The 70,302-nt window shown below is 27.0% G+C and overlaps 4 protein-coding genes, 1 long non-coding RNA gene and 1 pseudogene across 6 annotated transcripts in view; 2 read left to right on the top strand and 4 right to left on the bottom strand.

Annotated features, from left to right (window-relative positions):
- LOC113557851 overlaps positions 1–5,484 on the bottom strand; it is a gene marked incomplete at its 5' end in the record, with an annotated part of 5,925 nt that extends 441 nt beyond the window's left edge. The window contains 4 exons of the mRNA XM_026963392.1: positions 531–709; positions 3,020–3,172; positions 3,434–3,609; positions 5,226–5,484. Of these exons, the coding sequence (XP_026819193.1) occupies positions 531–709; positions 3,020–3,172; positions 3,434–3,609; positions 5,226–5,484 (767 nt within the window). The remainder of the gene's footprint in view (positions 1–530; positions 710–3,019; positions 3,173–3,433; positions 3,610–5,225) is intronic.
- Positions 5,485–7,744: 2,260 nt separating this feature from the next.
- On the top strand, positions 7,745–15,061 carry LOC113555860 (DDB1- and CUL4-associated factor 7). 2 transcript variants are annotated; one of them, XM_026960437.1, is made up of 9 exons: positions 7,745–8,341; positions 9,979–10,139; positions 10,212–10,353; positions 10,443–10,541; positions 10,715–10,837; positions 10,913–11,036; positions 11,103–11,254; positions 14,550–14,667; positions 14,737–15,061. In XM_026960437.1, exons 2-9 carry the CDS (start codon positions 10,033–10,035, stop codon positions 14,910–14,912), a joined length of 1,041 nt encoding a protein of 346 aa, XP_026816238.1. In that variant the 5' UTR covers positions 7,745–8,341; positions 9,979–10,032; the 3' UTR covers positions 14,913–15,061. The 2 variants fall into 2 exon arrangements, with proteins under 2 accessions (XP_026816238.1, XP_026816239.1); XM_026960438.1 differs by having other exon boundaries at positions 7,745–8,345.
- Positions 15,062–22,327: 7,266 nt separating this feature from the next.
- LOC113557850 lies at positions 22,328–34,070 on the bottom strand. Its single transcript, XM_026963391.1, has 8 exons — positions 34,067–34,070; positions 32,820–32,981; positions 31,259–31,455; positions 29,706–29,826; positions 29,496–29,626; positions 29,297–29,428; positions 26,943–27,014; positions 22,328–22,492 (listed from the first exon to the last, which is right to left on the bottom strand). Exons 1-8 carry the CDS (start codon positions 34,068–34,070, stop codon positions 22,328–22,330), a joined length of 984 nt encoding a protein of 327 aa, XP_026819192.1.
- A 3,787-nt stretch (positions 34,071–37,857) lies between these two features.
- On the top strand, positions 37,858–40,022 carry LOC113557847 (52 kDa repressor of the inhibitor of the protein kinase-like). Its single transcript, XM_026963387.1, has 6 exons — positions 37,858–37,927; positions 38,090–38,176; positions 38,315–38,716; positions 38,912–39,205; positions 39,263–39,963; positions 40,017–40,022. Exons 1-6 carry the CDS (start codon positions 37,858–37,860, stop codon positions 40,020–40,022), a joined length of 1,560 nt encoding a protein of 519 aa, XP_026819188.1.
- A 6,977-nt stretch (positions 40,023–46,999) lies between these two features.
- LOC113556422 lies at positions 47,000–48,920 on the bottom strand (annotated as a pseudogene).
- Positions 48,921–51,682: 2,762 nt separating this feature from the next.
- Positions 51,683–52,676, bottom strand: LOC113558947. Its single transcript, XR_003405767.1, has 3 exons — positions 52,523–52,676; positions 52,364–52,452; positions 51,683–51,929 (listed from the first exon to the last, which is right to left on the bottom strand). It is a non-coding gene; the product is annotated as an uncharacterized LOC113558947 (long non-coding RNA).
- Between the last annotated feature and the right edge of the window lie 17,626 nt (positions 52,677–70,302).

The following is a 70,302-nucleotide window of genomic DNA, read 5'->3' as shown; positions in this document are numbered from 1 at the left end:
TCTATTCACCCTAACTAAACAGCAGAATTGTGTATATCTGTTATCTGACTTAATTACCATTATATTGAATAATCTCACGAATATCTTCATATCGTCAATTAACAACAGTATTTTTTTTTTAAACGGAATACGGAGGGTATCTAAAGACTTATTGATAATGACTGGATACTAGAGTACTTACATTTTCACCAAATCAGATATTATCTAAGTTCGAAATTGAGACTGTAGTATAGCAAAGTAAACAAATATTAATAAACATTCACAAAGATAACACATTAATTGCATAAAAAATAAACTAATTAAAAGAGATGATCGTTAGGTATTTCCTTAAAGTTAAATTATCGCATTGAAATTATTTATATTCAATAAAGAAAAGAAATAAATGTATACCAAATAATAACAATACATAATATTATGTATATATATATATATATATAATACAAGCAAGATATTGAATTACGTATATATTTATAATTACAAAAATATATTTAAGTCGAAATGTATTTTTATTAAATAACATATTTTTTCACCTAAATTCGATTTCGGATCTTTGTGTGACAGCTTGATGATATTGTAGGCATTTTTCCAACCATTGACGCGTCTTGAGTACCAAACTGGCGAGCATCGTCACGGCGTACACGATTTTGTGTACAGGCACCATGTTTTCATAATACGGATGACAATGGCACACGCTGTTGCAACAATATAACTGTCCGTGTGGTTTATTAACCATTTTGTTATAAAATGTTATGTCTTATGGACATTTTATCATGAAAATAGTATGGAAAAAGTACTTAGAAAAAGACAACTGCGTAAATTGGAAGTCGTACCTAAATTTTCTTCAAAATCATGTTAAGTATACAGAGATGAGAGATAAATACCACCATCTACGAACGAAAATAAAGAAGATACTATAGTAATTTAATTATAAGAATAAAATTGGAAGGTATTTGATGATTTATTTTTAATTTGTATGGTTAGCTTAACTTTAGCTTTGTCAGTTAATGAAAATTTATACAGAAATTTATAAGCAACTTAAAAAAAATATCTTATCTAGGTATTTCTTATTTCATATCAAAAACCAAAAATCAACAATTATTAATTACCCAATTACTATTAAAACCTAAACCTTGTAAATTGTATTTATTTAAGTTAATTTCATTTTTAAATCATTTTAAGTCAATCGCCTATAGTTAATATTAAACCTATATAATTAATAATTATATTTAATTTTTAAAACTTATTTTATTATTCGCTAACATTATTACATATTTACATGATTACATAAGTCTTGTGAACATGATTTATTAGTGACCAATTATTGAACTTTAACTTTAGTGAACTATTAAATGAATCAATAATTTTATGCAACTTCTTGTTAATATATATACGTATAAATATATACACATATTATTTTATTAAATTTTTATTTTTTAAAAAAACATTTTGTTATATTTATAATCAAAATGTTTTATTAATATTATTTTGTGTTATTTATATTTTGATATAATTCAAAAAAACTTTTAAAATAATCTAAGAACACCAATTTGTCTGAGTTTGATATAGCATATATCCTTCGTAACAACCTAAAAACCTATTCGAACGTTTCGGAGCCAGTAAAAATATTCCTACTAAGGTACCTAGTACATTATAGATAAGTCGATTTTTTATAATCAATACAATACCTACATTTTCTTTTCTATTTTTACAGACTAGAAATATCTGTTAGAAATATATCTTATAATATAATGAAGTTATATATTAGAAAAATAGTACTCAAACATATCATGATTTTGTAACCAAATATGTCACATTTTGGGATAAAATACCAAAATGTATTGTAGGCGTCGTAGCCCTGTTATCTCTATAACACATCATAAAAAAAACGAATATCTTGTTTAATATTTGAACAACATTGTAAAGTAATAATTTTTAAATATTAAAGAAAACATTAAATATATCTGTAAAAATGTATTGTATAATGATTAATATTTAAATTGTAAAAAAAAATGTTTATTTATTTATTTATTAATCTACTTGATTATGTAGTACCCACATTTATGTATTAGATATAGAACACTAGTGATTTATTATTAAAATTATTTCAGGATTCAACACTAGTGAATTAGGTACCTATGTAAACCTGCTAAGACACCATTTAGAAGACTTATATTTACATAAGTGTAATGGTTTCACGTGCACGTGTAATCGTGTAGGTAATCCAAAATGTAAGGGGCTCCATATAGGGATCATGATGTACACTTAATCCCAAGCACACAATTTCCGTATCCCATATCGGATACACACCGATGATGACTAATGACTAGACACCCACACTTGACTTACAACTTTTTGACTAAAAAAAATAGTAGACTTGCAATAAAAATTGTAGTTGCCCAACCAAGTAAATTAATGACAGCTTCCATGCGAGCAAATTATGTCTGAAGCGAATAGCACTCTATCTGAGATCCACTTAAACTGACGTCGCTCCAATACGCCACGAATGGATTGCCCGCCCAGGTCCGATTTACACCTGTTGTAACTATAATTACTAAGTGCTCATTCATACTATTCATAGCATTCTACTTTACGTTTTATGATTTGCACAAAGCCATAAAATAACACCAGACATGCTTTAGAGTGCTAAGTTATCTTAGAAACTAACATTACAAAATAAATTTGCACATTATATGATTTTTATAACTAGACAATCTCAATCAGCAACCAACTATAATCCCAATCAAGGGTGTAAAAACTTCCGACAAAATGAGTTTCTCTTTCTCTAAAATATATTGTACACAGTTCATTGGTAGTGTTAAATTTACCAAATGGCAGTAATGATTAAATAACCACCTGTTTTTAATACTATTTTTGTTTATACAATAGAATACAAATTTAATATGTAAGTCACCAATAATAGGTATACAGTCATGGACAGTGACATAAAGTACATTCTTATTCACCGCTGTCTTACGACATTTAAAGACCACGCGTATATTACATATACCAATTTGCTTACCGGCGAGAGTATCCTATTCACGACGTGTCTTGAAAATGTCATATTACTCGTTTTCAATTGACACAGCTTGTGAATTATAGAGTTATATGTGATATATTCTTTCATCGGTGCACAACTTTCATCCCATTTAATATTCTGAGGTTTAATCACAGGCTGATCATGGTTAACCAACGATATTGTACATAAATAAAAAAAATTATAATAAATTAATACCAGATTTTAATTTTACATTAAAATTTTGAGTTCTAAATAAAAAATAAACGGATTGGGTATTCAAAATAATTTTTTTTTCATAATTTTATTTTAACTTAAATTATTTATTACGATATATTGATAATTGATGTGTAGATATTAAGTACATGTACCAAGTACCTAAGTCAAAATGTTATGCTTAAATTAATAAACCATACATACCGGAAGTATGGTCTTTTTTGAAACGCGTTTTATGCAGTTTTCGGTGCTCGTCTGTTGACTCTTATCAGTCGTTGACTTAAATGTAACCACCAGGCCCATTAATTGATCATTTGTCTGACTTGAAACATTAACCTTTAGGTTCGCTGTTGTGATGTCAGTCTGAAATTCTGCAATGACTCTGTATTATACATTTATACGTAATAATATGTTTAGTTAATTAAATACTACTGATTATGACTACAATCAGTTAAGTAGTCTACAATAATATATTTTAATTTATTTTTGTCAGTACATACCTTCGACATTTAACTTCCATTGAAATCTAATATTTTAAATGCCTTTTTAGAACAGACATAATACACTAGCTTTTAGAATGTATGATAAACCTACTCAAAAACCCGTAGATAAAAATGCAATTGTGTCGTTTTGAAAATGTTTTTGTACTATACAAAAGTTGTGTGTTCAAAAATCATAAATACATCGATACTCTATAGTATACTATAGATACTCTATAGTATTCACACTTAAAATCTTAAATTACCTAATTATACTTATAAAAGTATTCAACATTTAAATTTTTTGAAAAAAAAGATTTATATATCTTTTTGATTCTGAACGGAGTGAGGAATGTATTGATTTTACAATGATATGTATGTTTTTTTTGTGTCTGTCATCACGTTTTGGAGTAGACATAATGTTTTGATTTTTGACTTTAGCCCCTCATTGAAAGGGAAAATCAATCTAATTGGTACTTTAGGGGGCAAAAAATTTCTAGTAGTTTTCAAAATGTCAGGAAAAACGGAAATTTTTACGCTTAATCAGTTTTTGACAAAATTTATTTTTTATTTTGCTGTAACTCGAAAACGAATCATTGTAAATACTTGAAAATTTCACCAAATGTTTATCGTATAGCGTTATTTATTTACGGTTAAATTTTTAAAATATTTTGACTTTTTTCAAGCTATATGTGTAGACAATTTAAATTTTCAATTTTTCTAAGTTTTTTTTGAAATGCTTATAAAACAATTTGACAATCCAAAATATCTTTAAAATTTAATGTAAGCTTTATTATAAATTGTAATTATCGTAGTAAAAAAAAAAAAATCAAAAACCGTTACTCTAAAATTTTTGTTTATAAGCATTTAAAGTTCAAATGATTACGAAATATGTCAATATCGCGGAAATTTGTAAGGAATTTTGAAGTAGAAAATTCATAACATTTCTGTGACTTATATCTAAGATTAAAAATCCCAATACAACTTTATCCATAAGTTTTCCTTCAAGTAACTGTAAAAAAAATTCTAGCGTCAATGTAGAAAACATTTTATGAGCATATGAAATTTAATTTTTTACGAAATTGCGTAAAATATTACAATTTAAATATAGGTAAAGGTAATAAAATAGTATATCCTACTAATTATCCTAAACTGAGTACTGACAAATCAACTCCGGTTAGAATCGTTTTTCGTATACAATGATACCTGTCATTGCATTCAAATTTAACACATCCATTATAGTGATTTACTCTCCATCTCTTATATACAGCAGAGCGATACTCACTTACCCATCATTTTTTTTATTTAAAGTTAAATACTTATTATAATATAATGTGAACATTTTATATTATAATCGACCTTTAGATGGTATGGTGTATCATGATTCAAGCTTTTGCTATGTATAGGTAGTGAAACTAATAGTTTTGTCCATAAGACTTTATTATCTTCAAAAGTAAATGAGTTTTAGACAATATATTATATAGACAGATACGTGAAAACTTACAAATATTACATACCTTCGACGATTATAGGTGTTTCTTCAAGTTGCTTTTTAACTTTATCTTTCTCGACTTCCTTCTCGACTTGATCTTTGGTCTTAATCTTTCGCACACTCAACAAAATTCGGTCTCTGCAATCCCACAATGACTCAGCATCTTGAACGACCGCATCCCGAGACTTTTCTATTACCTTACCCCCCGATACTCTATCACTGAAGTTACTCGTGTATGACGATTCAGAAGAATTTTTTATAATTGGTTTCTTCTTAAACAAATTTATAAACATTTTCCACCATACAAAAATATTGTAAAAAAAAAAATATTTTTTTTATTTTGATTTAGAAAACATTTTGTTACCAAGGTAATCAGAGATTAGTATTATATCTAAATTTTTTCATGTAATAACGTAAAAATAGAAATAGAAAAAATGTAAAATTAAAAATAAGTTTAAAAGGGTAAAAGTGGTAAACAGTAAATAGTAATAAGGTAATAAGCCTTTATAGGATGGGTAGGTCTGGGGGATTATTCCCTATACTTAAAAGTGCTGATAAAACCACCTACTAGATATCAATCTCAAATTAACGCTATTACCTTCCTCCTGATCTCCGGAGAGCTTTCGAAGTCGAGTTCGTGTGTTCGAGAATATGATCAAGCTATATAATTAAACAATTAATACAATTATGATATGTCAGCATATCATTATACTCAATATTTACCAAAATAATTAATTTATATTTATAATACTGTAAACCTATCTAATTTATAAATACTCTAATAATATAGAAACTGTTAAGGCTAGATATTTTTTCCATTAAATATTATGGGTTCTAAAAAAAAAAAAATAAAAATTACAACTTTACCGATAAACTTTTATTATTTTATTATTACTTCATATTATTTATCATACTTAAATTGTAATACAATTAAAAATTTTTTATCATACATATATTATTATAATGAAGATCAAAGCACGTAGCACTCTAATATTGGTTGTTAGATTAATAAAAGATAATTTAATAAACTAATAACTAATAATAAATAATAATAATAAACTTAATAACGTAACAATTAATTATAAATAATCAAAAATAACGGTTCATGTTTTTTTTAAATTTTCACGGCTTCTCTGAAATGTTATCACGCTTTTTTAGAGGGGCGCGTCTCCCAGGTAGAGAACTCAGAATCGTTAAAGTAGAGTTAATATTTTACTATTTTAGGACAATGTTTATACGAATAAAGTTAATATTTACAAAGAAAAAGTATAAAGTACAACTGGTTATTTTATAGAGTATAGACATATGAATGACAACATTAAGTGTACAATTTTATTGTGAGTTCAATAACTCTGAGAAGTCCATTCATAAATTCATTTTTTCCCAGGCGTCAGCTAATATTTTTCTTATCAACGGTAAGCATTTAATTAAATTAGTTTGAATTAAGATAGTCTTAGATCATATCCAACGAAATTACATATAATGTATAATCTAAGAAGATAGTCAATAAAAAATTTTCTAAAATTTTTTTTAATTTACTTGATAGGGGTCATTTAGTAAATTCAATTTGGGTATTTTAAATTTTAATGAATTTATTAATTAATATTTATGTGTGCAATGTGCATATTATTGTGTTTTTTTGTACTAGAATCTAACCGGTAGAATGTCCAAACAAAAGTATACAATTATTTTTTTGTATAATATTATATAGAATAATAAAATATAAAATTTTAAAAAGTATATAGTTTTCGTAACAATGTCGTTAATGTCTTCAAGATAATATTATTTAACACAATATAATTCAATGTATTTTTTTTTTAACAGCCATAAGCCCATAAAAGGATATGCCTCTAATTAGTTTAATTATTATTTGTATGGACATTGAACAGCCAACTATCAGCCACGGCCATATTATATAGGTAAATATAAAAAGATAAATATTATAATATATTATTTAAAGATTCTTGTTTACAGTAACAAACTAACAACTATGTACCCACTAGAGTGCTATTTATTTTGTACAAAATTAATCAGCTGTCGATAAAAAAAACAATAATATGCCATTATTGCCGAAACTAAATGGTACATATTTCCGTCATGTATTAAAAATATACATTAAAACGAACAGAGGCACATTTAAAATTAATCTGCCCATCCGGCCCCACGAGTATATTGATAGCAGGTGTAGTGATGGCACTAACATCGACTGAAATGTACAGGTAAAATCGGAGAATAAATAATAGGTAGTAGTCATAGATCTTATTCTGTGGTAAAATCCGCGTTTCGGTCCTGATGTTTCTTCCGGTCGGCTCGCTGGACGATCGCGGGAATGCGCAGTTTTAGTGCGCGGGCGCGGCTCGCCGCCGACGGTCGATAATCGATAGCGAGCCAGCCACCTCCACCGCTCTCCATCGCCGTAGACGACTATTGCCTCCAAAAACGCGACAAAAGCCGCACGGCGCACACCGAACCGCCTCCGCCTGACCAGCTGCCGCCGCCACCACAGCGTATCGCAGCGGCGTTTGTTTACGTTTCCAATATCATATTTTTTTTTCATATCATCAACAACTTACTACTATCGTCGATATTATATTTCAATAGAATATTTGTTTACTTATCTATCGGCGGTCCTCGTTTCCGTCATTATTTTTTTTTCCATTCGTTTTCCCCACCGCCGCCGTGAACCGTGTAACAATAGGTAACATTTATTACTCATTTTATTACAGTCGGTATTTCGACGACGACGCCTCCGCCGCCGCCCGCCGCCGCCACTTCAATCCCCACCACCGCTCCGTCACTTCCGCCCGACCATCCACCGAACCGCGACTGTTGTGTCCGCCGCCAGTCCGCTTCGGTTATCAGTAAAACGCAGCGTCTCTCGGCGCGACCGACGACGGACACCACCGGCGAGATCGGCCGACAAAACAGCATCGAATATCGCGCGTCGTCAACTGGTTACGGGTACTCCGACGGCTGCCTGCGCACCGACACTCGCGAGCACACACGACATGCGAACGCCGAGTCGCCGACGGTGAGTCGATACCGATAACGCGCGCCATGAATCACGGCGGACGACGGACACCTGGCCGGCATTGAGCACCAACGACGTCTGAAGCGGAGTCAGTGAACTGCACAGCAGCTGTAGGTAAACTTGGTCGGCGGTTGAATCTTGAGTGTCCCGACGTTTTTCGTTTTCTTCGTCGGGTCTTTGGAAAAACATCCAAATCTCGTATGATGATAATAACTAATAGTCGATGTAGTTTCTCTCGTGGGATGTCTCTGCGCATTACAGTGCATAACGCTGCATCGTCGCACGGTAGGATGCTTTAGCGTAAAAAAACGGATACGATTTCAATTTGTAAGTCACATTTGACCATGCAGAGTAGTACATAATATTATCAATAATGTTATTTTCTTTCTGTCGCAACTGATGTTTCAATAAACTGTAAACGAGAATGTATAGGTAGTGTCTGATTTCCTATAGTTTTTGTTTAACAAAAATAAATTCATTACTTACAATATGTGTCTACAAATAAAAACTAACTAAATTATAAATTTTAACAAACATCCAAGACAATTTGTGCTCATCTTTTCTATATAGTTTTTAATAGATATTATATATATTTTTTTTATTATTAAAAGACCCACGAAGGCCTATCATTGAATAGTTTCTTCAATCAAACCAACCAAGCCCTCTTATATATCCTTTCATCTATTGTGCTTATTGTAAAGAATGACTTCATACAAATTAAAAATAATCATGACAAAGAAAAATAATTAAAAGACTAATACAAACAAAATGTTCATGTTTATAATTTAACTGGCGTATAATTTATGTGGGTGCTATTTGGATGTGCGGTGAAATGTGTTTTTACTTAGATTTGTGATCTACTATAATATATTGGCAGTTAGATAATTTAACATATAACAATCACTGTGAACATTATTATTATTAGGTACTAATATTATTATTTTTATGCATAACATTATACAGTGGTTGCTGCTTATTAGTCTTACTTTGGGACTAGACCATTTGAATCCATAAACCAAAAGAGTCAAGAATGACTACTAAAAAATAATTCAAATAGTTGTTTACTTAAAAATATTAATTGAGATTTAAGCTATTAAGGAAAATTCTGTTTAATTAAAAATTAAATAAGCATTTTTTGCTGTGTGTTAGTATATGTGCAAATCAGTATCAGTCGTTTTGCATCTAACAGGCGAATAAGTCGATTAACTGTGAGCTCAATGAATGGCGACCACTGTATATACATATTTATAAATATGAATATAATAAATAAAAAAATATTTTACAATTTAAAATTAATATACTATTAACAATTCCACAAAAATCTAGTCGGTAGTGAAGTAATTAGTGTTGGTGCTTCTAATAGTTTTTTTAAGTGCTATTTTCCAGGCATGATTTTTCTATAATTTGTTAACACCTGTTGAGGATTCACATAATTTCTCTAATAATTTTAGTCGACATTATTCAAGCATCTATATATCATATATTTATTAGAATGAATAATTATTTCTACAATATTGAAACTAACGTAGTTTAGTCCTTTCTACAAATACAGAATAGTAAAAATACCTGTAATATTAATACTTAATAAAATGGTGGCACTTTAAAAGTAAAAATAGTTATTGCTCTAAAATTATGTCCTTAGATAATAATATATTATTTTTAAATACATTAAAATTTTGACAAAAATATCTCACTCTAGCTGTTAAAATTTTTCTTCTCATTAATTTAAAAACATTATATTTTTTAGGTGTGTATCTATATTATTACATACATTTTTTGTGGATAATTGATTATATTCAAAATGGCAGTCCACGGCTCTACACCTAAGCGTAAAGAAATTTACAAGCACGAGGCGCCATGGCCACTGTACAGTATGAACTGGTCTGTACGACCTGACAAACGATTTCGGTAATAATCAAACATTAGCAAATAACTATGTATTTGTTTAATATAAGTTTTTATTTATTTATTTTCTATTAGTCTGGCGATTGGGAGCTTTGTAGAGGAATACAATAACAAAGTACAAATTGTGTCATTAGACGAAGAAGTTTCAGAATTCAGTCCCAAGAGCACATTTGATCATCCGTATCCAACAACAAAAATTATGTGGATTCCTGATAGTGTATGTGTTGTGTATTGTACCATGGATGTTATTATTTTTTTTTTATTGTTATTAATAAGTTTCTTATCATACTTTTTTTTACATTTTAGAAAGGAGTATTTCCAGATTTATTAGCTACAAGTGGTGATTATTTACGAATTTGGAGAGCAGGTGAACCAGAAACAAGATTGGAATGCATTCTTAATAATGTGGGTATTCAAACTTAATAAATTATTTGTTCCGTCACTTGTTCTTAATGTTCTAAGTTTTCTATGATACATTTTAATTAAGGTTCTAAATGAAAGAAAAATATAAAAAATGTATTAATTCTTATTTTTGTAAATGTAATATTTTAATATTCCTTATTTTCTAATGTTATTAGAACAAGAATTCAGACTTTTGTGCTCCATTGACATCATTTGACTGGAATGAAGTTGATCCAAACTTAATTGGTACATCAAGTATAGATACTACATGTACAATTTGGGGTCTTGAAACAACTCAGGTAATTTTATTAACAATATTTAATTGGTAAAAATGATTTAATATTAAATTGCTAATATTTTAAATAAATTCTTAGATTGTTGGACGAATTAATTCTGTTGCGGGGCATGTTAAGACTCAACTTATTGCTCATGACAAAGAAGTATATGATATAGCCTTTAGTCGTGCTGGAGGTGGCCGTGATATGTTTGCTTCAGTTGGTATGAAAACACATAATTCAATTATATTTATTATTACTATCTAAAACCTTATTTATTTTATTACAGGAGCTGATGGTTCAGTTAGAATGTTTGATCTGCGGCATTTGGAACATTCTACTATAATTTATGAAGACCCTCAACACTCTCCATTACTCAGGCTTGCGTGGAACAAACAAGACCCAAATTATCTTGCTACAGTTGCTATGGATGCATGCGAAGTAAATAATATTTATTAGATTCTGAGCAGAGTGAAGAATATATTGATTTTACAATCATGCATATTTGTTTTTGTATCTGGGGACATGTATTGAGGCAGTAAAAATACTTAGATTTTCAATTTTATCAACTTTTTTGATAGGAAAAGTGAATCTAATGAGTAATTTGAGGGGTCAAAAGTAAAAAGTTCCCAGTATTTTTCTGAATTATCAAAAAACAAAAAATTAAGGAAAAACGGAAAATTTTACACAAATCTAATATAATTGTTTAAATAATTATTTTGTAACTATGGTTACCTTAAAACTCTTAAGTATATTATTAACTAGCAGGGGTTACCCGTTCTTCGCTTGGGCTAGATATTTTATAGTTACATTTATTGATCTTCGGTTGTTAATTATAATAATATATTTTTATGTTAGCCTGGGTTGTAACTACAATAATTTAAAGTAGAAGAAAAATTTTTTTTTGAAATATAATGATTTTCAATTCTAAATACTTGTAACAAAAATTAAAGTAGGTAGTAAAAAAAGTTGCAAATACGAAGTCTTTAATTAATATAATAAATTTAGTATTCTAAATACAATCTACAAATCTTAAATTTATATTTTTAGAAGTAAATGGTTTTGTTTCTTCTATTTTCCGCTGTATCATATTTCAACAAGTACCATTCATAGAGACTGAAAATTTTAGCAATAATAATTAATAAATTTGCCCAATATCATGAATTAATTACCCTATAAGAAACCAAGAGATCGACATGATGTAATAATAAGAGTATTTAATAAATTGAAATTGAAAAAATTAATGGATTTAATAACAAAAAATAATATTTTTGGTGAAGTTTTATCATGGGTTTATTCAATAGAATAGCAAAAAAGAGGATTACCACATGCTCACATTCTGATATGATTAAAAAGTAAACTTCATCCCAGTCTAATTGATGATTTCATTTCAGTCGAGTTACCAGATCCAGAGAAAGATTTTGAATTGTTTGAAATTGTAAAAAAACACATGATACATGGACCATGTGGGAAATGTATTCCACTGGTCACCTTGTATGAAAAATGGCAAATGCAAATTTACTTATCCTCGAAAATTGATAGATGAAACCAGGACTAATTCTAAAGGATATTCATTGTACTGAAGAAGTACAACGAATGGTGATTTTAAAACTAACATAAAAATGAAAATAATATTTGGGAAATATAAAACAGTTGAAATAGATAACAGGTGGATTGTTCCCTACTGTCCACTTATCCTAAAACTGCTAAAAGGACATATTGATGCTAAAATATGTATGTAAATTATTTCCATTATATATATATATATATATATTAAAATATATTAACAAAGGTAGTGATCAAGCAATGTTTACGATAGAAAATAATAATAAAAATGAAATTGAAGACTATCAATCTGGAAGATATATAAATGGTAACGAAGCAATATGGCAGATTTTAGGTTTCCCTATTCATGAGCAGTAGTATCTCAACATAGTTCATCTCTCTGTACACCTAGAAAATAGACAACGTGTTTACTTCTCAAATGAGAATGTTGAAAAAAAAGCAAGAACACCACCAGAAACAACATTAACAGCATTTTTAAAATTATGCCAAGCTGGTAATTTCGCCAAAACGTTGTTTTATTATGAAATTCCAAAATATTATGCATGGGATAATTGAGCCAAACAGTTTAATATTAGAAAACAAGGAATTCCGGTCAGTGGACATCTAACCATATTTAAAGCTGATACAATGGGTTGAATGTATACGATACATCCAAGTTATCTCAAATGTTTTTTCTAAGAATCTTATTACATAATGTGCGTGGGCCAACATCATATGAAGATATAAGAAATATTGATGGAATTATATATGAAACATACAGAGAAGCATGCGAACGATTTGGTTTACTTAAAGGTGATAAACACCGGGTTGATAATTGTGATATGGATTACACAGATGAAATCTTTAATGAAGTTCTTACAACCATAGCAGATGCTTGTTTGTTAATATCTGGTAAACATTTAAATCAATGGGAATTAACTTTAACGGATCAAATACAAAATATTTCCCATGAAACCAAAATTGTACGTAAAACATACAATATATTAGATTTAAATGCATACATCGATGTTAATAAATCATGACTAGTCAATGATAAAAAAAAGGGTTTGAAAGAATTATGAATATTATTGAAAAAAATGCAGAAAGGTTGATATTTTTAGACGCACCAGGATGTACTGGAAAAACTTTGTTTAAATTTTTAAATTTATTATAAGCAGATAAGAAAAAAAGGCCATATCGCTTTGGCATTGTGTCCTCAGGGGTCACGGCAACCTTGTTACGTAGTGGCTGTACTGCAGATTCTGCATTAAAATTACCATTGAATTTTATCTTAACAGAAGAGCCTACTTGTAATATAATAGATAATCCAGCAACCTGTAAATTACTAAAAAGAACTAAAGTAATAGTTTGGGATGAATGTAGAATGATGAATAAAAAAGAACCTGAAGAACACAAGGAACACCGGCTGACCAAATTTATTAAAATTAAATCATTAAAGACCACAGGACTTCTGCTTGATACACTGTGTTTTGACCATAGTCGGTTATATGTGGCATGTTCAAAAGGGAGCGATTCAAAAAAATCTTTACATATATTGTGAAAATGGCAAAAATATGAACGTTGTATATCAACAGGCACTAATGATCAACATAATAATAATATTTATATAATATATTTATTTAATGCAAATGATCCTAAATGGTTGCTAATGATTATTATTATTTTCTATTATTAGTACATTATTAATCCGCTGATGCGCGCCACTAGTTACAATTTTGTTTTGTTACACCCTGAGCCCAGAAAGGATGTTGGTTTATTCTCACATAAATACTGACCTTCCCCAAATAATGCTCAATATCCATGTTAAATTTCAAGTGAATCGGACTAGTGGTTTTTAATATTACGAGTGCGGGAAAAAACGACATTCATTTTTATTTATATAGATATATGGAATTAAATGTTAAATATTGACTCAAAAGTTAATGACAATAATATAATAATATGGTATAAATATATAAGATATAAAATATATCATGAATTAATGAAAGTGTATTAACACTTTAAAGCCTTACAGATAGTTTCGTATACAATCATTGGTATACCTATCATGAAATACAAATTTAACACACCCTTAATAGTAAACCATTTGACGCTTTATGCACAGCAAAGCAGTACACACTTATCTATTTTATTATTTTTGTTTACTCATTATGAATTTTTTTATCCAAAGGTAATTATATTGGATGTCAGAGTTCCTTGTACACCTGTTGCTAGATTAAACAATCATAGAGCATGTGTTAATGGAATCGCATGGGCTCCACATTCATCTTGCCATATATGCACTGCTGGTATGTATAATATGTTGTTATAAGTTCTTTTATTTTATGTATGATTCATGACCACTATTTTGTATTTAGGTGATGATCACCAAGCCCTTATTTGGGATATCCAACAAATGCCTAGGGCTATAGAAGATCCAATCCTAGCATATACAGCTGCAGAAGGTGAAATCAATCAAATTCAATGGGGTGCTACTCAACCAGACTGGATCGCCATTTGTTATAATAAGTCGTTGGAAATACTACGAGTGTAGTAATACTGCTGGACTGTTAATGTTGTAAATGCATTATTATACATATTATTTTATATTTTTATCAAATTTCTCTCATCAATACAAATTATTCGACTCAAATATTATTAACAAGACTTACAGTTTTTATTTGTTACACATGATTTATAAGAGACAGTGATTTATTTTTATTTATGATACATTTTTATTTTTTTTTTTTTTTTTTTTTTTGAGTTATATTATAATAATTTTTTACAACAGTTCAATACATTGTATTATTAAAAACTTTAGTATAAAATGTATTTCATTAACAGCCCGCCGGTAGATGATTTTTAGCCTGTATTTTTAATAAAGAAGAAGAATACTCTTATAGTAATAAAATATATTGTAGAATTTTGACAATTGATTTTTCAATTGTTGTAAGCCAGCAAAATAATTATAATAATAAATGACATTATATTATAAATTTATTTTTATTATTTAAATAGTGGTATCCAATACACTTATGTATAAGCAAATATTATATACGTTTATTAATTTGAAATCTGTAAATATTTACCAAGTATCAGTAATATTAATTTCTTTTTGACAATTGTGTGATTTTTTTTTTTAAATTTTTTATGGTAATATTAATTTTTGCTAATTGCATTTGTATGAAAACGCAATAATTAATTTTAATATTATTATACAGTGTGGTGTCTATATAAATGCAACAACTACTTGAGTACAGGCGTGTACACAAAAAAAAATTTTGGGGAGGTTTACAAAATTTAGCAATACAAATTTTGTCACAACATAATAAAACAATTTTTTCCCCTATTCAAAATTCTTTTTGGGGGGGTTGAACCCCCAAAACCCCCCTGTATACGCGCCTGCTTGAGTAACCCACTGTTATAATTTTAAGTATAATTAATAATTAGTTATTTACTAGTAACATATAAGTTATCAATACTAAAAGTCAACTGTTTTAATGTTAACATAAAATATTTAAATGTTTAAATCCCTTTTTTTTACAATCATCAACTGTGCACATTAACTAATACCTCAATATTTTGAACTGCGCATTTTTAAATTAAATTATACTTATGGATACTAACCATGTTTTCCACTAGAATTAAGGAAATAACTTATTACTTAAGTCTATTCAAAATGAGATTATTGCCGATGGTCGAGTTGTGCGCATAGGCATGGCTTTATTACACCAACGTTTCCCAATGTGGGTTCTGCCATATATTTGTGATTAATGAAAAAATTATTATTTAAAAAATTGAAAAAAAAGAGAATTCCTCAAAACAAACTATTTCTCAAGGGTGTCGTGGTCGTAAAAATTTGGAAGCCGCTGTATCCAGTAGGCGTACAGATAATTAACTCGGTGGGGTTAACAAACAGATGTTGTCTGACCACCACCCAATGAAAACTGGTCACTGCCAGGTAATGATCTTATTTTGAATAGGTTATATAGATATGATGTTGATGACCTAAAAAAGCTTAAAAAATTACAACAAACAAATGCATTAATGCCCTAATAAATATAGAAAATGATCTAACCTAACCTATGAAGTTGTTAAAAAGCAAGATATAAAAAAAAAATTCAATTATTAATACTTGTATCTACAAAAACCCACCAATTATAAGAATACAATTATTGTTTTTTAACAAATTTTCTTTTATTAAAGATAATATTTAACTTTTTTTTCATAAGCCATTATCTATTCACTTGTAATGCGTTTGTACAATAAAGTAACGTTATTAATGTTATGTGCATTTTGTCAATAACTTTTGAATAATACCCCCCCCCCTGAAATTCCTGGCTAAACGCCTGATATCATCAACATCCTATCTCTACTTATTACGTATTATAAATTTGTAATAAAGTAAATAGAAAAATTCAACACATGAATCTAATTGAATCATATGACGAATAAACAATAAATTCAAATTGACAATTATGTTTTTATACGTTTATTTAAATACTATAATGTATTAAATGATACACTTATTGAAAATCTCATGAATTTGTATATTACAGTTGATATTTTCACTAATATTACTTTGTATTATTTATCAAAAATTTCCCCATTGGTTGGTTAAAAAATTAAAAAATCCTAAACTGTTCATTATAAAAAAAAATGTGTTAAGATAGTAAAAATTAATACTAAATAACATGTTTTATACACGTCAATGTCAAACTCATAATTATTATATATTTATAATAAATATACATTTTTTTTTAAAGAGAAAACTGTATATTATTTTATTAATTTTTAGTAGTAGTCCAAAATAACATTTACTTTTTACAAAAAAATGAGACATGAAAAGTAAGTATTGAGAAATTATAAAAAGCATATCAATCGATTACTATCATTATTTATACATTGTCTGTTGTAGCTTTTATATTATGAATATTATATTTTCAGGTACCTATATGAAGCTAATCTAATAAAAACTAAAGTGACACCACTGTACCTAACTAATATTCAGTATTAAAATTATTTTAAAATATATTAAGACTGTTCAGTCAAATCTTATTACAGTATAATATTATTATTACATTATTTTTATATTAAAATGTTTTTTTTTTAATTTTTATACAAAGTGTGTATATATTTAAACAATTGTTAATTTCAATATTTAATGTACAAATATTGTCTTCAGATAAAATAATGGTTATCAATCATATAAATATTGTACAATTTTGATGTTGACAAAAAGTTGACTATTTTTTATTTTAGAAAAATTATTCCGATAACACTTCATTTTAGGTAGATGTAGCGGCTACTAAAAATTTGAAATTCCTAATAGAAGATTACACTAATAACAATAGGCAGCAATTAAAACTAAAAATTAAAAACAGATTATAATCTCTGAATGCTGATGGGATTATAGCTATAATATATATATATTATAGCTAAACTAGATTTGTTTCCAAATTTTTCTTTTCTTTATTTTTTTCATTTCTTTTAAAAAAATACTACCTATTGAATTTATTACTGTAGGCAAACATCATATATTTCTGTAATGATTTAGATAGAATATTGTTCTTAAGATAAAATATGTTTGGTTTTAAATTTTTTTATTGAGATTGGTGTTTTGGGTATATATGTTATATTTTTAAATAAATAATCAAATAATATACCTTGTTTATTATTATCACAAATGTACTAAGTACAGTAAAAATCCAAGTTTGAAATTTCCTCCGTATTATTTTATTTGCATGTAACAGTAGGTACATAACTTTTTATTTTTTAATGCACAATATTTTGAAAGTGTGCAGTTAGTATTAATTTTATTAAGTATATTTATTTCTAAATATGCAAAAAAAGCATATTTAATTCAAATATAACAGTCAAACTTAAAATAATATAACTTAAGTCTAAAAACTCTTTAAAGTTTATATAGTATTTTATATATAAATAACGATTTACAATTTCTTTGTTTACTTATATATTCTTAACATTAAATTGTAGGGGGGCAATGAAGGGGAAAAATCAAATATTGGGGTGGCACTTGCCCACCCTGACCCCCATATAGCATCGTCTCTGTCTGCTAGAAATATAATAATTAAGTATATTAAAAACATTACAATTATCTAAATTAATATATACTGTATCACTTTATTTTGATAAATAAATATTATAAATAAAGTATTAAAATAAATTCTATTCACTAAAAAAGTAAAATAGATTTTAAGAAAATTTTGAACAATTAATCTAAAACTAAACATTTATCATGTAATGCTACATCATAATTTATTACCTATAGTACTTATATAATAAAAAGAATAAAATATTTACAACAAACAAACTTCAATTGGACGAGTATCACTTAGACTGGGTGAGTTACTTGGACTAGTAACAATATAAATAAATTATAATCAACTTTTTTATATGCTTATAAAATAATTTTAAAGTTTATTCTCAACTGTATTCAATCATATTACATTTCATACCTTTTGAATTATTTTCAATATTTAATTTTTTTTTTGTACTTTTTAATAATATTTTTTGCTTTTTATAATTACTTACTATTTAAATTGTGGTCTGTATAACTAAAACACAAATTGAAATTCAGTTTTATTTAATGGTTAATAGTTTCAAACAAATAATTCAACTTAATCATTAGTATATTATTAGTTTTAATTCAACTAACAACAACAGTTTATAAAATATAATTTAATATACAATATACCAGCGATAATAAATGATAAATTATTGGCTAGGTTTCACGAAATTTCGTTCGACTTTTATTTATAATTAATTTAATTTCAACTATGTAGAACCATGTAATATTGTAATACAATTTTAAACCTAAGGGTTGGATATTAAAATTTTTATAATTTTTTAAATACAACATAACTTACAAAATTTTGCAACTTAGACAAATTTCGTAAAAATATGATTTTTAAACGCTTATAAAAAAAAAATTGTGACTAAAATTTTTTATTTTTTTCAATTATGAAAATATATTTCATAAGTTATACATTTTTATTTGTTATTATAGCCGTCGATAATAAAGGCATCATAATATTATGTAGCATATTAGTATCTATGTATAAGTTGAAGCTTGAAGCTTCTATACGTTCTACAACTATCATTCCACAATACCTAATATCCAATAACTGTTTTAGATACTAACTTAGTGACAGTAGTAAGCTCTATATTATTATTATTTTAAAATATATATTTTTTTATTAAATTATGTACTTGATTACCACAGCTATCACCTCTTTCTACATTGGTTGTACATTTTTCAATCGGTGTTTTATTTTTCTAGGTGCACTTAACTTATATCTAGTTTTTTCCCCAAAAACCAGTCTTTACCCATTTTGCAAAACATTAAAAAAGAAACACTGGAAACTTACAGACAAATGTACTGATCGGTGCGTAGTGTTAAAATGCAATTATTCATAGATTAATAAACATAGGTATAGTACTTTGTATATAAATATATTTTATATTTATATGGGCATTGGTAGTGGTACTGAACTGATATGTCACGTGAAGCTGTGTGTTACTGTTTATCGTATAAATTGAGTTGGTGAGTTAGTGTCGAGTGGGTGGGTGGAACAAACATTTTACATTTACCTCATAAAAAAAGTCTGAGTTCGGCGTCACTGGTGACAAATATGTATTGTAGCCCATGGGTGATAAAACTCTTAATTCGGCCCTGTATATAGATATACAGATGCATAGGTATTTAAAGTTACTTTCATTTCCCCCCCCCCCATAACATATAGGTATCATCATCACGATCGATAGCAAATTTACCTACGGAAAATATATTACAACATTCTGATGGCAATTAATTTATATTGAATACAAAAGGATTATCTCACACCAGTCATACCTGTCCAGTTGTAATGCAAATAACAGAATTTGCATTGACATTTTAAACACTTAAATAAATACTTAATGGATATCATAATTAATAATATAGCAAAAAAATAAAGTTTTATTCTTTAAAAAATTAAAAACCGGAATGAAATTGAAATAAACAAAAATATTCTTACTTATTAATATAATACCTACCTATATTATAATTAATATTTATATTTATAATTAAATTAATAATTATTTACATAATGTCATAATGCGTCAAATTAAAAATGTAATCAAACCTATTTTACCCTTTTTAAATCATTTGATACCTTTGTAAATACTAATAAAACAAAAAGTAATTTATTTTAAATAATAAAAAAATTTAATACACCTCATGTCAAAACTAATGGAAAATAATAAAATATACTTAAAATACCTAAGTACTAATATAATTTTCATTCTTTTTTATTTCATAAAATGTTTGAAGTATTATAACTTCTACTCAAACTGTCTCAAAGTGACAGCCATCATTTACTGTTGTTGAATAGCATTGTATTGTAACAATTATTTTATCGAATTTTAATCTTTAATAAATTAATTTTTTTACCAATAATACTCATAAGTCATAATTAATACAAACAATTATTATATCTGTAATGTTAATCACCTTATCTATATTTTAGAAAAAATGTTTCATTATTTCGAATTTAGTCATGTTATCACTTTATCAGGGTTATAAATAATGTATAAATTATTACTTAATGTATTGTGTGCGTTTTCATTTTTTTACCCTAAAAAATATTATCTAAAATAATAAAATTATGAAATATTATAACAAATCGTCAATTTTATTTTAGTGTTCAAAATCATAGGCGCAAATAGTATTTGAAATTTGGGGGGTTGTTGATCAAGTTTATACTAGATACTTGTGCTCTAGTATGCTAGAATGCTTTTAATTTATCACAAAACATCATAAGTTTTTTTGGGGGGAAGGGGAGTGGGCTAAGCCTCAAGCCCCTTCTATTTCCGCCTATATTCATAATAATGTTTGGGGTAAGTCAATTGATTACAAATTATTATAAGTTGTTATTATTGAAACTCAATATAATCTAAAATAATATGCGATTGCATAATTTTTTTTTATAGACATTATAAGTTAAAGTTTAGATAAAATTGATTTTTATAAATATAAAATAAAGATTTTTGTTATATTTTTTTATAATTTAAAATTATTCGTTTGATATTTTACTGGGAAATTTTTTCGTAGGTAAATTATTATATTTTACTATGATAATGCAACCAGATCTTCATAATATTTAAATTAATTTAAAACTATTATCTATTTATACTATTTAACACCTGTCATATTTGTAATAGTTAAATTAATCAGCAAAATACATTATATTTAGTATTATACGCACCACCTGTACTTAGTAATTACATAAACCAAAAACATTTTATTTTTCTATTTATTTGACACTGAGTCTATACGTTTTTTACATAATTTAATAATTATAATAGACAAACTTTCAATTTTATTTGTTAGTTTTAGAACAAAAGCATTTAAAATAGTATGTATAATTATAATATGCTATTTTATACCATTATAATAATAGTACATTTATTATCATACAGTATGTATTGTTCATAATTTTTAACTTTGAACTGTGCACAAGTTTTATATGTGTACATAATATATTATGGGTATATTGAATAGGCTATATTAAACGATGTAAACATGTTCTAAATTTTCATTTATGATTTACGAAATAAAATATTTGAAGTCACAGAATTTCCGTGTTTTTAAATCAGAATTTTTACATTCGTACACTTCAAAAGTTTACCATCATTAAAATTGATTTTATGCATATAAAACAATTTTATTTAACTGAAAGTTTTAAATCTTAATTGGCTTTTTAGTTAATTTGCTAAAAGACCATCCAAGAGGTTATGTTAGGTATATTTGTATCAATCCATATAGACTACCAAAACATTTTTTAGTTATAGATATATATTCTTGTAATAATTAAATGCTATTAGTAAAATAAATTTAAGAAAGAATATTGATAATATGATCTATTGTAAATGTTTAAAATGACATAATTAAATCATTTAAATGGGTTAATTTTGATCTAGTTTAGAACACGCTGTAAAATCACATTTTTCCCATCCATCAATAATTATATTTGTTACTGGAAAATTTTTACAACCACATTTGCATTCGAAATCATCTGCATCCAGACATTCTATGTACAATCCACTGTAGAATTTATCTACATAAGCTCCCTGAAATAATAGTACAAATAAACAAATAATAATTTAAAAACAATAGACAAACATTATATCAGGGGTCAGGGCCGGCGGAAGGCACGTGCGACCTGTGCGATCGCACAGGGCGGCAATTTTTTTAGAATTTTAGGGGCGGCATTGTTTATAAATAAAAATATGTATTTTTCACCACTACTCACTGTAAATCTAAAATAAAAATAATGCTCATTATATTATTTTGACTGGAACTGTGTCATTGTATGTAGTACCTAAGTAAGAGCTATTAGTAGATAATTAGGTATAATATAATGTGCGGGCAAGCCGCTAGCATTGTCGCTCGGCGTGTTTCGCGATTATCTAATATCTTTATGGTTTCCAATTAGTAAACATGAACCGAATCAAATCATGATAAAGATCCCCAAAATCGTATATACAATAATCAATACTCGTAATTTATTGTCAGCGATACAAACTAGTTTACTTATGACGATTGACAACTATCGAACTATACGTACCTAGTATAATGTCATTTGTTAACGAGTCGTAGTGTCAACGATTATAGAGTGCTGTGCATTGTGCATATTATTTAGTCGATCAACATTCAACATTCAACACGTCATATTTTAATATTAATAATTTGGTGAGTAATTTTTTTATTTTAAATAATTGTAATATTATTAATATTAAGTAGGTAATTTATGTAAATACAATGAAAAATTAAGAAAAAAGAATACATCCCGATATCTGATTATAAATTTTGAATGTATTTATATATTCCTAATATATTTAGGAAGTGAATTTTTAATTTTCAAAATTAAAAACCTATTAGCTATATTATTATTTTATTATTTGGGTTGACTCTAGGAATTAGGATAGTCAATAATAATAATTGTATTGTTTGTTTGGGGTTTTGAAAAACTGTATTATTTTCATACATTGTGTTCTCATTTTATGTAATTCAACCGTATACATACGTCAACATATATTTAAAAAAATTTTAGTAAGTTACCCTTTTTTTAAAACTATCACATTTTTTTTTTAAAGAAATTTGAGATGATTTTTGTTAGAAAATGACAAGTGTCAATTTTCATGTTTCTCGGCAAAAATATTAAATACAGACTCAAAGATCATTTATCCATGTTTTAGTGACATGCTTATTTTTAACAAATTATATTTTTTATTTATGTAGTAAAAAGTTAAGAAAGCGCCAATATGTCGGATGGTAGACAGCGACTTTCAGGTGCAGAATATAGGAAAAGAAAACGTGAAAAAGAAGCTGTAATTAAAAAACAGTCTAATTCTATCAAAAAATTTTTAACGGGTTCTTCCTCTTCATTAAATATTTCAAATGCTGTAGTTGTACAACCTAGTGAAGTTGTTGACTCTTTCTCAGTTATAGATGCCACTGTACCTTCTGAAACTACAGTAGCCAAAAGTTCAACAGAAAATGTTATCAGTACAGACCCTGCGGAATGGCCTTTAATTATTAATAACGACTTTAAAACATTGTTGGTTGAAAAAGGCCCTCCTGCTCCGTTAAATGCAAATTTTGTATTTCCTTCAGATGATCAAGGACGAAAATTCACACAATTTCATTACAAACGAAGTATGAGTAATGGAGAAAATGTCACAAGAACATGGCTTGTATACTCTATTTCCAATGACGTAATATTTTGTTTTTGCTGTAAACTATTTGATAATTCAAACTCTAAGTTGGCTTTAGAAGGGTATAATGACTGGAGGCATTGTACACAAATGTTAAAAGGACATGAAACATCAAAAAATCATTTGACCGCATATAGTACATGGTTAGAATTGTCATTGAGGTTAAAAAAAACAAAAACAATTGATGACGTAAACCAACGTATTTTAGAATCTGAGTGTAGGCATTGGAATGAAGTTTTACAACGTATCATGTCGGTAGTACAATTTCTCGGTCATCAAAATTTAGCTTTTCGTGGATCATCTGATCAGTTATTCAAACATAATAATGGAAATTTTTTAAAATTAATTGAACTTATGGCTAAGTATGATTCTGTGATGGCTGAACATGTAAGAAGAATAATTAATAGTAAAAAAAATATAAGCCATTATTTAGGAAAAGATATTCAAAATGAGATGATTAATTTATTAGCTCAGTCTATTAAGTCTCGCATAGTTACTATGGTTAGCGAAGCGAAGTATTATAGTATTATACTAGATTGTACTCCTGATATAAGTCACTCGGAGCTCATGACTATTATTATTCGTTTTGTGTCAATTGAAGATTCAAAAGTTACCATACGTGAACATTTTCTTGGTTTTATTTCAGTTGAAAATAGTACTGGAGAAAATCTATGCGATGTACTTTTAAATATATTACGTGAGCTGAATATACCTTTGAGTAATATGCGAGGACAAGGATATGACAATGGAGCCAATATGAAAGGTGTGCACTCCGGAGTCCAACGGCACATTCGAAATATTAATCCACGTGCATTTTTTGTTCCTTGTAGTGCGCATTCCTTAAATCTTGTTGTAAATGATGCCGCAAAATCTTCAAAAGAAGCTGTAGCGTTTTTTGATATAATTCAAAAAGTATTCAACTTTTTTTCTGCCTCAACTATTCGTTGGCAAATTCTTTTAAAACATGTTAAAGAACTAACACTCAAACCATTAAGTCAAACCCGGTGGGAAAGTCGAATAGACGCACTTAAACCGTTTCGAAATTACATAGGTGAAATTTATGATGCTTTGTTTGAAATATCAGAAAATATAAATTTAGATCCGATGGTAAAACATGAAGCTGAATGTTTATGTAATCTTATTAAAACATTTAAATTTATTTGTTCTGTTGTCATTTGGTACGACATACTTAATCATATAAATCCAGTTAATAAATTAATGCAAAAACCAAATTTTGACATATCTTTAGCTTTGGGCATTTTAGAAACTTTATTGAAACATTTAAATGAACTGAGATCTGAAGAATCTTTTGAGAAAATGATTATAGATTCAACAGCACTTGCGACGGAAATGGGAGTAGAGTCTGTTTTTGAGAACTCACGGGGTAGAGTTAAACCACGACGTACTCGTAAACACTTTGATTATGAACACAACGATGAACCAGTTATTGACCCAAAACAGCAATTCAAAATACATTTTTATTACTTTACACTTGATGTAGCTATAAATAGCGTGAATAATAGATTTGAACAACTAAAAGAACATAATAACAATTTTTCGTTTCTTTACAATATAAAAAAAATAAAAAATCTTACACATGAAGAACTATTAAAACATTGCAAAGACTTACAAATTCTTCTTACCGATGGTGATTCAACAGATATCAATGGAATTGAAATGGCCCATGAATTAAAGTCAGTATCAGCTATGGTTGATGATAACTTAACACCTTATGAACTCTTAACATTTGTGATAAATGCAGGTGACTTTGCACCAAACCTATCCATTGCCTTACGAATTTTGATAACATTACCAGTATCAGTGGCAACTGGTGAAAGAAGTTTTTCGAAATTGAAACTTATCAAAACATACTTACGCTCAACAATGAAAAACGAACGACTTTGTGGTCTAGCCATGATCTCAATTGAACACGAAGTTGGTCAAGAATTAACAGAGAAAAAGTTAGTCGACGATTTTGCTAAGTTAAAAGCAAGAAAACATTTATAAAATTATGATTTATTGTTGTATGAATTATTAATTGTAAATATGAACTACCATTTATTTTTATAAATGTAAATAAAAAACTTTTGTGAAAAAAATATTAAGTGTAACAATGTAAAATGTAAATAAATAAATTGATTATTTATTTCACCGTTTAAACTCCTATTCTCCTACAATTTAGTCCAGTTTATAATTAATTTTGTATAAAATAAATAATACTATGTACTAATTATATGACAAAAAGTATTGAAAGGGGCGGCATTTTATTAACTGCACAGGGCGGCAAAATACTTAGCGCCGACCCTGTCAGGGGTGGCCAACATGACTATGTACGCAAGTCACATATATTAATGCATTTATATCAAGAGCCAAATTATCTAATCTGTACTTTTTACCATAAAATTAATAAAGATAGCAAACATCCGATAAACATATCAAATTACGAAATATAAAATTATAAAATAATAATAATAAAAACATTTTTTTTTTTTATAAATGTTTGCAAAAAAAATTAAAATTTTGGTTTTTGTAAATAAGACCGCAAGCCGCATACGTCAACGAAGAGAGCCGCAATTTGGCCACCTCTGCACTATATTCTATAATTTCAACTATGTAGTTAACCCTGACATAGTGATACAAATTCAGAAAATAATTTGTATTCTAGAAAATTACGTTTCAATTTTAAAATTATAGAAAAAACTTTTAACTTTCAGTAATTGAAAAGGCAGATATATTCCCGGACAGTCTCTTTTCAAGATAGATTCCTTTAAACGTTTATTTATTATTTTATTAATATATTTACTTGATCATATGAAAGATTTGAAGGGTTCCCACATAACTTAGATGACTTTGCTAGATCGTTGTCGCCACAATACTGTAATCAAAACAAGAATGCAATTTTCAGATTAAATTCACAAATGTATAAAATCTAAAAATAAGGAGAGATGAAAAAACTACGACTTTGAAAGCATTTAAAGTATTGTATGAGTGTAATGGATTGGAACAAAAGTACCTCATAAAATATTTGTCCACTTTTTGCTCGTCCAAACTTAAAAAAAATACAACATAATAACTAATTAACTATTTCTACATTCAAAAATTAAAGAAAAAATAACGTTCCGTATAATACAATGGCATTGCGTATACGATTAAACCGATTTGTGTTGTTCGTATAGGCGTTAGTAGGTGTTATATAGTAAAAAGGTGGGCAAGTGGATATCGCTCTGCTGTATAGTAGAAATGGATATGAGTAGGTCACTTTAATAGATGTGTTAAATTTGAATACAATGACAGGTATCATTGTATACGAAAAACGATTCTGAACGGAGATGATTTGTCAGTATAGGATAATTAGTTGGACATATTATATTATTACCTATAATTAAATTGTAATAAATCGTTATTTTACTCGATTTCATAAAAAAATAAATTTCATACGCTCATAAAATTGTTTCTATATTAATGCTGTAGTTTTTTTTTACATTTATTTGAAGAAAAAGTTATGGAGAACCTTGTGCTGGGTTTTTTAGCCTTAGATATGAATTACAAACATTTTATCAATTTTCAACTTCAAAATTCCTTGAAAATTTTCGCGATTTTGACATATTTTGTAAACATTTGAACTATTAATGCTTGAACAAAACAAAAATTGTGACTAACGGTTTTTAAATTTTATTTTTCTACAATAAGAACAACTTATAATAAACCTTGTATTTCAAGAAAAAAAATTTAGAAAAATCGAAAATTTCAATGGTCTATAAATAGTCTTAAAAAATTCTAAATATTTTGAAAATTTAGATAACGCTAATATATAGATTTTCAGTCATATTTTCAGGGTTTTTTTTTGACGCTTTTGAAAACTACCTTTTTAAACCCCCAAAGTACCAACTAGATTCAATTTCCTTTTCAAGGAGGGGCTGGAGTCAAAAATTAAAGCACTATTACTACTCCAAAACGTGATGACAGACACAAAAAATAAAAAGAATGATCGTAAATAAAATAAAAAATTAGTGGTAAATAATAATTTAATAGTACCTACCGTAGTTTGTACTTGTGCAGGAGGTTAAAGTGAAAAAATCCAGAACATTTATTTCTAAATAATTAGAATTTTATGAAGTTTTTTTCGGAAACTTATAATTGATGTTTAACATAATCGTATTGGTTAATTTTGTTTATTGAGTAGGTAATATTAGCATATTTTTGACTGATTTTTGTTTTTGTGTAACTAGGTATCTGCAGTTCTTATTTGTAAGTATCTTTACTTGAAATAATTTAAGAATTTGGACCAATGTATTTTTATAGTTTTATACAGATATATTATATTTTGTGTGATTTTGTATTAAATTTTTAAGTATTTCTATTTTCTACCCATAAAATAATTTTAATCTATATTTATATAAAAAAAAAACTAGAATTTCAAGTATCAATGAAAAGTCGAAGTATTATCAATAATTTATTGTGTTTAGTACAAAAAAAAAACACATCATTATAAAATCAATACATTCATAGCTACGCTTAGAATCTAAAATGTACAATTATATATACATTTATGAATTTTATATATTTTGAGAAAGAAATGCAATAATTTGCATGGATTTATGTAATTTAAATATTGTAAATGAAGGATAACAATTTTAATACTTCGTAATATTTCAAAAAATATTATTTGTAAAGACTTGAAACTCTTGTGTAAGTATATTATTAGTATATTTCTACAATTATATTTTATACACACAATAATTTCAATTTTTTTATTAATTTACACTAACGCAGTGGCGTAGTCAGGATTTTTTTTCGTGGAAGGGGAAGGGGCAGATTAATTTTTGTAAAATACAATTTAAGATTTTTGTAGTGATTTTCATAGACCATTAAAAATTAAAATACCGAACTAACGTATAACTAATTTTAAATAAATTACTATAATAGCCATGTATAATATATATAAATATAGTGCTGCAAACCATCTTCGTTGAGAATTGTTTTTCAATATGTAAAGATTTATCATTGTATTCAAACACATATCATTACAATGACTTAACGCTCAATGACAAGGTTCATTTGATACCTATACTGTACAGTAAAGCAATTACCTACTCTCCCCCATTTTAAACATAATCACATGATTATTTAGAGATAAAGATTATTGATTAATCATACTATAGAATAAGTTGTGACGGTCTTAACGCCTTCTCCAACCAGATCTTTTGGAATTAGTACAGATACTTGTATCTTAGCAAACAATTTTGATTGATCCACAGTTGAATTAGTTACAACACATGTAACTTGATCCTGAATAATAATTAGTAATTAATTTTAAATTAGCAAATGTTACCTATATTTAAAAATAAGTATGTACAATAGAAACCATAGTTTCACTAGATATTGGACTCAACCCGTATATTTTTGAATTATCATCACATTCGTTCAACATTGACAAATCAATGACATAATGATCCATTATTTCATTTATCAATGTAAAATCAAAACCTTAAAGAATGTAATTATTGTAATGAAAATATTAAAAAAATATTATGAAACATAAAAATATCCAATACAAATTTATTACGAGTTTTATTTGAAATCTGATCCGTTACATAAAACACTATACCAACTTTTAATCCATCTATTTTTTCTTTAATTGAAGTGACAAAATCGCTTATTTTTTGAAACACATTTTGAATATCACTCTAAAAATATATCATATTATAATTAATAAAAATAAACAATACATAATACATCGTATATTCATTTTTGTATAAAAACATTATTTTTATTTTGCATAAATGTTATTCTTTCATGGAAATAAATTTGAGTGATTAATGAATTCCGTAAGAGTGTATTACTATTAATCAGACCAGAATCACGTAATAACCTGTATTCTGATTACCGTCAACCTGGCGGTGACTTGGTGGCAGTCGGTGACAAAAATATTATTTAACTACCGTATTATTATTATTTTGCTGTGATACTGGTGCACGGCATGTATAAATAAAAATTCTATATTATCGAAGAGGATATTATGATTATCCAAAAATCAAATAAAACGTTATCATAAAAAATTGAGCAAATGGATACCACTCTTCATATAATATAACATATATTAATTTCAAGTAAAACTATTAAAAGTTATTCAGTTTTCAACTTGGGAAGGTCAAAAATAAAAATGTTTCAGTACTTTGTATACTGACCGGGAAAACTGGAAAAAAGTATAGGAAAACAGGAATTATTACGCAACACCAGATTTCGACAAAATTAAATTATTTTTTCAAAAACTAATAAACGCATAGATACTTAACATTTTCAAAGAAAGTATAAGATTGTGATTGCATTTCATTTTTATGATAAAATTTTCAAAATATTTTAACTCATTTTGAGCTATTTATAGATATATATATGAATTTTTTTTTATTTTTTTGATTCTGAACGGAGTGATGAATGTATTGGTTCTACAATGATGTGTGTGTGTGTGTGTTTTTTTTTAAAGGATCAAAAAAAATTACAGACACAAATCAAAACAAAAATTAGTCGACAGTTAATTGAATTTTGCACGCCAAATTTCAAAAGAAGAAACAATATGTTTTTGATAATACCGATAATGATAAGTTGAAATATATTGCTGAGCAATACTTTACATGAAATCGCGTATGCCTTAGTCAGAGTCGATACGGCTGCAATCGATTCACAACTGTCGATACGTTATCGATAATTACACATAGTATCATTATGCTTCCGTCGAGGCTATTATAGTTTTTTTTTTTTTATAGTTTCGCGCACACATTTATCCTATAATATATATATATATATTATATATTATATAGAACAGACCACAGACGTTCCGACGACATTCGGAACATGTACATCGATAACGCATTGCCGCCGTGCTCAAAAATACACATACATAAAACAATAATTCAAAAAAATTACCACAATTTCTTTACCCTTTTCAAAGCTTAATATATTCTTAAAAAAAAACCGATGGAAATTTTTTTTAAATTTTGATTGCTGTAAATTGACGGTTATTTTTACATGGTCAAAATTAACCATTTTACATTCAATTTATATTAGAACTTTTAAATATGTACGATTTATGTGATATTAATTATGTATTATTTTACTTACATCTAATAGTGATGGAAAATAAATAAAAAGACCACTAAGTTTGTATTTATTTAAAAAATCTACTAATGGATCAAATTTTTGAGTCTTATATTCATTAGCATCTGAAGGATTAAATATTGACCACCAATCATCATTATTTACAAATCCAATGGTTAGATAGACGACTTTATTAGCTTCTGTTAAGCTTTTAATTGCACCTAAATTTATTAAAATATAATTATAATTAGATAAAGTATTTAATGTACAGTTTTTAATAGTTAAATGACCACTTTATTGATATTTATAAATACCTACAAAAACTTGTTTGGTCACCGTCACTGTCAACTATAACTATCAATTTCACGTTTTTGTTATTTAATGAACGACTAATAACCGTGATATAAAACACAGTTCTATATTTAATCGATTTCACAATATTGATTTTTTTTTTTGTGTTTGTAATCAGTAAATAATTGTTTAAATAAAGAATTTACATCTACTATTTCAAGTATTGAATAATTGATTATTTTTTTATTGTCATTATTAAGACATTAGTTATCAATAGCGAAGTTAACAATTGTACCTCACAACATTTTTTGTCCACAATTCTTTTATATGCACCTCAATTTTTATATTTATTTTAAACCACAATTTTTTAAAAAATATACATATTTCATTTTAGATTATGATATATTATAACTAATATCATAGGCGCAAATAGGGGGGAAGGCTTTAGGGGCTAAACCTCCTAAACACTTCAATAGCCCCTTCAAACCTTTCCTAATTTTTTTTTAAGCTTTATCAGTATTATTAAAGTTTATAATGCAAAATTCGTGTTCGTATTTTTAAGAATATGTAAATGAACAAATTTTATTTATCGTGGTATTATTTTTATTATTATTGTACATTGTAAACTTTTAGCCATAAACCATAATACCTACCAAGAACTAAGAATAATAAGCATTCTTATTACGGAATCTATTGTTGCAGCTCATATTACAACTGATATACCATTTGGCTATTATACGTTTTCCTAAAAATTATGTGGTGTATAAATGTATAATGTATATTATATATTATAAATATAATTTTGAAAACTATTATAACTAGATGAAATAGCAGATTTAAAAAAAATGTTTAGTAAGTTTTATTTTCTGTCAATATTGTAATTAAGTAAGCAGTATACGATATCCCTATATGTTGTATTAAAAAATTGTTTAGGTGTTAATTCCCTGTATAAATGCTTCAATGCTTCATTCAGTAGCTAGGGCTTCAGCCCCCAAAATCTCAAACGCTATTTGTGCCTATGACTAATATGTTCCTATATAAAATAGTAATAATTTTAAAACTGAAAATAATGTCATACAATTCCTTATATTGGCTTGAAATGTTTTTGAAAACATTTGTTTTTATAATAATAAATACTTAATTTATCACTGTTGTACACAGATTATCCCATACATATTACAAGTTGACAGAAGTAGCCATTTGTACATCCCAATCCCCAATGACATAAGAAAAACGTGAACTACATACTATAATCAACGATAAATTGTATGTGTATTAAAATGTTTATAATTACTTTCATCTTTTTCCATTACATAGATACAATCATCACGGTCAAAAGCAAATTGACCTACTGAATATATGTCACAACGTTCTGGTAATTCATTTAAATTGAATACATAATTACTTTTCCATACTTCTCCAGCTATAATGCAAACTACTGGTTTTGCACTTTTATCTTAAACACATTTCATATATTATATTATATATATTTATAACGAATACAATTAATAGGAATAAAGCAAAAAAAAAATTATTTGCTTAAGTAATTTGAATAATTTTGTTTATTTAATTAAGATCAACAAAAATATTCTTACATATGCATGTATAATAGAAGCTACAAGTCGTTTTATTTACTTTTTAAAGGCTTATGCAAAAAAAAAAAAAACAATACAGAATGAAAATTTAAATACCTTCTGTTGTAATCAATGGAGAATAATAAAATATGCTTAAAATAATCATTAATATAATTTTCATTTTAATAAATTAAATGTATTATGAGTTGTATGGGATTTTCTTCAAAAGATATAAAACTGTTTACTGTTATAGAATAGCAGTTTATTTTAAAAACAATTTTAAATGGATTATCAATTTAATATATTATTTATAATTTTCTATTTACTAATAATGTTCATAATTAATACCTAAAATTAAAACATTTGCGAAATAAATTCATTAAATTAATAATGTACATTATGGTATTAAATTATAATTTATGCTAGTAAATGCTAATAAATCTACATTATAAATTAATGATCATTTAAATTGTAAATAAAATGTTCTTTTATTTATTAGAATTTTTATTAAAATGAACAATAAATTATTAATGACAATGAGTTGGAAGTCAGTATTATTTTTTGTTACTTCAAAAATGTAACTATGATTTTTTAATTAAAGAGTTATAATTAGGGTTATACAAGTAACCTTATACAATACTCGTACTCTAAATATGTATATCAGCAGTTAATTTAAATAATAAAATAAAATGTATTTGAAATTTTTTAAGCTATTTACAGAAATGATTATTTTCTGATTTTTAGATTCTGATGTATACAAACCATTTTTTAGTCTGCCAAACATTTTTTTTTTTTAATACACTCTGTAAAAAAATATTGGTCACCAGTCACCATAGATGCATGTTATAGGAAGATACTAAGCTAGGTACCTACTTACTTTGTTTTTTATTTTAATAGCTTCCAATATCTAAATTAATGCAGTTCAACAATTAGGTACAACTATACAGGGTGTCCCATGAGAATTTACCCATTGCGACATCTCCCGAAATAATGGGGATATCATGATTTTAATTATTTAATAAGTTTCACAGGGGCAAGAATTACAAATATTGCACGTGTTAATTTATTTTAATGTTTTGGAAAAAAAGTTTAAAAATATATTTTTTATTTAGTTATTTTCAAAAAAATTTAAGATAGCCATTTTGTGGAATTCATTTTTTTTTTTGAAAATATTGACGTTTCAACATTTTAATTTCATTAATCTCCTGATTTTTAATATTTTTTCTAATTTCGAAAAAAATTATGAATTACACTGAAAACGTTCGGCGGCCAGGTTTTTCCAACCAGGATATTACGGCCCTGGAATTTATATTAATTATATTCTGGAATTTTTTAATCCACAAAATTATATTCAGGTTGATTATAGTATAGGCCTTCTTTTTATACATAGTTATCTACATCGTGAAAATGCAACATTAAGGACCATTTATAATGCTATAAATATAGTATTTTTACACGCAGAGCTTATTTTAAGAATTTTAATCAACTACGCACTTTATTTAAAAAATAAGCCTATCAAAATAGAACTTAGAACTATAGGTATATTGAAATATAACATCAGATACCTGTTATTATAGTAAAAAATGATAACATTTTTAGCTTTTAAGTGGAATAATTTAAAATTTAACCTATTAATAAGAAATAAAATAATAAACATTCGTGTTTCGCGTTTAAAATATTTTATTTTAATTAATGTCTACTTAACTTTTAGATTCTGAACGGAGTGATGAATGTATTGATTTTACAATAATGTGTGTTTCTTTTTTTATTTTTATTTTTGTGTCTGTCATCACGTTTTGGAGTAGTAATAAAGCTTTGATTTTTGACTTCTGCCCCTCTTTGAAAAAGTAATTGAAATATCCAGTAGTTTTCATAAGCATCAAAAATACCCTGAAAAAGTAACGGAAAAACGGGAATTTTTACGCATAATCACTTTTCGACAAAATCTATTTTTTGATTTTGTTGTAACTCAAAAGCGAATTACTGTGAATACTTGAAATTTTCACCAAATTTATATATTAGCATTATCTATTTACGATTAAATTTTCAAAATATTTAGAATTTTTTAAGACTATTTATAGACCATTGAAATTTTCGATTTTTCTAAATTTTTTTTCTTGAAATACAAGTTGTTCTTATTGTAGTAAAATAAAATTTAAAAACCGTTAGTCACAATTTTTGTTTATAAACATTAATAGTTCAAATGTTTACAAAATATGTCAAAATCGCGAAAATTTTCAAGGAATTTTGAAGTTGAAAATTGATAAAATGTTTGTAATTCATATCTAAAGCTAAAAAACCCAGCACAAGGTTCTCCATAACTTTTTCTTCAAATGAATGTAAAAAAGAACTACAGCGTCAATATAGAAACAATTTTATAAGCGTATGAAATTTATTTTTTTACGAAATCGAGTAAAATAATGATATATTACAATTTAATCATAGGTAATAATATAATATGCTCAAATAATTATCCTATACTGACAAATCATCTCCGTTCAGAATTGTTTTTCATATGCAATGATACCTGTCATTGCATTCAAATTTAACACATCTATTATAGTGACCTACTCATATCTATTTCTACTATACAGCAGAGCGATATCCACTTGATCTTTTTTCTTAATTAATACAACACAACACAATGTTAGAACGTTCTTTTTTTAAAATTATTTTCAGTTTGATTTTTTCCATCATTAGATTTTCTTTTTGAAACTGCTATAAAAATCTCATTAAATCATTCTTGTTCTTTGACTTCAGCACATGAGTCTTTGATACGAAATTCATAATTTATCATTTTTTTTTTTCATTATTTCATATTTTCTATATCTATATTGCTGGTCTTGAATCTCAATTTTGAATAGCAGGCTCCAGGCATGTTAAAATGAATAAAAAAATATTAATTTTCCGTTTCTAGTGTTTCTACATACAAACTTTGACGGTTTATTGATTTATTAAAATTTCTTTTACTTATTAATTGTTCGACGTCAGTGTTGTGACTAACACGAGCATTTAAAATAGTGATATTTTTTAACTCATTGGACTCTGCAGATAAATGTTGCATTAGCTATAATTTAGGCAATGACACTTGTTGTATTTCTTCTAATCTATTATGTTTAATCTTTATATCTACTACCTACATATCAAGATCTACTAAATTTAAATCATTACCCAAAACGACAAATGCATTTCTAATATTAGCATTACAAATTATAATCAAGGTTAGCTATACAGGTTTAATGTAATACCTACTAACAAAATATTCATCAATAAAGGCTCTTGTCTATAATTTCTAATAGCTTAATTTTTCAAATTTAAAAACATATTAATACATATAGGAACTAATATTTTCTATATTATCTTATTAACACGACAATAAATTATAAAAAATCAACTACGCTAATATTGATATTTTGCTTTTCCAAACAAGCAAAACAAACCCAAGTGCGCATTAGAATAAGCCCTGTTTACATGCTGTAAGTACCGAACTACACACATTTTTTTACAATACTCATAAATCATCATCAAAAATAATACCTATTAATATTACCTATTTTAACTATATATTTTTATTATAGAATAGAGGATCAGAATATGTAAATATGATACATACTAGTTGTAATAAAAAATAGGTAGTTTTGAAATTTGTTTGTAAAATGCATTGTAGATTTATTTTGAATGTTTTCATTTTAATTCGTTTTATACACTACAGTTGATTATATTTATTATAAGTTAAAATATATCCAAAGTCCAATGATTGGTGGTAACCGCTATAATTAGATTTGAAACGAGGCGTATTAAATTAGGTATTATGAAAAATAAAACAACACTTATAAATTAATTGTAATTGTACATTCACGATGCACGCAAGGGCGCCCATATGGGGGGGGCAAGGGAGGGACATGTCCCCCCCTGGAAAATGTAGAAAATATTGGAAAATTGTTTACTGTGGTCAGAATCTATTTATTTAGAAAAAAATTAATTAAATATTAAAATATATGAAAATCTATAATTAATGTTTATGGAAAATAGGTTTATTTACTGTGGCAAATCAAGTTATCAGCTATAAATAACAACAATAAATAAATAATGTTCATTAGATATTATTATAATATATATTTTGTCATGAGTTCGGACGGTTTTACTGCTCGCGAAATAAACATTCATGTTTAAATTTAGACGCGCTATACGTACTGGTTTCACTGTTCGTCGCCGTCGTCGTGTACCGCTTCATGAATTTACTTATAATACTGTAGTGTGGCCCGACCCTTACATTTTATAGTAAAAAATAGAAAAGTGAAAACTATTCAGTATTTCAGTCGTTACACTTTTGTTGTGTCAAGTGTTATATTACTTAAATATATTTAATAATAAAATAATGAGTACTATTAATAAATTAAAAAAGTATGTATTTACTCCGAAACGTCAAAACCCAGAGCCAGAAACAAGTTCTTCACCCATGTATGAAAGTAAGTTTTCAAAAGTAATCCTTATTAGTTATTATAATAATATGTAAGATATATTAGATATTAGATGGATCTAGACAGATTACGTATTTTAATAGTAATTAGTAGCATAGATTTAATATCATTTATTATTTATTAATCAATACTAAATAATTGGAAACTATAATTGAATACCAAATGGTATATGATATCTGGTTTAATTTTATCTCATTACTGTTCTATTTTTTTAGATGATGAAAAAAACTGTAAAAAATCGAAAATTTTAGATTATTTTAAAACAAAAACTGCAAAAATGGACAACAAAATTGTAGAGAAAAATTGTAATAACCCAACCATTTCTGTAGTCGATGTGTTAACTCCGTGTGAGTATACAAATGTTTTAATGTTTTAATATTTAATTACTTACCTATTAGATTTTTTTTTTTAATCCATGCAAATAAACATATAAATACAATGATTTAAATAATTATAAATAAAAAAATAACAAAGCTACATTTATTATATAAATTAATATATTTTTATAGGTAATGCACAAGTCACATCTACTAATAGTAATACATGTGTCAGTACCATGATTGATCCAGACATATCTGAAGTAGTATCAACACCTTGTAAGTATAGGATTTATTTTATTCATTTAAACATTTTTATTAGAACATACATATATGTAGGATTAAATATTTATTATAATTAAATATTTTATTTTTTCAATTTTTCTATATAATTATGTAAATTCAATTACTTTTCAGGTGTAAGTAACGATACTAACATTATAATATATAATTCGTCAGATGTTGGAGATTTTATTAATATTCATCCAATACCAGAAGATAAAAAGTACAGTCTACTAACTAATCCATACAAACCAACTATAAATTATAATTTTAAAAATGACATGGCATCAAATTCTAAACGTGCATTTAATTTGAAGTACTTAGAAATGTATGATTGGATGATTTATTCACCTAAACATAAAGGGGTTTTTTGTAAATTTTGTGTTTTGTTCAAAGCTAATGTACACAGAGGTAAACAAGGTTCTTTTATTATTACACCATTCACAAAATTTTATCAGATAATTGAAGAGTCAAAAAAACATGAAAAAACACAGTGGCATAATGATTCAAAAGTTACAGCAAAATTGTTTTTAGACAGTATGAATTCAAAAAAAATAAATGTTATTGAGCAAATTAATGCTACAGTACACAAAGAAGTTGAAAATAATAGAAAAAAATTAAGACCAATTATAAAATCAATATTGTTTTGTGGACAACATGACATTGCCCTTAGAGGAAACACTGCTGATAGAGGTAATTTTGTTGATTTATTAAAATTTCGAGTTGATTCAGGTGATAATATTTTATCGAACCATTTTGACACGGCCTCTGGGAAATCCAAATATATATCACATAGAATTCAAAATGAAATTATTCAAATTTGTGGTCAAGTAATTCGTAATGATATTGTATCCCAAGTCAATAATTCAATTGCATTTTCTTTACTGGCTGATGAAACAGCAGATATTGCAGGAAAAGAACAATTATCTATTGGTGTAAGATATATTGATATTAATTATGTAGTGCATGAGGAATTTATTGGATTTAGTGAAATACATATTTTAAATGCAGAAGGTGTATCAAGAAGTATATAAGAATCGACAGAAAAATATGGTTTAAATATGTTGAAACTTGTTGGCTTAGGATTTGATGGTTGTTCAACCATGAGTGGCAAAGAAAATGGTGTACAGGCAATTATCCGAAAAATATATCCAACTGCTTGTTATTTTCATTGTGCTTCACATAAACTCAATTTAGTAGTTAACGATCAAAATTCAATTCCTGAAATCAGAAATACTATTGGTACTGTAAAGGAAATAATTAAGTTTTTTAGAGAAAGTATTTTGAGAAGAAAACTTATTCCAAATATTCCATTATTTTGTGAGACACGTTGGTCAGAAAAGTACAAATGTATACGGTTATTTGATAACAGTTTTATTGAAATTAAAAATGTTCTTGAAAAGTTATCTATTAGTTCAGAAGCAAATACTGTTACAAGAAATCGTGCGTTCCAACTTTCATCAGCCACATCAAATAGTACTTTTTTGATTAGTTTAAAAGTAATTGCTTATTACTCTTCTGTTCTAGAACCAGTTGTGACCAAATTACAAGGTACAAGTGTTAATCTTCATTCTGTTCATAAATTTGTTAAAACAGAACTTCTTGGCATATTGAATAAACATAGAGAAAACAGCATAGAGTATTTTAATACAATTTTTGAGGAAATCACTGAAGCAGCAAATAGCTTAGATTTTGTACTTAAAATACCTCGAAGAACAAATCATCAGAGTCAACGATCAAATCATAATTGTTCATCAAATGATTCTATCAAAGATTATTACAGAGTATCCATATATATACCATATTTAGACTCTATTATTAGTTCGTTAAATAATAGATTTAATGAAAACAATGAGACTCCATTTAAATTATGTTGGTTGCTTCCAAATGAAATGATTAAACTACAAAAAAATGAATATTTGAACATACTTCAAGATATTGAAAATCATTTTAAAATACCTAATATAAAAGTTAATGGTTTAATTTGGTATGATTATTGGCAATTAAAATCACAATCATTTATAAATGATACAATGGAAGATTATAAAAAATTATTGGTGGAGTGTGAATTTTTTCCTGCCGTCAAGAAATGTATAATGATCTATATTACATTACCACCTACAACATGCACTGTAGAACGATCATTTAGTACGTTACGAAGAGTAAAAACATGGACGAGATCTACAATGAGTGAAGATAGACTTGACGGGTTATTTATGATAAGTGTACACAGGGAAAAAATTAATGATAAAAAGAATGAATATATAGAAGAAGTAATAAACATATTTGGTATTAAAAAAAGAAATTTACAATTTTTATTTGTAAATTAATATTTTAATAAATATAATTAATTGTTTTCAGTGTCCAATTTATGTTTTTAATTAAATAAAAATTCGATTAATTACTTTTATGGTTAATTGGTTAAATAATTATCATTTCATAATCTTCCAGTTTGATTTACATAATATAATGTAACAGCATAATAATTAGCAGTAGACCTCTTCCTATCTCCTATTCCTATTCCTATTTATAAATGTATTGATAAATTAAGATTTTGTCCCCCCCTTGAGAATTTACCTATGGGCGCCCTTGGATGCACGTTCAATTGTTAAACACATAAATACATACACAAATACATAATGTCACAATTAATTAATTATTATACATATTATACTCTATCCATATTCCATAATATTAATATATTATATGATATAACCATAAATATAAATATTAAAATATACAAAAGTCAGTGCCTTGTATAGTTATACGCGTGATAAAACTTATAAGCAAAAATAGACGTAGCCGCGCCACGTGCGTATTTATAACGAACGGAGATGAATTCGTTTACTATATTATTATTAGGTACATGTTATAATCGCTTTGGACGCTTCGACCTCTAATTCGAGTTCATTTAAAATCTGTTGAAAATATAATTTTTCACATAATCTAAAGTACCTACCTGATTAAAAAGCAAAATGTTTCTAAAAAATTATATTTTTTACTAACTTAATCGTTATTATTTTTTTAATAAAATACCTATAGCACTATTTTCAAAAACTTCATAGTGTTTTATGAAATAAAGAGTGACTTATATTAAACAGTTCACTCCGTATATTTTTTTTATTATTAAAGCCCAAACATTTCATACCGCTTTGAAATGAACACGTTCATGCTTTAGGTACTCATTTCTAGTAGGCACACTGTTTTATAAGATTAAATGTATCTATACGAATACAAAATATATCGTAGGCAGTTTTAAGATGTAAAATGCATTTATTTTTCCAAAATATCGACTTATTTGGTTATTAAGAAAAATTTAATTACAATTACATAGAATTTACAAAAATCAAGTTTACGCAATAATAAATAGTCTGCGAAGAAAATAAAGTAAAGAAAATAAAATAACTGATAATAACATTATTATAAAACAGAAAATGAGCACAAGACACATTTTAAACGGTTACGGTAATGTGTACTCATAAGTCATAATATATATTATATACATTTTATTACATAGGTATTATAATATTATCACTACCGATTGCAGCCTAGCTGTATCTATACAGTGGGCAGTGGGCACTGATTAATTATATATTAGTCATACTATAGTATGGCACTATAATAGAAGTGATCACAAAATATTATCGTCAAAATAACATAATATTATATTATTTTGTTGAATAAGTAGGCGTTATTTTTAACTGAAAACTATTATAGAGGAGTATAAGCAGATGATGTTATTATGACACAATATAGATGTTTATTGTACATGTACTGATTTATATATATATTTTTAATTGTATATCGAATTATTTATTTTAAATTCCAATGATACGCGTATAATATCAAATTATACAAGTCATTAGCACTCGTCTGTATGGTTTTAGAAAACTATAAAGCTACATAATAATATGATGTGACTTATTCATTATAATATTAATAATATTATATATAATTGGCGATATTATTATAGTACCAATAGCACCGTTAAATAGTAACATGGATTGAAATTTAAAAATGTATAGTTTATAATGAACATAATAAATAGCATTTGCATTGTACAGCTAAACGGTAAAAAAAATAACACGATATTTGCAGTTATTAAAAATTTACCAGATATATTACTTTACCTATCATATTATAATAAAATAATATAATACTGTTTTGTGTCATGACGTGTATTCTCCAACTCATACGACAAAGAGTTCTATCTGTACCTTATTCTCATGTACACAGTCATTAGAGTGCAAATCAATTAGGTATAGAAATAAAAAATTGGAATGTTTTTTTTTTTTTGTAAACGACACCCTCTTAAAATTATAATTTTGGCCTAGAGCCATGGTAAATATAATTTATAATATAGATGTCTATGTACCTAGGTCAATAAGTAAACCGTAAAGTGTGTAATAGGCTACTGCACGTCTGCATTCGTTAGAGTAACAGACAACAGTATAATATGTACAGAAACACTATTGCAGTCGTTATTTCGACGAATAATAAAACATCCGTTAATTATTATTAGTTATATTCGTATAAACTAATTGTTTTTAAGTAGTATGTATATACCTATTGTTTTTTTAAACTTTCACATGTGGCCTGTGCCACAGGTTTATGTTCAATAACAGCTAACTATAAGTGAAAAACCTAACATTTAAATTATATAATGTAGCAGGTAACTAGCCAACTAGGTAAGGCATAAATTAATAATAGGTAAGTAGGTACGTTAAATTGCAACAATAATATTCGTTTTATACAATATTATTAGAACCCTTGAATGCAATCTTAGCATGAATTTATCATTAACACTCGCCATAATCGTTAACGATTTGTAAACTTAAAAAAAATAGTCGATAATATAAAATACGTATGTACAATATTTCACACAACTCAATTTTCTCAGACGCTTATTAATTGATAATTATTAATATTATACCCCACTTTATTACACAGTTATTAAATACATACAATTAATATTTTTTGAATTAAAATAAAATAATTAAAATCGATTATTTTCATTTAAATATCCAACTATTTTGAAATATAAAATTCACTCATAAAAAAAAATGTTAGATATGTACCTATTCAACGCTCCACTAAAATTCTAAAAATAAATCTCTACATATTATATATGTATTATTTAATCATTGTTGGCTCTCAAAGAAATGTGATATTTATGCCTAGAGTATAGATAACCGTGATAGTAACCACTAATTATTACTCTATAGTATGTATAAAATTATGTAAGAAACATAGATGGACATTTGATTGAATTTTTAGGGGGCTATAGGCCTATAGCCTAATATAATAATCCAATGTAAAGTGACCTGTAGGGGCTTCGCCCTCGCCACCCCTTTCTTACACAAGTATAACAAACTACCTTCAATTTTTAGGGGGATAAGTCCTTCTAAGACCCCCAACGATCTTCACCTATGGTAAGAAGACTGTTTATATTGAGATAAAAATGAACTGTTAGCGAGTGGTTTTTTATTTTATTAAGGACCGGTCAAAACTTTTACCCCATCCTCTCAAAAATTAAAATAACGCCACTGTGCTAATGTAGGTAAAGTGTAAATACACTCGGTGAGCAAGTCAAATAATAATTATTAGATAGTATAGATACCTACTATATTTTTCAGTCCGGAAATTGTATGCCTTTAAAAAGTTGAGTTTCCTATAAAAATATTTCATTGGTAAATGGTAATGGTTAAATAATTAGGTATATAAGTATAGGTATTATGTATTATAATAAATAAGTATTACATTTAGTCGTTTAGTGGTTAATGAAGTTAACATAGGTCATAGATGAAAGATGAAACAGATATAAAAGTAGAAAGTAGGTAGGATTGTTCAATTTGTCTGGTTTACAATCGAGTTTACGAGGAAAATAAACATTTTAAATGAGTTATGAAGTTTTGAAGTTTCTGATATCTTGAAATATGGTTTTTCTTATCCAAATGTATATACATTCTATAAAATATATGTATTATAAATTGATAATTATTACCATCTACTTCCTTAGTCATATCTTCGTTCAATGATGGCGTAGGAACGGCTAACTATCAAATGAATAACTATTAATTGACCAACAATTTATTAAAATGCGATTATTTATAATATATGTCTTTCTGTAGGTAAGTTTTTTAAAATTTATTTTTGTTTTGTACGTTTGTAGTATATTAGTTAAATATCTATGTCGGAATAAAAATATGAAATAAATTAAGTAAATCGTGTGTAAATCAATTAGTTTATGATTTACTTAAACCTATAGATACAGTTAGGTTGCGAGGTTGCCTCTTGTGAACTTGCAGGTAGACCCAAAGTACTAAAATTCTTGGTACACAAGTAAGCAGTACACCATTGAGATTTCCGTCAATTTATATCTGAAGCTCTAATCCACATATAATGAGGTACCTATTGGCTATTATAGCCCTGATGCTTAAGGGTAATACTCTGTGTCTCTGTTCCAAATAATTATATTTCAACATTGTTTATGTTTAAACATTTAATTACATATTATGTTTAGTGTCTACATTATTGTCTTGTATAGTTGTATACCTAAACCTAACATAGGTATCCTTTATATTTTTAATACAATTTGTCTATATTTCCAACTATTAGGTAAATTCACAATTCACATACACTTATACAAATAAATTTTCAAGATTATGGTATGTTTTTGTCATTCATTAAAATGTTGAACAATAGGTACTTACTCTTATTATTAAATTATTTATTCAAAAAATTGTATAATATGTTTTGATTTGTAAAAAAATGTTATGTTGGAGTGGAGTAAAATAAAGGAGTTTTGTATAGGCAATTGATCTAGCTTGTTTTTAAGTTTTGGCTTGTATTTGTGAAAAGTAAATAGACATGTTCAAAGGCTCAAGATAAAATTCAAATAAGTAAGTTAGATCTTTAAAAAGTCAATTTTATAAACAATAACATTAAAAATTGTTTACGATTTTTGTTAAATTTGGGTGTCTGATTTGATAGCAAATTAATTGTTGAGTAAGTACCTACTTATTAGTTTTAACTGTAAACAAAATGTTTTAATAGCTTAAGATTAACTAATCAAAGTTTTAATGATTTCCTAGATAGATCTCCTTCTTGAATATATATTTAAACTTGCTCTATTTACTATTTAGAATAACTATACATTGATATTATTAGGGATAATGGAATTGGTTATAACATATGCATTTACGGATGATAAGTACATTAAAATATATTAGATGGTGGCCCTATTAATAAATAATTTAATTTAAATAGAACAATACATTCAGGTTATAAGAAAATTGAAGAAATTAATTAAGTTTTAAAATTCGTATTTTTTTAATAATACTATTGTCCAGAATATTAAGCTACCTAACTAATAAATATGAAGTTAATATTTTATATAAATTCTCTTCAAATAATAAAAAAAATTTTATTTCAAATTTCAATAAATTAAAATGTTTTTTTTTTTTAAATTATGTATTATTTTTACCGGATAATATACTTTCTTATTTTTCCTCAATTAATATTAATTATTTATTATATATATATATATATTGAAATATTAACTCTGAAAATAAATAGATGAATACATTTTCTTTATAATTTGTACAAATTGTATACATTTGAATAAAACATATGAAAATAAATAGTTGCTGAAAATGTTATGCATATTTATTAAGCTAAAAGATTTGAGTAAAAACATTTTTTACAATTTTTATCTCAAATACGATCATGTAATTCTCTACTCTCATATTATAGGAAATATATGATTAATGACAATGTTAAAACTCTCACTTAATTCTTAAAAATATATAAGATATTAATATATTATAAGTACATACCTAGCTAACTGCCTCCTTCTTTGCTTTGGGTCTAGTAATTATCACTACCTAATCAATATGTTTACCATAGACATATAATTCTATTATATTATGTCTATGATGTTTACAATAAGCTATATTCATAAATCTTAACATTAAAATATTCAAATGTAATTTTTTTATTTAATATTATTGTTCATTTTTGATAAAAATTAGAATGTTTCATATTTTTTAAACAGTATTTGATAATTAGTATATTCATGGGCGAATAGGCTTACCGGAAAACCGGGCATTTCCCGGTGGGCCCCTCTTCGTATTTTGGTAATGGGGCCTTTTTTAGACTTTTTTTCATAAACAGGGCTCCTTTTTAAAATTTCCAGGTAGGCCAAAAGTGGCCTATCTGCCCATGAGTATATTTTACTATTCTCTTAAAGCAATAAAAACTTAAATTAGGTACACTAAAAAAAATTGATTTAATTTAATAAATGTCAAATTGTATTCAAAAGTCAAAACAGTTTATTTTATAAGTAATGCTATAATAGTCCTATTAAGCCAATTTATTTTATATTGTGAAGTGACAACTAGATAGTCTAAATATTATTTCCTGTTAACTTAAAATTGTTTTGTAACCTACAGACAACACTAATACAAACAAATTTAACTTCTTTAATATATCAACTCTGTCTAACAAAGTAGTAACATATTATTTATATGAATAACAACACAATACAATTCTGTTATATTTGAATATAATATTATAATAAAGCACTAAATAGAATCATTATGATTATTGTAATGAACTGTTATATGTTCAATTATTATAATAATTATTATCTACCTATGGTAATACCTATTCGTTTACATTTAGCTGTAGTATAACATATAATAAATACCTAGAAAAATAAAAGCAGATCAAAATAAGTAAATAATAATAAAAAAATACATATAAAATAATAAATTAACTATGTTGGTATAATAGTAATAATAAAATCGTATTGGTCAATACTTTTATCAAATCAATTACATTAAAATATAAACATTATTTATTATGCATATAAAATGAATATAAATGACTAGCCCAAATAACAATAAATGTATTTAATCATACCATACATACTGAACGGATTATAAATTAAAAAATATGATAATATGATAAAATAAATATTATATTATTTAATATTAATCAGTATGTAAATTATTTTGGACCAGAATACTGGGAAATTCTTAAAATATGTATAGTTTTGTTTGATTAACACCTAGTTTCATACAATCCACTTCGCCCAATATAACGAACCCATTTGACAACATCGTGATCAGAATAATTCAACTTTGGCTCAAAAACTTTTAAATATCTGACTTTGAATCCAGAAGGAGCAAATGGTACCTCAAAATTCATAGAAATTGGCGGTCTAGTCCATTTTTTCTTAGTGTCAGTCTCCAAAAGATCGATTTCAGCTGAGAGCTGTGTTTCTTTCATGCCTGCCATCCTCTTAATTTTCCACACAATTGCATTATCTGAAGCCTTGTATTTGGCTTTGCCTTTAAGACATAACAATTGAACACCAGCAGTATTCAAGGGAGTGGGAATCTTGACTTCTATTTTCTGTCCTAACAAGGAGGGCTTGAAATTAGACTTCAAAACAGCTTTGACTTCCATGCGAGTGCGACCTACTTCTCTCACTAAAGGTATAACCCTGAAAGGCAATGATATATCTTTGGTGGTACGGTAACGCATCAATTCAAATTCACCATCGGGCGGAATGAAGCTTATGGAATGTTCGGTTTCAAATTTTGAAAGTTTTACACACTGATGAAATTGACAATCGTCAATGACGACAACTGGCTTTCCAGAAGCCGTCCTCGAGCCTGTGTCGTCAAGAATCTTGGTGCCCTTGGACTCCATTACAATTTTATCATTGATGCCAAACTTGCATTCGGGCATGCCGCTCAGGTAGGACTTCATGAGTATGCGACCGGCAACATGAGCGGACAACACCTGTCCCTGGGGCGACATGAGCAGGTTGACATACTCCAGCACGTCGAGGAACAGCTCGTTGCGGCGGTACTTAATGCCCTCGCGCCGCCATCCGATCTGACCCGTGACCTGGGACGTGATCTGCATCTGCTCCTCCTTGCTCTGTGACTTGACGCCTGTCTGCGTGATAAACGTCTTGAGCACGCCCGTGTCACAGTTCTGCGGATAGCCAAAGTCGAGTATCTCATCGAGCAGCTCGTAGATGAGCACAAAGTTGTTCTTGATGTTCTCCTCGTTGATCTTACCGAAGTACGACTGCATGACCTGCGTGAACCGTATGAGGAACTCGAATACCATAGCACCGTTGACGTTCTGTTTGGTGACGGCTGCCAGCCAAATGTTGGCCCGGCGGATGTGGAAGAACGACGTGCGCGCAATGTTGGTGACCGGCGAGCGAACTTGCTGGCGCGCGTGTATGACGTTCACGCGGAACGCGTCCACGGCGTTGCGGCCGATATCGTCGCGATACACTCGCGATATCAGCACCTCGCCCTTATGGTTGTACATGAACAGACCGCCGATCATGGCGACGTCTGTTGCTGAATAATAATAATTATTATTATTATTTGTTACCGGAGTTGTCGGTGTTTACGAAGCGGGCGACACGAAAAACTTTTTTGGGGGTAGGTCGTATCGGGTTGGGACGCCCGAAGGATGAACAGGAAAGGGCCCCTATCTCACCAGACTCGACGATGTGAAGCAATCTCGGTGAGCAGTTGACCACGGGAATAGAAACACGCCGTTGGGACTGTTTTGGAGTGTCGAGACAGACGGCGATCCCGTTCGTTAATTTTTAACAGTTTAACACGCCTCCGCAGAACCGTTTACCAAGACCTGTGAATCGATTGATCGCACTTTCGTGTCTGTGCGGCGATTCGACACTTACGTTATCAGCGCACCGCGTTATCGCGTGTCCCCATATCCGGACACGTCGTGGAAGAACCGCGGTACGTGTCCGTGATACCACAGATGATGGATCTTGTGCATTGGCCTGGTCGGGTTACACACCATTGACACGACAAGTAGTTACTGCGAATAATTACGTTATCACGAACGTCATTGGTGTCGACTGTCGAGTGATATTATGATTATTATGATCGAAAAAATCTTGGTCTAAAAAATCTATTTTGCCAGCACCTAAATTCTTTTCGTCCCATTGTCCCAGATGAATTTTTGTATTTTTTTAGATTATAAATGTAATTCATGCTTATTTCGGAACTTTATAGAACTTGTTGCCCTCAAATTAGTAATTACTAAACTCAATATCTCATATTTTGTACAATAAAAACAGAATATTATATAAAATTTAAAAAAAAGTAGGTACCTATTTACAAAGCTTTTGTTTAATATTTAATAAATAACTTTTTTTTTTAATAATGTTGATAATGTCTAACATTAATGTTATTCAAAATATTTTTTATTATAGCCATAAGCAAGTACATCTTTGATCATTATTAATTGTGTGAACAACTTCAAACCACAAGAGAAACTCCTAATATTCTCAGAAAGTCAGGACTCAAAATGTTAATTTTTTGAATTGTTTAAACAAAAAAAAAATATATTAGATAGGCATTCCTGAAGAGATAATTTGTTAACATATTAAACTACAATAATCTTGGTATCTTTATTGATATTGTAATTAATGGTAGTTTTTTTTTCAAAAGGATTATTGAAAATGTGACATTGTGTATGTGTGTGCAATCCCTAAACAACAGCAGTTTGGTACAAATATTTGTTTTTATTCAGCGTACAATTAGTAACACTTCAGAGCCATAAAAAAATAACAGTTATCAGGATTAGTGAACATAATAAATTTGATAATTATTTTTGTTTTTATAGTAATTAAAGGAATTTATATTATATACTCTCTCAAATATTACCAAAATCTTTTATTTTATTAAAGTAAAATTATTAATGTAGCTTAAGTTATTAAAACTATTAATTCATAGTGTTAATCTTAGTAATGTGTTAATGGAAATAAGAATCTTTAGAATTTTAACTTTTTATAACAGTATAGTATATTTACACAAATAATAAAAACATTTGTACCACCATTTTTTATACATATTATTAAATATAGTATTTTATTAGTGATGGAATAGGTAAAATGCAATTATTTTGCTTTATAAATTTAAAAAAAAATTAGGATACAAATGTTTAACTATTTTCTTAATTAAATTGCATTAGATCATTTTGTAAATATTTTAACCTACACCTAGTTTTTTTGTTGAAGTTATGTTTGTTATTTATGTTGAAGTTAAATGTTCAATTAAAAATAAAAATAAATAACTAGGGCACATGTGTAGTTATTATAAAAAAAAAATTAAAATTGATGGCAGCGTTACACTAAAAAATATCAAAATAGCACTTAAAATGTGGATTAAAAAGTAACAGTTTTATTAAAAATAGGATTATATTTTTATTTTATAAAACAGTATAGTTGAATAAAATATTTTAAACTCTAATTCATATTTAAAAATTATAATATATTTAATTAATTGATTCATGACTATCTTAAGAAATCCTAAAAAAAAATTTGTAATTAAAACAAAAGTTTGCTATAATAATTCAACTAAATGTACTTAGCTTAAACGCCTTAAACAATAAATTGTATGTGTTAAAATCAATTTAAAAAATACATAGTTCTAATAGAAAACATTTATCAGAAACTAAAATGTATTACATTTATTTATGAACTAAGCAGACAATAAGTAAATAGTTAACAAAAACTATACCTATCTAACTAAAAATACTTAAGTTGTAATTTAACTAACACTATTTGTTCATAAAAATAGATACTTAAATAATAAGGGTATGGTCAGAACATTAGATTTTTGTTTAAAATATGAAAAAAACGAGATCAATAAGTAAGAGTAAATAGTTAACCGATTAGTACTCAACTAGATACTAACAGAATAATAGATATTGGAACTTATTTGTAACCAGTTCATAAAACTATTAATTTAAAGATTTTAGGAAATAATGACTGTACATTTTTGTAGTTAAATAAGTTGTATTTCTTTTCTTTGACTAGGTATATTGAAAACGTTAAACCATTAATAAAATTGTAAATATACTTAGTGATGGATGATTTAGATTAAACTAATTTTATTAATATAATAAATTTTTCTGTAGTGTAGGAGTATAAAACATAAAATAGCAGTTTTAAAATGATGTAAAACTAAAATTAACTACGTAATATTATACCTATAGTTAAAAAAAATAATTTTAGTATGATAACAATATTTAGATATATACTCAAATATCATATAATGATCTAAATAATTTAATAAAATATTTAACGGTACCACAGAAAAGATAACGGATGTGGTACCAATCAATTTGTTTTCATGTGGAAAGTATTTAAAGATGTTAAATATTTGATCTCCCTGTCTCCATGAATGTATTTCATTTGATTCATTTATAAACATTGATTAGAATAGTATAAGTAACACACTGAAGAATTAATAATCATAATGAAGAATATAAATCATAATATACATCTATAATGACTACTAGGTAACTAACAGTGATTAACATTTAATTTAATTTACTATTTACATATAAGAAAAAATTTAAAATAGGTATTTAAAATAAAATTTAGATAAATAAATAATTTAGACTATAAATAAAGTCAAAAAAGATAGGTAAATGCTTTTGTGTCAATGACATATTATTTATAAAAAATAAAAAAATATCGTGAAGAAGTAATAAATATCCAAGTAATAATAAACCTAAACAGGTTTTCAAGGTTTGTAAATTCCAATTCAATGGAAACACTATGTTTAATTAAAAAAAAAAAATTGTACTAGACTAATTTTCAACGAACGATGTTGATACTGTCCAATAGGGATGAATATGAATTCATGCCTCAGCATCCTTTGAGTGATCAGCAGCACTGCCATAAAAAAAAAGTGGACATTTAAATATGTAAATCGGTTGAAAAAATAATATTAAGCATAAGTAATAAAAGGTAGTGCAAATCTAGCAGAATATTTTGTTGGATTTGAATGTAAAATAAATGTAACTAAACAACATGCTTAAACAATAATTGCAAATTGCTGCTTTTCAATATGAAAAAAATATGGATTTGAAATAAATGTTTAAATTGTCATATAGAACCATGTTTTATAGTGTATTTAACAAAGCAGATTAAATGATTCTAATGAAAGCTAATAATGGAAAATTAAAATCATTTTCATGATGTTACACTCAAGGTTTCTAGACATTAATTTTTCGTTACACTACTATTAATTTTCTAAGAATTACATTCAATACCCATTGCACGTATATTGCATAGAATCATTATTATTATCAGTTTCTTCTAGTTACATTTCAAGGTATGATATTGACACTTTTGAGTGTGGTAAGAATCCCAATTCACGTCTCAGCATCCCTTCAGTGATCTGCTGTGCTGCCATCTGAAAAAAAAAGTAGACAGTTATAAATATATATATAATGTTTGTATGTTAAAACGTCAGTACTACACACCAGAAAGAGAACGAATATCATTATATGACAACTACTATGTGGACAACATTGAATTATTTATGAAATGGAAACAATCATATAAAAACTAAAAGACTTATTTCATTCTTATTACAAACTTCTCGAAAGTAGTTTACAGTTGAAACTTAAACGCAAATACGGGGGTTAAAATGCAAAATGATATGAAATTTAAACACAAATGATAAGAAGCATTATTTATGATAAGCAATAAGAGGTAGTAAAACACTACCAAAATGTTTTGTTCATTTTGAATGTAAAATAATTTTAACTTAAAATTTCTGCTATTCAATATGGTGTGACATTACCATTCTTCAAATACAATTATGATTTAAACGTAACAATATCAAATTAGAATGGAATAAAACTACCATAGAACATCTATTTAAAATAGACTAAATTAATAACATTACTGTGGGTTATGGTCAAATAGAAAATAGTTTGGAAATAAAACGTAGTGAATACAAAAAGATTTCTATAGCTAAGGAATGTTTAAACAATGAAAAGTACAAGCAAATAGTGCTAACCAATCCTTTAATCAGATTATTAACAAATTTAAATCGGTACACTTCTATTAATTTACTATCAATTACATTAAAAACTAATTACACATACATTGCACAAAACCATTATTAATATCAGCATCTTATAGTTGATTTCCAACGAACGATGTTGATACTGTCACAATAGGAATGAATATGAATTCGTGCCTGAGCAACCGTTGAGTGATCAGCTGTACTGCCATCTATAAAAAGTAGTCAATTGAATAGGTATATCGGTTGAAAAAATAATATTAAGCATAAGTTATACAAGGAAGTACAAATCTAGCGGAAATTTTTTGTTGAATTGGAATGTAAAATTAATGTAACTGAAGAACATGCTTGAACAATAATTGCAAATTGCTGCTTTTCAATATGAAAAAAATATGGATTTGAAATAAATGTTTAAATTGTCATATAGAACCATGTTTTATAGTGTATTTAACAAAGCAGATTAAATGATTCTAATGAAAGCTAATAATGGAAAATTAAAATCATTTTCATGATGTTACACTCAAGGTTTCTAGACATTAATTTTTCGTTACACTACTATTAATTTTCTAAGAATTACATTCAATACCCATTGCACGTATATTGCATAGAATCATTATTATTATCAGTTTCTTCTAGTTACATTTCAAGGTATGATATTGACACTTTTGAGTGTGGTAAGAATCCTAATTCACGTCTCAGCATTGTAGTAAAGTGAGAAATCAGACTATACGTGCAATATATGCGTTATCCTTTTCTTTATTAATTAAGATTCGTTATTTGCATATATTACGCACACAACCACACACCTCAAGTTACTACCTTCTTATATGTATATATATCCACCTTCGTCGATATATATATATATATATATAAGGATTTAATTATATAGTAAATTGACTTACCTTAATTTGATTGGAGACCCGCTTGATATTGGATGGACGAAGGAAGAAGAAATGGACTTAATATTGAAATACTTTGGATTTTTTTTTAATCAACAACACAACTTATATATTTGAAATATTTATTATTTAAAACGTAAAATATAATTTATTAAGTAAGACTGCCTCTAAGGGCGAACGCGGAGAGAGTGAAGCTCTGGGGATCTGGCCGGTGGTCAAAGGGTATTATCCGAGCACAGATTTTAACGGTTCTTGTGAAAAAAGAAGTAAGGACATAACTATAAAAGACCACAGATGTTTATTATAATATAAACATCTGTGTGACCGTATTATACAGTGTTATAATATAATATATTATATTGAGGGACATAATGATGACACTCTTCTTGTATTAGCTAGCTGTGAAGAGTGGCTATCATTACAAAGTAAATAAAATAAATATTTATAAAAGTTTTATATTGTATAACATAACTTTTCTAAAACTTTGCATTTTACAACTCGTTATTTCAACACATGATATAATCTGTTGTTATGATATTCATCTAAAGATTTTGAGATTCAAATTGAAATACTAACATTTTTAATATTGGTTGTTTCGTTTCGAAATCTTAGAGGTTCAACGCAGTGACACCTCGAGATCAAATTTCTGTTCTAAAGAATTTTGAATTTCAATTTTAAAATTAAAAATTGCTAAAACCAAATTTCCTGCCAATTTTTTTTTTTAAACTGCACATTTAAATCATCATTTACCGTCTAAATCATTGAGTTGAAAAACTTTTACTAATTGGAAGAGGCATCTAGGGACGAATTTGTCTCGGTCTTTGAACATTTTATCCTAAGGGGCCAGTATTAAAGGATTTAGTTTTGGAGTTTTGGATAACGTAATAACTAATAATAAATTGAGTTTTAACACAAAAATTCAGAATTTGGACAGTTACACTGTAACAAAGTCATAAATGAGTAGATAATTTTTATATAATATGTAATGGTTTGTGAGGAATAATATTGAAAATTTTAAAACTGCAGTAGGGTTGCCTATACAAAAAACCTTCAAATCTGCATGACAATATAATAAAATACATAATGCGCTCAATTTCACTATTTGAGGTGTACTGTAAGATAAAATAATTAATAAAATAAATTATATCATAGAGATAGAATATTAGAAGAATCTACCAATATTCTATATTTCAAAAATAATTAAATCGTATAAAATTTGCCTATATAGACCCCTCCTATTGATAATAAAAAAGGATCCGACAAACTGTCTATATTAATTAAGCATATGAATATATTATGATCACTAATATTTTTGAAAATATAAACAAAAAAAAACATCACAAATGTCCATAAAACTTTACTCATAAGTCATAAATTTTTTTTATAAGTAGGTATTAAAAACCTTTATTTTGGTATTTATCAAAAGCACAAAAAAAAAAAACTAACTCTTTTCTAGTTAAAAGTTGTCTGTCCTGTATTTTTAAGTTTTGAATATGTTATACATGATTTTTCATGTGTAGCTGTAGTTCATGAGATAAAAATCATAAAATCTAGATATGTAAAAAGATAATTATTTGTTATACACATTTCAAGTTCAAATTTGATTGAAATCAAATATAGCAACAACGATGACTAACGATTTATAATTGAAAAATATTCGTGGGCATATAAAAATTTTAGAATATATTATTACATTTTATACATTTATTGGCCTTTAAAATGCATTTTATTTCTAATAAAAATGAATTTAACCATAAAATAATAAAAGTGAATTGAATAAAATTATTAAATTTATCGGAATCTTCTAGTCCATTATAAATGTAGGATGTTGAAACTTTTCAAAGTGGTAAAAATGTTAATTCATGTTTCAGCAAGCCTTAAAAGATCTGCTTTACTGCCATCTGAAAAAACATAGTCAATTAAATCTGTAAAATTGGTGGAGAATAATTTGAGAATACAGTGTTTTATAAGCACTTGAAAATGTGAATTTATAATTCGAGTCAAAATTATCATATAAAAGGATATTTTATAGTGTTAATGAAGTATCAGCTTAAATAATATTTATGAAAATTATTAATGGATAATTAGAATTGTTTACGTAATCTAATGGTAAGGGTTTCATAACACTAACTCGACAATTGATTGTTTCATAAGCAGTTAAAAATATGAATTTATAACAGGATTCAAAATTATTATATAAAAACATGTATTAGTGTCTATGAAGTATCAGCTTAAATGCAATGTATGAAAGTAATTAATGCTAAATAAGAAACATATTCTCTATCTAGTGGTCAAGGTTTTAAGATACTAACTTGAGAATTGAGTGTTTCATAAGCCATTAAATATTTGATTTAATAATATACGTCAAAATTATCATAAAAAAACACGTTTTATAGAGTTTATGATGTATTCCCTTAAATGAAATGTATGAAAGTAATAAATGCTAAATAAGAAACCTATTCTCTATCTAGTGGTCAAGGTTTTAAGATACTAACTTGAGAATTGAGTGTTTCATAAGCCATTAAATATTTGATTTAATAATATACGTCAAAATTATCATAAAAAAACACGTTTTATAAAGTTTATGAAGTATTCCCTTAAATGAAATGTATGAAAGTAATAAATGCTAAATAAGAAACCTATTCTCTATCTAGTGGTCAAGGTTTCAAGATACTAACTTGAGAATTGAGTGTTTTATAAGCCATTAAATATTTGAATTAGTAATATACGTCAAAATTATCATAAAAAAACATGTTTTATAGTAATTATGAAGTATCAGCTTAAATGAAATGTATGAATGTAATTAATGCTAAATAAGAAACATATTCTCTTTCTAGTGGTCAATGTTTCATTATACTAAATTGAGAATTGAGTGTTTCATAAGCAGTTTAAAATAGAATTTATAACACGAGTCAACATTATCATTTAAAAGCAAGTTTATAGTGTTTATGAAGTATTGGCTTAAATGAAATGTATGAATGTAATTAATGCTAAATAAGAAACACATTCTCTTTCTAGTGGTCAAAGTTTCAAGATACTCAATTGAGAATTGAGTGTTTCATAAGCTATAAAAAATTTAATTTGTAATATACGTTAAAATTATCATATAAAAACATGTTTTATAGAGTTTATGAAACATTGGCTTAAATGTAATGTATTAATGTACCTAATGCTAAATCAGATCCATATTATCTTTCTAGTGGTCAAAGTTTCAAGATACTCAATTGAGAATTGAGTGTTACATAAGCCATAAAAAATTTAATTTGTAATATATGTCAAAATTATCATATAAAAACATGTTTTATAATGATTATGAAGTATCAGCATCAATGAAATACATGGAAGTTAATAATGCTAAATAAGATTCATTTACTTAATTCAATGGTATTGGTTTCATGTCAATTATTTGAGTATTGAGTGTTTCATAAGCAGTTAAAAATATGAATTTATAACACGAGTCAAAATTATCATATAAAAGCATGTCTTATAGTGTTTATGAGGTATCAGTATGAATGAAATACATGGAAGTAAATTATGCTAAATAAGAAGCATATTCTCTTACTAGTGGTCAAGGTATCAAGACACTATATTGAGAATTGAGTGTTTCATAAACCATAAACAATTTGAATTAGTAATATACGTCAAAATTATCATATAAAAACATGTTTTATAGTGATTATGAAGTATCAGCTTAAATGAAATGTATGAATGTAATTAATGCTAAATAAGAAACATATTCTCTATGTAGTGGTCAAGGTTTCAAGACACTATATTGAGAATTGAGTGTTTCATAAACCATAAACAATTTGAATTAGTAATATACGTCAAAATTATCATATAAAAACATGTTTTATAGTGTATATGAGGTATCAGCTTAAATGAAATACATGGAAGTTAATAATGCTAAATAAGATTCATTTACTTAATTCAATGGTATTGGTTTCATGTCAATTATTTGAGTATTGAGTGTTTCATAAGCAGTTAAAAATATGAATTTATAACACGAGTCAAAATTATCATATAAAAGCATGTCTTATAGTGTTTATGAGGTATCAGTATGAATGAAATACATGGAAGTAAATTATGCTAAATAAGAAGCATATTCTCTTACTAGTGGTCAAGGTTTCAAGATACTAACTTGAGAATTGACTTTTCTATAAAAAGTTAAAAATAGGAATTTATAATTCTCATTAATATTATCATATTAAATCATGTTTTATAGTGTTTATGAAGTATCAGCATCAATAAAAATACATGGAAGTTAATAATGCTAAATAAGAATCATTTACTTAAATCATTGGTCTTGGTTTCATGATTCTAATTTTTTTTTCACTAATATTAAGTTGCTATCAATTACGTACAGTTATTATTAAACGTACCTTGCAAAATACCATTATTATTATTATTATTATTATCAGTATTGTCTAGTCAAATTTCAACATGGGATGTCCAAATTTGCACAACTACTAAAAATGGTAATTCATGTATCATCGTGCCTTGAAAGATCTGCTGTGCTGCAATCTGAAAAAATGTAGGCAGTTAAAATGTGAAATTGGTGGAGAACAACATTAGAATACAGAGTTTTATATGCAATTAAAAATATGAATTTAAAATACGAGTCATAATTATCATATAAAAGCATGTTTTATAATGTGTATGAAGTATCATCATCAATGAAATACATGGAAGTTAATAATGCTAAATAAGAATCATTTACTTAATCTAATGGTAAGGGTTTCATAACACTAACTTTTTGTTACACTTCTATGATGTTGCTATCATTTACATTCATTTACCATTACACGTACCGTGCAAAACACCATTATTAATATTAATACCTTCTAATCCATATTAAACATAGGATGTTGAAACTATTCCAAGCGCTAAAAATGTTAATTCATGCTCAGCAAGCCTAGAGTGATCTGTTGCACTGCAATCTGAAAAATATGAAAGTTAATAATGGTAAATAAGCATCATTACTTAATATAATGGTCAAGGTTACATGACTTTTAGTAACACTACTATTAATTGAATCACAATTATATTCTATATCCATTACTCGTACTTTGCATAAAACCATTATTATTATCGGTATCGTCTAGTCCATTTTCAACGTAGGATGTTGTAACTTTGTCAACTGTTAGAAACGTTAATTCAGTTCTTAGCAATCCTCGAGTGATCTGCTGTACTGCCATCTAAAAAAAAATTGTCAGTTAATTATGTATAATGGTTGGAGGATAAAATGTCACTACTACACACCATAAAGAGATCGAAAGTCTGTTTATGACAACTAGTACGTGGACAACACTGAATAATTCAGAAATGGAAATAATCAAACAAAAACTAACAGACAAACTTCATTCCTATTTCAAAATACTTGAAAACAATTTAAAGTTGAAATTTAAATACAAATACGAATATAAAACTGCAAAAAGATATGAAATATAAATCATACAGTAAATACAAACGGTTATATCAATAGACAAACAATGTTTTATATCACTAAACCACAATCATGGATGAAAAACATCATATCAATTCGGATTAGAATATTCAACTTATTACATTTTATCTCTGGCCGCCGAATTCAAAAATGTTTAATATTATAATATTTTCATATACAAATACAATTTCAAAACTGATTAACTGAGCATAATATAATGAAATAAATTTCCAATAATATTGTGTACTTTGTAAATTCAGCAGGCAGTTGTATAAATATTATGAGTCTTAACATAGATACATAGTAACTAGTAAGACAAAAGTCAAAAAGTAATAACATTAAACTATATATGTATGTATTATTTAAGTGTTTAGATAGTTGCAGGTAAGCATTTATTATGCATTAATATTCTCCGGACTGTACAGTCCACTGGTTAACTAATTGAACTTAAGTAAACGGTCTTATATGTTATATATCTTATACATATAACGATTCATTATTTGAATACTTAACAATACTTAATAAATCATAATAATTTATTTTTTATGTTCGATGTCTATAAAATTTAAATCTTTATCTCCTATAAATATTACCGAAGTTATATTGTGAAATTCAAAACAAATTACTACCAATCATACTAATATATTGCATATTAAATATACACGTATAATTAAAACTAATAAATAATAAATGAAATGTTGTATTCGAGCAGATTTGAGTCTGAAGTGATCAGAAGTAATCTACTGACTGCGTCGTACATTTTAAAAATGATGGTCGTATCTCGTATAAACAACGAAATCGCTTAGGTACATATTAAATTCTTAACGCTAAACGAGGGATATAAACACTATAAACATTAAATAGATGTATTCTCTATATGATTTGATGAAAAACTATTTATAAATAAACTATTTTTTATGCTGTTGGCGTAATTGCTAAACGTTGAAACCTTAACAAACATAAAACGTGTAAAAAAAAACAAAGTTCAAAAAGATACTTCGTTAAATCGTTATACGGTGGTATAGGTACCATACAGAAAAGTATGCGTGTACGAAAAAACAAGCCATTCGATTTTTTAACCTTTCAAACTCGTCGTAGCATTTATGAGTCAGCACTCAAACTTCGAAAAGATTAAACAAAAACTCAAATTCAAAAAATTCGAAAAATACGTAAAATCTAAGTGCCAAAAATAAAAATATAATCGTAACTTCGCAACAAAACGTCCGATTCCTTCGGTTTTGGTAGCGTTCGAATTTTTACAAAAACGTCTAAACGATGCGTAGAAAAAAATCGCTCTAACCACCCAAAAATTAATTGTTTCGTGGCGACAAAGTCCAAAAACTGCAAAATCCTAATTTCCGACGCCAAAAATAGGGGTAAAAATGAATTCAACAGTGTCACCACGGGACGCCGATTTTGATCACAGACCTACGAAAAACTGAACTTGTGAACAACAGAAACGTGGAACAAATATTAAACATTTTTTAAAATATCCATGGGGGGGAGGGGCACAAGGAGCCATAGGACACTGCTACCACCGAAGCACTTTATGTAAAACGACTTTAAACAGAAATTTCCGCGAAGTAACTATGCCCCATTCATCAAAACCCGGCCGAGTAACACTCGACTAAAAAATTCAAATTTCGGAATTCCAAGACCTCAATGTGGGGTAAAAACGGCATTTACGGTGTCCACAACAGATACCGCTTTTGATCAGCATCATCCAAAATACCAGAATCTTGAGTTTCAAACACGTCGAACGACCACTAAGGTTTTTCAAAAATATATTTGAGGGAAACAAATATTTATGCAAATATACAGTACTTATAAAGTTTTTTTTTTTTATTTATTTATTAAAATTAAAATGTTTCAGCATTTTATCATGCTATTACAAGTTTACTAACGTGTTCAATTACAAATAACAAATTACAATTACTAATATTTTTAGTTAGTGATATAGTGATATACATGCTAATGTTAGTTAATATTTATTTTTTAGTGGTAATTTAAAATCGATCTTCGTCTTCGCTTGACTGTGATAGAAGGAGATCTTGGGGTAGACGTGGTTTTAAACGCCGATTTTTCGTTTTTTATTTCCCAGGTTGTAGAACCGTGCGCCATCAGATGTATTGAGATTTGCATGAAAGTTTTTGAATTGTATTTTTATCCAGTCTTGGAGAAGAGGGATTCCCGTGACTTATAACTTTATACATAATAATAGTACTAATCATAGATAATGATGAAACACACTGCGAAATTAAGAATATTTACGCTATTGCAAAGATGTTTAAAGTCTACCTTTTGTAACTTGTACCTACGTATAATAAGTAATATAGTTGTTTTATTTACATAGAATATTATATGACTTTGACGTTTGCAATTTGTGAATATATTTCGTACAAATTGTACCAAGTCGTAATTGTTTATAGTTTTTTTTGTTGCTTTTGGTAATTAAAATGTAGAAGGTTCAGTATTATCATACCGTTTAGGGTGATGTTAAACTTTTATTACTGAAACATATAATTATATATGCAAACTTGCAGTAAGTAAATAAAATAAATATTTAAAAAAGTTTTATATTGTATAACATAACTTTTCTAAAACTTTGCATTTTACAACTCGTTATTTCAACACATGATATAATCTGTTGTTATGATATTCATCTATAGATTTTGAGATTCAAATTGAAATACTAACATTTTTAATATTGGTTGTTTCGTTTCGAAATCTTAGAGGTTCAACGCAGTGACACCTCGAGATCAAATTTCTGTTCTAAAGAATTTTGAATTTCAATTTTAAAATTAAAAATTGCTAAAACCAAATTTCCTGCCAATTTTTTTTTTTAAACTGCACATTTAAATCATCTTTTACCGTCTAAATCATTGAGTTGAAAAACTTTTACTAATTGGAAGACGCATCTAGGGACGAATTTGTCTCGGTCTTTGAACATTTTATCCTAAGGGGCCAGTATTAAAGGATTTAGTTTTTTGAGTTTTGGATAACGTAATAACTAATAATAAATTGAGTTTTAACACAAAAATTCAGAAATTGGACAGTTACACGGTAACAAAGTCATAAATGAGTAGATAATTTTTATATAATATGCAATGGTTTGTGAGGAATAATATTGAAAATTTTAAAACTGCAGTAGGGTTGCCTATACAAAAAACCTTCAAATCTGCATGACAATATAATAAAATACATAATGCGCTCAATTTCACTATTTGAGGTGTACTGTCAGATAAAATAATTAATAAAATAAATTATATCATAGAGATAGAATATTAGAAGAATCTACCAATATTCTATATTTCAAAAATAATTAAATCGTATAAAATTTGCCTATATAGACCCCTTCTATTGATAATAAAAAAGGATCCGACAAACTGGCTATATTAATTAAGCATATGAATATATTATGATCACTAATATTTTTGAAAATATAAACAAAAAAAAACATCACAAATGTCCATAAAACTTTACTCATAAGTCATAAATTTTTTTTATAAGTAGGTATTAAAAACCTTTATTTTGGTATTTATCAAAAGCACAAAAAAAAAAAACTAACTCTTTTCTAGTTAAAAGTTGTCTGTCCTGTATTTTTAAGTTTTGAATATGTTATACATGATTTTTCATATGTAGCTGTAGTTCATGAGATAAAAATCATAAAATCTAGATATGTAAAAAGATAATTATTTGTTATACACATTTCAAGTTCAAATTTGATTGAAATCAAATATAGCAACAACGATGACTAATGATTTATAATTGAAAAATATTCGTGGGCATATAAAAATTTTAGAATATATTATTACATTTTATACATTTATTGGCTTTAAAATGCATTTTATTTCTAATAAAAATGAATTTAACCATAAAATATTAAAAGTGAATTGCATAAAATTATTAAATTTATCGGAATCTTCTAGTCCATTATAAATGTAGGATGTTGAAACTTTTCAAAGTGGTAAAAATGTTAATTCATGTTTCAGCAAGCCTTATAAGATCTGCTTTACGGTCATCTGAAAAAACATAGTCAATTAGATCTGTAAAATTGGTGGAGAATAACTTGAGAATACAGTGTTTTATAAGTACTTGAAAATGTGAATTTATAATTCGAGTCAAAATTATCATATAAAAGGATATTTTATAGTGTTAATGAAGTATCAGCTTAAATAATATTTATGAAAATTATTAATAGATAATTAGAATTGTTTTCGTAATCTAATGGTAAGGGTTTCATAACACTAACTCGACAATTGATTGTTTCATAAGCAGTTAAAAATATGAATTTATAACACGAGTCAAAATTATCATATAAAACCAAGTTTTATAATGTTTATGAAGTATCAGCATCAATGAAATATATGGAAGTAAATAATGATAAATAAGAAACATATTCTCTTTCTAGTGGTCAAAGTTTCAAGATACTCAATTGAGAATTGAGTGTTTCATAAGCCATAAAAAATTTGAATTCGTAATATACGTTAAAATTATCATATAAAAACATGTTTTATAGTGATTATGAAGTATCAGCTTAAATGAAATGTATGAATGTAATTAATGCTAAATAAGAAACATATTCTCTTTCTAGTGGTCAAAGTTTCAAGATACTCAATTGAGAATTGAGTGTTTCATAAGCTATAAAAAATTTCAATTTGTAATATACGTTAAAATTATCATATAACAACATGTTTTATAGTGTTTATGAGGTATCAGCTTAAATGAAATACTTGGAAGTTAATAATCCTAAATAAGAATCATTTACTGAATTCATTGGTCTTGGTTTCATGATACTAATTTTTTGTATCACTAATATTAAGTTGCTACCAATTATGTTCAATAACCATTACACACACATTGCATAAATCCAATATTATTATCAATATCTTCTAGTGTATTTTCAAAATAAGATGTTGATAATTTTACAAAGTGGTATGAATGCAAATTCCTGTCTCAGCAAGCCTTAGGTGAATTGCTGCACTGCAATCTGAAAAAAATGTAGTCAGTTAAATATGTAAAATTGGTGGAGAATTAATTGAGAAATGAGTGTTTCATAAGCAGTTAAAAATATGAATTTATAACACGAGTCAAAATTATCATATAAAACCAAGTTTTATAATGTTTATGAAGTATCAGCATCAATGAAATATATGGAAGTAAATAATGCTAAATAAGAAACATATTCTCTATGTAGTGGTCAAGGTTTCAAGACACTATATTGAGAATTGAGTGTTTCATAAACCATAAACAATTTGAATTAGTAATATACGTCAAAGTAATCATATAAAAACATGTTTTATAGTGATTATGAAGTATCAGCTTAAATGAAATACTTGGAAGTTAATAATCCTAAATAAGAATCATTTACTGAATTCATTGGTCTTGGTTTCATGATTCTAATTTTTTTTTCACTAATATTAAGTTGCTATCAATTACGTACAGTTATTATTAAACGTACCTTGCAAAATACCATTATTATTATTATTATTATTATCAGTATTGTCTAGTCAAATTTCAACATGGGATGTCCAAATTTGCACAACTACTAAAAATGGTAATTCATGTATCATCGTGCCTTGAAAGATCTGCTGTGCTGCAATCTGAAAAAATGTAGGCAGTTAAAATGTGAAATTGGTGGAGAACAACATTAGAATACAGAGTTTTATATGCAATTAAAAATATGAATTTAAAATACGAGTCATAATTATCATATAAAAGCATGTTTTATAATGTGTATGAAGTATCATCATCAATGAAATACATGGAAGTTAATAATGCTAAATAAGATTCATTTACTTAATTCTATGGTATTGGTTTCATGTCAATTATTTGAGAATTGAGTGTTTCATAAGCAGTTTAAAATATGAATTTATAACACGAGTCAAAATTATCATATAAAAACATGTTTTATAGTGATTATGAAGTATCAGCTTAAATGAAATGTATGAATGTAATTAATGCTAAATAAGAAACATATTCTCTTTCTAGTGGTCAAAGTTTCAAGATACTCAATTGAGAATTGAGTGTTTCTTAAGCTATAAAAAATTTGAATTAGTAATATACGTCAAAATTATCATATAAAACCATGTTTTATAGTGATTATGAAGTATCAGCTTTAATGAAATGTATGAATGTAATTAATGCTAAATAAGAAACATATTCTCTATGTAGTGGTCAAGGTTTCAAGACACTATATTGAGAATTGAGTGTTTCATAAGCAGCTTAAAATATGAATTTATAACACGAGTCAAAATTGTCATTTAAAAGCATGTTTCTAGTGTTTATGAAGTATCAGTATCAATGAAATACATGGAAGTTAATAATGCTAAATAAGATTCATTTACTTAATTCAATGGTATTGGTTTCATGTCAATTATTTGAGTATTGAGTGTTTCATAAGCAGTTAAAAATATGAATTTATAACACGAGTCAAAATTATCATATAAAAGCATGTCTTATAGTGTTTATGAAGGTATCAGTATGAATGAAATACATGGAAGTAAATTATGCTAAATAAGAAGCATATTCTCTTACTAGTGGTCAAGGTTTCAAGATACTAACTTGAGAATTGACTTTTCTATAAAAAGTTAAAAATAGGAATTTATAATTCTCATTAATATTATCATATTAAATCATGTTTTATAGTGTTTATGAAGTATCAGCATCAATAAAAATACATGGAAGTTAATAATGCTAAATAAGAATCATTTACTTAAATCATTGGTCTTGGTTTCATGATTCTAATTTTTTTTTCACTAATATTAAGTTGCTATCAATTACGTACAGTTATTATTAAACGTACCTTGCAAAATACCATTATTATTATTATTATTATTATCAGTATTGTCTAGTCAAATTTCAACATGGGATGTCCAAATTTGCACAACTACTAAAAATGGTAATTCATGTATCATCGTGCCTTGAAAGATCTGCTGTGCTGCAATCTGAAAAAATGTAGGCAGTTAAAATGTGAAATTGGTGGAGAACAACATTAGAATACAGAGTTTTATATGCAATTAAAAATATGAATTTAAAATACGAGTCATAATTATCATATAAAAGCATGTTTTATAATGTGTATGAAGTATCATCATCAATGAAATACATGGAAGTTAATAATGCTAAATAAGAATCATTTACTTAATCTAATGGTAAGGGTTTCATAACACTAACTTTTTGTTACACTTCTATGATGTTGCTATCATTTACATTCATTTACCATTACACGTACCGTGCAAAACACCATTATTAATATTAATACCTTCTAATCCATATTAAACATAGGATGTTGAAACTATTCCAAGCGCTAAAAATGTTAATTCATGCTCAGCAAGCCTAGAGTGATCTGTTGCACTGCAATCTGAAAAATATGAAAGTTAATAATGGTAAATAAGCATCATTACTTAATATAATGGTCAAGGTTACATGACTTTTAGTAACACTACTATTAATTGAATCACAATTATATTCTATATCCATTACTCGTACTTTGCATAAAACCATTATTATTATCGGTATCGTCTAGTCCATTTTCAACGTAGGATGTTGTAACTTTGTCAACTGTTAGAAACGTTAATTCAGTTCTTAGCAATCCTCGAGTGATCTGCTGTACTGCCATCTAAAAAAAAATTGTCAGTTAATTATGTATAATGGTTGGAGGATAAAATGTCACTACTACACACCATAAAGAGATCGAAAGTCTGTTTATGACAACTAGTACGTGGACAACAGTGAATAATTCAGAAATGGAAATAATCAAACAAAAACTAACAGACAAACTTCATTCCTATTTCAAAATACTTGAAAACAATTTAAAGTTGAAATTTAAATACAAATACGAATATAAAACTGCAAAAAGATATGAAATATAAATCATACAGTAAATACAAACGGTTATATCAATAGACAAACAATGTTTTATATCACTAAACCACAATCATGGATGAAAAACATCATATCAATTCGGATTAGAATATTCAACTTATTACATTTTATCTCTGGCCGCAGAATTCAAAAATGTTTAATATTATAATATTTTCATATACAAATACAATTTCAAAACTGATTAACTGAGCATAATATAATGAAATAAATTTCCAATAATATTGTGTACTTTGTAAATTCAGCAGGCAGTTGTATAAATATTATGAGTCTTAACATAGATACATAGTAACTAGTAAGACAAAAGTCAAAAAGTAATAACATTAAACTATATATGTATGTATTATTTAAGTGTTTAGATAGTTGCAGGTAAGCATTTATTATGCATTAATATTCTCCGGACTGTACAGTCCACTGGTTAACTAATTGAACTTAAGTAAACGGTCTTATATGTTATATATCTTATACATATAACGATTCATTATTTGAATACTTAACAATACTTAATAAATCATAATAATTTATTTTTTATGTTCGATGTCTATAAAATTTAAATCTTTATCTCCTATAAATATTACCGAAGTTATATTGTGAAATTCAAAACAAATTACTACCAATCATACTAATATATTGCATATTAAATATACACGTATAATTAAAACTAATAAATAATAAATGAAATGTTGTATTCGAGCAGATTTGAGTCTGAAGTGATCAGAAGTAATCTACTGACTGCGTCGTACATTTTAAAAATGATGGTCGTATCTCGTATAAACAACGAAATCGCTTAGGTACATATTAAATTCTTAACGCTAAACGAGGGATATAAACACTATAAACATTAAATAGATGTATTCTCTATATGATTTGATGAAAAACTATTTATAAATAAACTATTTTTTATGCTGTTGGCGTAATTGCTAAACGTTGAAACCTTAACAAACATAAAACGTGTAAAAAAAAACAAAGTTCAAAAAGATACTTCGTTAAATCGTTATACGGTGGTATAGGTACCATACAGAAAAGTATGCGTGTACGAAAAAACAAGCCATTCGATTTTTTAACCTTTCAAACTCGTCGTAGCATTTATGAGTCAGCACTCAAACTTCGAAAAGATTAAACAAAAACTCAAATTCAAAAAATTCGAAAAATACGTAAAATCTAAGTGCCAAAAATAAAAATATAATCGTAACTTCGCAACAAAACGTTCGATTCCTTCGGTTTTGGTATCGTTCGAATTTTTACAAAGACGTCTAAACGATGCGTAGAAAAAAATCGCTCTAACCACCCAAAAATTAATTGTTTCGTGGCGACAAAGTCCAAAAACTGCAAAATCCTAATTTCCGACGCCAAAAATAGGGGTAAAAATGAATTCAACAGTGTCACCACGGGACGCCGATTTTGATCACAGACCTACGAAAAACTGAACTTGTGAACAACAGAAACGTGGAACAAATATTAAACATTTTTTAAAATATCCATGGGGGGAGGGGCACAAGGAGCCATAGGACACTGCTACCACCGAAGCACTTTATGTAAAACGACTTTAAACAGAAATTTCCGCGAAGTAACTATGCCCCATTCATCAAAACCCGGCCGAGTAACACTCGACTAAAAATTCAAATTTCGGAATTCCAAGACCTCAATGTGGGGTAAAAACGGCATTTACGGTGTCCACAACAGATACCGCTTTTGATCAGCATCATCCAAAATACCAGAATCTTGAGTTTCAAACACGTCGAACGACCACTAAGGTTTTTCAAAAATATATTTGAGGGAAACAAATATTTATGCAAATATACAGTACTTATAAAGTTTTTTTTTTTTATTTATTTCTTAAAATTAAAATGTTTTAGCATTTTATCATGCTATTACAAGTTTACTAACGTGTTCAATTACAAATAACAAATTACAATTACTAATATTTTTAGTTAGTGATATAGTGATATACATGCTAATGTTAGTTAATATTTATTTTTTAGTGGTAATTTAAAATCGATCTTCGTCTTCGCTTGACTGTGATAGAAGGAGATCTTGGGGTAGACGTGGTTTTAAACGCCGATTTTTCGTTTTTTATTTCCCAGGTTGTAGAACCGTGCGCCATCAGATGTATTGAGATTTGCATGAAAGTTTTTGAATTGTATTTTTATCCAATCTTGGAGAAGAGGGATTCCCGTGACTTATAACTTTATACATAATAATAGTACTAATCATAGATAATGATGAAACACACTGCGAAATTAAGAATATTTACGCTATTGCAAAGATGTTTAAAGTCTACCTTTGTAACTTGTACCTACGTATAATAAGTAATATAGTTGTTTTATTTACATAGAATATTATATGACTTTGACGTTTGCAATTTGTGAATATATTTCGTACAAATTGTACCAAGTCGTAATTGTTTATAGTTTTTTTTGTTGCTTTTGGTAATTAAAATGTAGAAGGTTCAGTATTATCATACCGTTTAGGGTGATGTTAAACTTTTATTACTGAAACATATAATTATATATGCAAACTTGCAGTAAGTAAATAAAATAAATATTTAAAAAAGTTTTATATTATATAACATAACTTTTCTAAAACTTTGCATTTTACAACTCGTTATTTCAACACATGATATAATCTGTTGTTATGATATTCATCTATAGATTTTGAGAATCAAATTGAAATACTAACATTTTTAATATTGGTTGTTTCGTTTCGAAATCTTAAGAGGTTCAACGCAGTGACACCTCGAGATCAAATTTCTGTTCTAAAGAATTTTGAATTTCAATTTTAAAATTAAAAATTGCTAAAACCAAATTTCCTGCAAATTTTTTTTTTTAAACTGCACATTTAAATCATCATTTACCGTCTAAATAATTGAGTTGAAAAACTTTTACTAATTGGAAGACGCATCTAGGGACGAATTTGTCTCGGTCTTTGAACATTTTATCCTAAGGGGCCAGTATTAAAGGATTTAGTTTTGGAGTTTTGGATAACGTAATAACTAATAATTTTCAA

The sequence above is a fragment of the Rhopalosiphum maidis genome, chromosome 3 (genome assembly GCF_003676215.2).
Source record: "Rhopalosiphum maidis isolate BTI-1 chromosome 3, ASM367621v3, whole genome shotgun sequence".
NCBI classification, from domain to species: domain Eukaryota; kingdom Metazoa; phylum Arthropoda; class Insecta; order Hemiptera; family Aphididae; genus Rhopalosiphum; species Rhopalosiphum maidis.
The sequence above is the reverse complement of the archived record's forward strand: the minus strand, read 5'-3'. Positions and strand labels throughout refer to the sequence as shown.

Excerpts from the sequence above, each read along its gene's own strand:
- LOC113555860 (XM_026960437.1), top strand. The coding sequence starts at position 10,033 with ATGGCAGTCCACGGCTCTACACCTAAGCGTAAAGAAATTTACAAGCAC. Across the intron at positions 10,838-10,912 it reads GGGGTCTTGAAACAACTCAG|ATTGTTGGACGAATTAATTC; the intron begins GTAATTTTATTA and ends ATAAATTCTTAG. Across the intron at positions 11,255-14,549 it reads TTGCTATGGATGCATGCGAA|GTAATTATATTGGATGTCAG; the intron begins GTAAATAATATT and ends TTTTATCCAAAG.
- LOC113557850 (XM_026963391.1), bottom strand. Across the intron at positions 31,456-32,819 it reads TGTAATGGAAAAAGATGAAA|GTGCAATTAAAAGCTTAACA; the intron begins GTAATTATAAAC and ends TAATAAATTTAG. Across the intron at positions 29,429-29,495 it reads GTGAAACTATGGTTTCTATT|GATCAAGTTACATGTGTTGT; the intron begins GTACATACTTAT and ends ATTATTATTCAG.
- LOC113557847 (XM_026963387.1), top strand. The coding sequence starts at position 37,858 with ATGGACAACAAAATTGTAGAGAAAAATTGTAATAACCCAACCATTTCT. Across the intron at positions 37,928-38,089 it reads AGTCGATGTGTTAACTCCGT|GTAATGCACAAGTCACATCT; the intron begins GTGAGTATACAA and ends ATATTTTTATAG. Across the intron at positions 39,206-39,262 it reads TGCAGAAGGTGTATCAAGAA|GATTTGATGGTTGTTCAACC; the intron begins GTATATAAGAAT and ends TTGTTGGCTTAG.